The sequence below is a fragment of the Mesoplodon densirostris genome, chromosome 7 (assembly GCF_025265405.1).
Source record: "Mesoplodon densirostris isolate mMesDen1 chromosome 7, mMesDen1 primary haplotype, whole genome shotgun sequence".
In the NCBI taxonomy this organism is placed as follows: Eukaryota; Metazoa; Chordata; class Mammalia; order Artiodactyla; family Ziphiidae; genus Mesoplodon; species Mesoplodon densirostris.
Genome location: NC_082667.1, coordinates 11797586 through 11869018, shown reverse-complemented (window position 1 = coordinate 11869018; position 71433 = coordinate 11797586). Strand labels below are relative to the sequence as shown.

The window sequence follows — 71433 nt, the reverse complement described above, 5'->3', positions numbered from 1 at the left end:
TCTACAAGACAAAATTTGCTACAGAAAAATGAAGTAAATCTTAGACTTGAAAGTTTAAGAACTTTTTTGGGCAAAGTGTATCAAGAAAATTGGCAGAGATGTAGACTTAATGAGAAAAATGTGATAATCTTCTTCTATCCAATACTAATATATGAGATATATACTATATTATAATTATTTACTGGATTATAATTATTTATAATCCACAAGCCCAAAGCACTTATTCAAGAGACAAGCCTTCTTTCTTAACTACTACCCGAATAATAGGGAATTAAGTTCTTCTCTCAACATTTGACTCATTCTTTCTCTACCAATGTGGATTGACATTTCCTGTTTCAGTATTTACTGAAACTGAAAAGAAAAATTTCACAACAAAAAGTAAGCTATAACTTTAACAAAAGGAATACTTTTAGACATTTGCATAAAGCTATGGGCCCTCTTGTCAAACCCTGGGAGCTCAGTACTCCTCCTGCTATACCCACACTCAAAGATTTTGAATCACTTGATCCTGATGCTGCAACTAAATTTCCACTGAAGATTATTCATGGAAGCTCCAAATTAAATGAATCAGATCTTCAAAATTATTTTTTTTAATAGTACACAAATGAAGCCTACCTTTCTCAGTGTCCATTTTGAGGGCCTTGTCACATGCCACTGCTTGAGCTTGCCTGCTAATATGATCACTGCCCCATCCCTATGAACCAAAGATGGGTCCAACCAGATGGGCCAAACAGAGATTCTAAGTGGTTATAGTAACATTCTCCACTGAAATTGTAGGTATAGCTTATCATTGGAATGTACAGGAATCAGACACTTAGATCCTGGGATAGTTCTTAGATACAGGTCAATGAGAGATGAATAACAGCTATCCCATAAAGCGTACTCATGGGAATTCTACCCCAACAGATAATTGTACTGGAACCATACAAATCAGCTAAAGGTGAGGACCCTAGGGTGGAGCTCCTCCAGCACTCTCTGTATCTCCTGCTTAATCCTTGTGGGTTTCATCCAACCTTACAAGGGCAGCCAAGAAGAAAAACAAAGGGTGGCCCACATCTTGCTGGTGAGATACATGCCCATTCATCCTCATTGAGCACATTGGCTTTAGCCCTGTTTGTTTGTTTGTTTGTTTGTTTATTGTGAAGGTCAGTTATACAGTTAAAGTAGAACTAAAAGACAGCCACTCAACATGAAATCTGGCTAATGATTCTATCAGTCCAATCATGTGGTTCAACTATTTCCACTACTGTCAGCAAAGGAGGAGAAGGTGGGTAAAATATATTAATTGCTGGGCTTCAGGGCACAGAAAGTGTCTGCAATTGGCTTTGGCACCTCAGTGTGCTTTTGCTGTTGTTGCTACTATAAAAAGGCAAGGAAGAAAAGCTAACGTTAGTGTTTTGTGGACAATTTGCTTTGTGTATGACAGTTTTAAGTTATTAGTTTTTAAAATCAGTACTTTTTTAATGGAAACAACTTGACCAAAAATCTGTCACAGAATTTTGGGACCCATTAAAACAAAGTTTAAGAAGGAAAAGAACAAACAAACAAAACTTCCTAATATGTAATATATTACAAGGGAAATATATATAACTTAAAATACATTTAAGGATCCAGCCTACTCTTTCCTTTTCAGGACTAGAAATACTTGGCAGCTCAGTTAATAAAAGCAGACTCCTTAACCCTGAGCAAAGAATCCCTTTACATTTTTACAGTAATCCAGGGTATCACTAGTGAAAGAGAAAAGGACATTTGAGACCTTCTCTACCCAAGGAAGGTGAGGCAGGTCATGAGTAAACTGAAAGGATGGTGAGGCAGCCCCAAGAGGCCAAGCCAACCTCAGTTCTAGCATCTTCAGGCCAATCGATAGATCACAGGGGAGCAAGTGAGAGAACGTCCCAGGTCTCCAACTTCACACTCTGCTAACCTCTCCAACACCCAGTGAGGGAAAAGCAGTTTCCTGAAGGCTTCAAGCTCTGCCCCAGAAACTTGAGGAGTGGCAAACCCAACTCCCTGTTGTGCTGCCATTGGGTGATGGAGGTCAATCCTCACCCCAGCTCGGCCCACCCTCCCAGTTCACCTCTAGCACCATCTGCAGGCGGTGCTGGGGACTCCATCCATGGTGAGGAAGCTTCCTTGCTTCCAGTGCTTCCAGCCAGCCTGGGACTTTCCTGGAAGGTGGCTGTGGGCACTGATCTCATTCCCAGGAGCTGTGAGTCAGCACCTGGGAGAGGGTCATGGAGGTAGGACTGCAGGACATGGAATATAGCAGGGTGGGGAAGAGCTGAGGTGGGGTGGTGTCCTGGAGATTAATCTAACAATGGATATAGGAAGAAAATTCTAGAGGCTAAAGCCTTGGAACCAAGTTCTTCCGCTGCAAAATGGGGTTGCTAAAAATTGTCCCCACTTTGCAAAGGTGTTGTGATAATTTAAAAATTGTAAAGTGCATAGAAAGTGCCTGGCATAGAGAGCAGTGCAATGTTTGTTAATTAGCAACAGGCTTTAAAGATGGTCTAACCCACATAAATTGTAGCAGTATTTTTTTTTGATCTGTCTCCTAAAACAAAGGAAACAAAAGCAAAAATAAACAAATGGGACCTAATTAAGCTTAAAAGCTTTTCCACAGCAAAAGAAACCATGGACAAAATGAAAAGACAGCCTACTGAATGGGAGAAAATATTTGCAAATGATATGACTGATAAGGGATTAACACCCAAAATATATAAACAACTCATATAACTCAATATCAGAAAAGGATCTTCTGCTGATTTAAAAATGGCAGAAGAAGAGACCCTAAAGATGGCAGAGGAGTAAGACGTGGAGATCACCTTCCTCCCCACAAATACATCAGAAATACATCTACATGTGGAACAACTCCTACAGAACACCTACTAAATGCTGGGAGAAGACCTCAGACTTCCCAAAAGGCAAGAAACTCCCCCATGTACCTGGTAGGGCAAAAGATAAAAGGAAAAACAGAGACAGAAGAATAGGGATGGGACCTATCCATCTGGGAGGGAGCTGTGAAGGAGGAAAAGTTTCCACACACTAGGAAGCCCCTTCACTGGCAGAGAAGGGGGGAGGCAGGGAGGAAGCTTCGGAACCGTGGAGAAGAGCGCAGCAACGGGTGCAGAGAGCAAAGCAGAGAGGTTCCCACACAGAGTATCTGTGCCGACCAGCACTCACCTGCCCAAGAGGCTTGTCTGCTCACCCACCGGGGTGGGCAGGGGCTGGGAACTGAGGCTTGGACTTCGGAGGTCAGATTCCAGGGAAAGGACTGGGGTTGGCTGCGTGAACACACCCTGAAGGGGGCTAGTGTGCCACAGCTAGCCGGGAGGGAGTTGGGGGAAAAGTCTGGAACTGCCGAAGAGGGAAGAGACCATTTTTTCAGGGTGCACCAGGAGAGGGGATTCAGAGCACCACCTAAATGAGCTCAGAGATGGGTGTGAGCCGCAGCTATCAGCGTGGACCCCAGAGATGGGCATGAGATGCTAAGGCTGCTGCTGCTGCCACCAAGAAGCCTGTGTGCAAGCACAGGTCACTGTCCACACCTCCCTTTCTGGGAGCCTGTGCAACCTGCCACTGCCAGGGTCCCGTGATCCTGGGACAACGTCCCTGGGAGAACACACGGTACGCCTCAGGCTGGTGCAATGTCATGCTGGCCTCTGCTGCTGCAGGCTTGCCCCGCATTCCGTATACCTCCCTCCACCTGGCCTGAGTGAGCCAGAGTCCCCTAATCAGCTGCTCCTTTAACCCTGTCCTGTCTGAGTGAAGAACAGACGCCCTCAGACGACCTACATGCAGAGGCGGGGCCAAATCCAAAGCTGAACCCCGGGAGCTGTGCGAACAAAAAAGAGAAAGGGGACTCTCTCCCAGCAGCCTCAGAAGCAGCGGATTAAATCTCCACAGTCAACATGATGTACCCTGCATCTGTGGAATACCTGAATAGACAACAAACTATCCCAAAATTGAGGTGGTGGACTTTCTGTGATTTTGTCTGTATAGCTTTGCTTTTACCATTTGTCCTAGGGTTCTGTCTGTCCATTTTTTGTTTTTTGGGTTTTTTTAGTATAGTTTTTAGTGCTTATTATCATTGGTGGATTTGTTTTTTACTTTGCTTGCTCTCTTCTTTTTTTCTGTTTTTTATTACTTTGATTTTTTTATTTTTAATAATTTTTTATTTTAATAAGTTAATTTTATTTTTTTCTTTCTTTCTTCCTTTTTTCCTCTCTTTTTTTCTGCACCGTATGGCTGACAGGGTCTTGGTGCTCCAGCCAGGTGTCAGGCCTGTGCCTCTGAGGTGGGAGACCTGAGTTCAGGACATTGGTCCACCAGAGACCTCCTGGCTCCATGTAATATCAAACAGTGAAAGTTCTCCCAGAGATCTCCATCTCAATGCTAAGACCCAGCTCCACTAAACGACCAGCAAGCTACAGTGCTGGACACCCTATGCCAAACAACTAGCAAGACAGTAACACAACACCACCCATTAGCAGACAGGCTGCCTAAAATCATAAAAGTCCACAGACACCCCAAAACACACCACCAGACGTGGTCCTTCCCACCAGAAAGACAAGATCCAGCCTCATCCACCAGAACACAGGCACCAGTCCCTTCCACCAGGAAACCTACACAACCCACTGAACCAACCTTAGCCACTGGAGGCAGACACCAAAAACAATGGGAACTACGAACCTGCAGCCTACGAAAAGGAGACCACAAACACAGTGAGTTAAACAAAATGAGAAGACAGAGAAATACACAGCAGATGGAGGAGCAAGGTAAAAACCCACCAGACCTAACAAATGAAGAGGAAATAGGCAGTCTACCTGAAAAAGAATTCAGACTACTGATAGTAAAGATGATCCAAAATCTTGGAAATAGAATGGAGAAAATACAAGAAATGTTTAACAAGGACCTAGAAGAACTAAAGAGCAATCAAACAATGATGAACAATACAATAAATGACATTTAAAACTCTCTAGAAGGAATCAATAGCAGATAACTGAGGCAGAAGAACGGATAAGTGATCTGGAAAATAAAATAATGGAAATAACTGCCACAGAGCAGAATAAAGAAAAAAGAATAAAAAGAATTGAGGACAGTCTCAGAGACCTCTGGAACAGCATTAAACACACCAACATTCGAATTATAGGGGTCCCAGAAGAAGAAGAGAAAAAGAAAGGGACTGAGAAAATATTTGAAGAGATTATCATTGAAAACTTCCCTAAAATGGGAAAGGAAATAGTCAATCAAGTCCAGGAAGTACAGAGAGACCCATACAGGTTAAATCCAAGGAGAAACACACCAAGACACATATTACTCAAACTATCAAAAATTTAAATACAAAGAAAAAATATTAAAAGCAGCAAGGGAAAAGCAACAAATAACACACAAGGGAATCACCATAAGGTTAACAGCTGATCTCTCAGCAGAAACTCTGCAAGCCAGAAGGGAATGGCAGAACATATTTAAAGTGATGAAAAGGAAAAACCTACAACCAAGATTACTCTACCCAGCAAGGATCTCATTCAGGTTCGATGGAGAAATTAAAACCTTTACAGACGAGTAAAAGCTATGAGAATTCAGCACCACCAAAACAGCTTTACAACAAATGCTAAAGGAACTTCTCTAGGCAGGAAACACAAGGGAAGGAAAAAAGACTACAATAACAAACCCAAAACAATTGATAAAATGGTAATAGGAACATATATATCGATAACTACATTAATGTAAATGGATTACATGTTCCAACCAAAAGACATAGACTGGCTGAATGGATACAAAAACAAGACCTGTATATATGCTGTCTACAACAGACCCAATTCAGAGCTAGGGACACATACAGACAAAGTGAGGGGATGGAAAAAGATATTCCATGGAAATGGAAATCAAAAGAAAGCTGGAGTAACAATACTCATATCAGATAAAATAGACTTTAAAATAAAGAATGTTACAAGAGACAAGGAAGGACACTACATAATGATCAAGGGATCAATCCAAGAAGAAGATATAAAAATTGTAAATATTTATGCACCCAGCATCGGAGCACCTCAATACTAAGGCAAATGCTCACAGCCATAAAAGGGGAAATCGACAGTAACACATTCATAGTAGGGGACTTTAACACCCCACTTTCACCAATGGACAGATCATCCAAAATGAATATAAATAAGGAAACACAAGCTGTAAATGATACATTAAACAAGATGGACTTAATTGATATTTATAGGACATTCCATCCAAAAACATTTGTCATTCAGAGAATGACAGTAAGTGGTGAAACTTTTGTACATGCTGGGGTTTTTTGTTGTTGTTGTTGCCTTTTTTTTTTTTTTTTTTTTTTTTGACTTTTTAAAGGTTCCTCTATCCAAACAGCAGAGAACCCACAGAAGAGGAAGCAGGAACTTTAGCCACTTCAGGTGTATTGTATGCGCATTAAGGCCAGTTCTCCCAAATCACCACACGTATTGTAATTACCAACACCCTTTTTTACCCTGTACCTTTATATACATCGTATATTCCTCTGTCAAACTGCATAGAAGTAGTCACTGTTGCGACGCCTTCCCGAGCACAGCATGGAATAGTTGCATGCCTGCTCTTCATGGAGACTCTTAAAACAGCAGGCTGCCTCTGCAAGCCCTTTCCGATCGAGATCTTTGTCAGCTTTGAGATGCCCAGTCCTGGAGTTCATAATGTCTCCCTCCTCCGGTTGGTAAACTTCTGCACGTACGGAGGAGGCACGTTTGGAGAATCGGTTTGTGACGAGGCTGTTCACTCTGCCTGCATTCGCGGCTTCTTCCTAATTGTCCTTGTCGTGGGTCCTGTCCCAGCTGCTGGGAACGACACCCCTGTTAAGTGCCCGAGTCGCCCTAGGCCCCGCCTCCCCACCCACGCGCTGTGTCCTCTGTGCGCCTGCGCAGGTGGAGCTGTGCGCTGCAGACGCCAGGCTAGTGTCTCCTCGCCTCGTCCCGCGCCGCGATCTCCAGGCGGGGCCTGCCGGGCACTCAGGAGCACCTTTTCCGCCCTCCCACTCTGCCTTCTGCAGCCGGGTCTGGCTCTTGGGGCTAGGGCCTCCTCAGGGGCCCTTCCTCCCGCGATCAGGGCCTCCCGCTCCCGAGTCCTCTCTAGCTGCATCCCCGGCTCTCCTCCCCGCCCCCGGACCCCTCTTCCTTCCCGGACTCTTTCCCCTGTTCAGGACTTAGAGAGCTGAAGCAGGCCCTGTTGGCAGTGAACAGCGGAGTAGCGGAGCACCGAGAGAAAGAGCTCTTGGGGAGGGAGGTGGACCAGCCCACACTCACCTTTTCTCTCGCTCCACACCTAGGGTAGAGCTCAGCCAGTGGGCTTCCTCAGTAGCAGAGTTGTTACCCAATGAGAGCAGGACTCCAAGATCTCTCTGGCTATTGGCAAGAGGCACAGTTCCCCAGATCTCGGAATTAGGGAGGTTCCCGCCACGTTACCTGAGCAGACGAGTGGGAGCTTGGTTGGGGAAAGACACTTCTTCCCTTACGTGAGTTACGCCTTTGATCCTGGGGCTGATCTGGAGTTTGGGGGAAATTCACTGGCTGGGGCACAATTCGAAAAAACCCTCAGGTTTGGTGGAGGGGCCGGAACGTAGTCCTGGCTACAGTTGTTTCTGAAAGGGGAAATGAGGTCTGTCCCTGGAAACGTAAAAAGAACAGAATAAAGTAAAAGGATGTGTATTTCTTTTGCAGTGCCCAAGGGGGGAGCACGTTCTAATTTTAAAAACGGATGGGTCTTCTAAGACCCAACATTAACTTCATAAAAAAATGTTGCCTAAGATCACTCTCTCTCTGAATTCTGTATGTAACAAACAAATCATGGCAAATGTGTTTTCTTGAGTGAACTTCTTTCCAGGATAAAATACTCTAAGTGACAAATGTTGATTACGTTCTCACAGGCAGGTTCACCATTGAGAGAACTGAAGCCATCTACATTCACATAGATTTATAAGTGACTACCTTTATATGACCTATTCACTCTTTTTCATCAAAGTAAATTTGCTATTCCAGCAAGCTTTTGCCCAGGGACATGAAAGCTGCAAATATCTTCATTGTTGATTCCAGTAACTTCCTCAAAGACCCAACCATTCTTCAACAGAGAAGCTCAAAGTACAGTTTACATCCCAAGACTTCTTGAACCCTTGCCTTGTTATATCCACATTCTAAACTGTTACCCAACCCTTATCGTATCCTGATCAATCCTCTACGTTAAAGACACAACTTAAACCAGACTTCAAAACCTTCATAAATAACCCAATCTTGCTCTCCTCCCTCTGAGACACAAATAAAATTCTGTCAAGGTATTGTTCTCCATGATTTCTAGAAGCAAATGACGTAGCTTTGTCTTAGCAACAGGTTGCTTTGGGGATCTTTCTAGGAGCCGACAGTTGACATTCTTGGAGGTCTCAGCAAGACCTCGTCAGTTTCTGCTGCTGCAGCCCAACACCTCAGACTCAAAATCCTTGTGTTCCTCTGAGGTCCCCTGAACTTCCTCTCCGGGCACTCTGCACTCAAAGGTAGGGAAAGTAAATCATATATTAAGTTGAACTCTAGTTTCTCTTTGTTGAATTCCCCAAGTGGTGAGTTTATTTTGCCCGTGGGAGCAAAGAAACGTTTTTAGGGATCGTTTTGCTTATCTGATCAAAATATTTAAAGCTCTTATACTTGGTGAAAATCTGCCTTATTAGCAATACTACAACGTGTCTCTATCTTTGTCACATGTCGTTGTACTTGTGTAAAGGAAAAGTTCATAGGAAAGAACAGGCATAGGCTCTGATAAATCTGTTTCTCAAGCGGGTCCCGGGGACGAAGAAGTTCAGGTTTTGTTTCAGGCTGGAGGGGCCGTCTGAAACAAGCATGGCATCAAACGCTTCGCTCTGGAAGCCCTCAACAGTCAGCTTCCCGCTTCCCCGGTTGTCCAAAGAACAGAAGAACCCAGAGAAGGCTGGAAGAAGGCGGGAGGAAAGGAAGGCGAAAGTCTCCAAAGGGACAAGCTGAGCAGCAGTTCCCGAAAGTCAGGCAGTCTTAGTCCCACCTCCCTCCTTTAAAGCTGTCCGAGCAGAAGAGGGAGCACTCTCCTCCTCCAGCCTTGGACGGAGCTGGGAGGCCTTCGCTTCGCCAGATAAGGAGCGACCTGGGTGGGGCGCTGGCGGCGGGCGAGGCGCGCCGTGGAGCAGGTGAGCTCGGGGGAGCCAGGTGCGCGCCAGCCCCCGGGGCTGGGAGGGGAAGGGACCGGGGCCCCAGGGCCTGGGCCAGGCAGAGTCTCCCACCTGGGGGACCCAAGTAGGGGCAGGGTTTTTATTTCAGGGGCCGCTTCGTGTTATGCTCCGTGCCGGTGGGAGCGGGGTGGTGGGCTCGGACGAAGCCTAGGGTCAGCCGCGATCTGATTCCTACCTCTCGACGATGGCCAGGCTCAGCTCTGGGGAAACCGAGCCAGGGAAGAGTGAGAAGCAGGGTAAGGAAGAGGGAGAGGAGGGGGGAGGGAGAGAGAAAAAGAAAAGGGAGGGGTAGGAGGAGGCGGAGAAAGAGGGTAGAGGGAAGGAAGGCAGGAGGGAGGGAGGGAGAGAGAGAGAGAGAGAGGAGGGCAAAGAGAGAAAGAAGAGGAGGGAGGAGGGGGGAGAGAGAGAGAGAAAAGAGAGAGGGAGCGGGAGAAAGAGGGGGTAGAGAGAAAGAAGGGGGGGGGAGTGGGAGAGGGAGAGAGAGAAAGAAGGGGGCCAAGGAGGGAGGAGAAGAGAGAAGAGGGAGGGGAAAGGGAGGAGAGAGAGATAGGAGAGAATCATCTCTCATTTTACAAACAGAAAACTAAGGCTCAGAGAGGCTGAAGTGAGTTTCCTAAACAGCTCATTCCCAGTAAATGATGAAGCCACTGCTTCTGCTCCATTGTGAAATAGTCAAGTGAATAAACATACTCTTTACATAACTTCTACTTGACCAGAAATGCAGGGGCTAGAACTTAAACTAAACAACAAGGTGAAGAAGTAACCCAGGAGGTGAACATTCTACAAACAATTTCTCTGTTCTCTTCAACAAATCATTGCTTTTTCTAGAATAGAAGAGCTCAAAAGACATATTAAAGACAACTTATGTACCTCAATTGGATCTTGGTCTGATATAAGAAAAAGTCCAAAATTTTTCAGATGGAAAGTGGTAATCAGGGTTAAAATGTCATGATGTCTCTAACTGTAAAATAATGTAGTAAAATAAGAAGATGATGTAAATTTGCAAAGAAAATGAGCACATTACCCTATGTTACAAGTATATGGAGGCTCATTATACTATTCTCTTTTTTTTCTATTTGAAAATGTTCATAATCAAAAGTCACCAAAAATATACTCTCTGGGGCTTTGTGACCTTGAGTAAATAGTTTGATCTGTCTGGGGGTTCAAAGGCTTTATTAGTGAAGTGGGACTAATAATACCTATCTCACAGGGTTGTAAGAATTATATGAGGTAGTTTATGAAAAGTAATCAGAACAGGGCATAGTTCCTCACATGCACACTTCATTCATTCATTGAATATATCTTTGCTGAAGGCTTGCCCTGGGCCAGGCTTTGTGTTAGATGATGGAATTCTGAAGACAGATGGCTGCTACCCTCCATGGCTTTCATTCTAGTGGTATATATCACTATTGAAGATTTCACTATTTTATTTACATTGTTCATTCCCTTCTGGGGAGACATCAGAGGGAAGATAGATGGGGAAAAACCATACAGAATCTCTCTTTAAACTAAAAACTAAAGCTGCAACAAAAGTTTCTCACTAACTTCCCAGGCAGACTCTCACTTTACGTTTATTCTGCCTTCATGGTACTACACAATTCTCTTCCCATCTGTTTCCCTATAATTATACCATCTCGGTATCATCTTCATCTTAAATGGAGGCCAGATTTTAACATCAGTGTATCTAGAACACACTTTTGAATTCTCCAACTGAAAATCCATCTGTAGGGTATTTATACCTGCATTCAAATTCCATCTCTGCTTTGTAGCTCTGGGCTTGGGCAGGTCACCTATCTTCTCTGAGTTATACTTTCTCCATCTGCAAAATGAAGACATATCTACGTGGTATATATGTGGGCACTGGCAATTAGACATAATTTTTGTAAAGTGTTTGATATACTGCTCTATAAAAAGGAGATGTTATTGTTCAGATCATTATAATTAGTGGATAAACTGTCTACATGCTAACTTAACATCTCTAAGGAAAGTGAGGGTGGAGCTGAAAGGTGGGTTAGGGGGTCCCTGTTAATCTTACTCTCTGTACGATTAATGATAGCCATGAAGACACTGCTATAACTTGACCCTTTTGAAATTAGTGTTTCAGCTGAATTGTCTATTCATCTTCAAGCCATCATGAACTCTGAGAAGCCCAAGTCACAGAAGGACTCAAGATAAAAAGAGTAAGACAAATACTGAGCACTGCTTTTATAAGGTATGTTTGTAAATACTATTTATGGAATATACCAGTATTAGACTTAGCCATTCTTGACACTGGGCTTCAGAGTTTTTCCTGCCAAGAAATGACCTCATTGTATGTAGGGAATAGTAAAAAATTTAAAATCTGTCTCATCTATTTTATTCTTTTTATTTTAGTAGGATGGTGGTAGGGAGGTGTTTTAATAAGAATCTTGGCCATATCAAAGCAGCCTTTAATAAAAAGCTATTGTAACACTTCCTGAACAACAACCAAGAAATCAAATGTAACATATTATAGTAAACTATGGAATGAAAACAAAACGAATGCTGTTTCATAGCATGAAAATATACACCATCCCAAACATGGCTGATCTATTCAATAACAATAGTAACCTACATTTGTATAATGCCTTACAGTTTATAAAACAATTTTTTTTAATGTTTGTTCTTACCATAACCTTGTTAGGCAAGCAGGGAGGACTTTATTATCCTCAATTTGTTCACGAGGAGAGAGGAGAGTGAGTTGTTGCTTAAGGCAGAAGTGGAATGAAGACTTGCACTTAAGTTTACTGACATTAATTCAGGTCTCTTTCTACTAACTGGGCTCTGTTATCATATCAAACCATCATCTCCTTTCCTGAGTCTAAAACACTCCTTGAATTTTTCAACAAGAAGGCTCAGAAATGGTAAACATTTGAGGGCTTCCCTGGTGGTGCAGTGGTTGAGAGTCCGCCTGCCGATGCAGGGGACATGGGTTCATGCCCTGGTCCGGGAAGATCCCACATGCCGTGGAGCGGCTGGGCCTGTGAGCCATGGCCGCTGAGCCTGCGCGTCCGGAGCCTGTGCTCTGCAACGGGAGAGGCCACAACAGTGAGAGGCCCGTGTACCGCAAAAAAAAAAAAAAAAAAAATCAACAAAACACGATACTATACACAGAAAATCCTAAAGATGTCACCAAAAAACTACTAGAACTAATCAATGAATTTGGTAAGTTTGCAGGATACAAAATTAGTGCACAGAAATCTCTGGCATTCCTATATACTAACAACAAAAAATCAGAAAGAGAAATTAAGGGAACAATTCCATTTACCATCGGAAGAAAAAGAATAAAATACCTAGGAATAAACCTACCTAAGGAGGCAAAAGACTTGTACTCAGAAAACTATAAAACACTGATGAAAGAAATCAAAGATGACATAAACAACAACAACAAAAAAAAACAAAGATGACATAAACAGATGGAGAAATATACCATGTTCTTGGATTGGAAGAATCAATATTGTGAAAATGACTATGCTACCCAAAGCAATCTACAGATTCAATGCAATCCCTATCAAACTAGCTATGGCATTCTTCACAGAAATAGAACAAATATTTCACAATTTGTATGGAAACACAAAAGACCCCGAATAGCCAAAGCAATCTTGAGAAAGAAAAACGGAGCTGGAGGAATCAGGCTCCCTGACTTCAGATGATACTACAAAGCTACAGTAATCAAGACAGTATGGTACAGGCACAAAAACAGAAATATAGATCAATGGAACAGGATAGAAAGCCCAGAGATAAACCCATGCACATATGGTCACCTAATTTATGACAAAGGAGAAAAGAACATACAATGGAGAAAAGACAGCCTCTTCACTAAGTGGTGCTGAGAAAACTGGACAGCTACATGTAAAAGAATGAAATTAGGACAGTCCTTAACACCATACACAAAAATAAACTCAAAATAGTTTAAAGACCTAAATGTAAGACTGGACACTATAAAACTCTTAGAACAAAACATAGGAAAAACACTCTTTGACATAAACCAAAGCAAGATCTTTTTTGACCCATCTCCTAGAATAATGAAAATAAAAACAAAAATAAACAAATGGGACCTGATGAAACTTCAAAGCTTTTGCACAGCAAAGGAAACCATAAACAAGACCAAAAGACAACCCTCAGAATGGGAGAAAATATTTGCAAATGAAGCAACTGACAATGGCTTAATCTCTAAAATTTACAAGCAGCTCATGCAGCTCAATATCAAAAAAACAAATAACCCTATCCAAAAATGGGGAGAAGACCTAAATAGACATTTCTCCAAAGAAGATATACAGATGGCCAACAAACACGTGAAAGAGTGCTCAACATCACTAACCATTAGAGAAATGCAAATCAAAACTACAATGAGGTATCACCTCACACCAGTCAAAATGGCCATCATCAAAAAATCTACAAACAGTAAATGCTAGAGAGGGTGTGGAGAAAAGGGAACCCTCTTGCACTGTTGGTGGGGATGTAAATTGATACAGCCACTATGGAGAACAGTATGGAGGTTCCTTAAAAAACTAAAAATAGAACTACCATATGACCCAAAAATCCTACTACTGGGCACACACCCTGAGAAAACCATAATTCAAAAGGACACATGTACCCAATGTTCATTGCAGCACTATTTACAATAGCCAGGACATGGAAACAACCTAAGTGTCCAACAACAGATGAATGGATAAAGAAATTGTGGTATATATATACAATGGAATATTACTCAGCCATGAAAAGGAATGAAATTGGGTCACTTGTAGAGACATAGTTGGACCTAGAGACTGTCATAAGAGTGCAGTAAGTCAGAAAGAGAAAAACAAATATCATATAATAATGCCTATATGTGGAATCTAAAAAAATGGTACAGATGAACCTATTTACAGGGCAGGAATAGAGATGTAGAGGTAGAGAATGGACATGTGGACATGGTGAGGGGAGGGGAGGGGTGGGACGAAATGAGAGATTAGGTTTGACATAAATACATTGCATGTGTAAAATAGATGGCTAGTGGGAACCTGCTGTATAGCACAGGGAGCTCAGCTCAGTGCCCTGTGACTACCTAGATGGGTGGGATGGTGGGGGGGGGGAGGGAGGTCCAAGAGGGAGGGGATAAGTATACATATAGCTGATTCACTTCATTGTACAGCAGAAATTAACACAACATTGTAAAGCAATTATACTCCAATAAAAAAAATTTTGACCAAATCCAATACCCATTTATAAAAACTATCAACTAACTAGAAATAGAGGGGAACTTTCTCACGTTGATAAAGAACACCTACAAAAATCTTACAGCCAATATCATACTTCATGATGAGAAACTAGATGCTTTCTTGCTAAGATCAGAAACAAGGCAAGGATGTTGGCTTTCACCACACCTATTCAATATCATACTGAAAGTCCTAGTTAATGCAATAACACAAGAAAAGGAAGTAAAAGGTACACTATTTGGGAAGGAAAAAATAAAACTAATCTTTGATCACAGATGATATAGTTGTCTATGTACTTTGCAGAAAATCCCAAAGAATCGACAAAAAACTCCTGGAACTAATAAGCAGTTACAGCAAGGTTGCATGATACATGATTAATATACAAAACTCAGTTGCTTCTGTATGAACCAGCAATGAAGAATTGGAATTTGGAGTTTAAAACATAATACCATTTACTTTACCGCTCCCCGCAAAGAGAAATATTCAGGCATAAATCTAACAAAATATGTATAAGATCTATATGATGAAAACTCCAAAGAAAATCTAAATAACTGGAGATATATTCCATGTACATGTATAAGAAGACTCAGTGTTGTCACATTGTCAGTTCTTCCCCACTTGATCTGTCATCAATGTAATCCCAATCACCATCCCAGCAAGTTATCATGTGAATATCGACAACCTGATACTAAAGTTTATAAGGAGAGACAAAAGACCCAGAATAGCCAACACAATATTAAAGGAAAAGAACAAAGTTGGAAGACTGTGACTAATTGACTTTACTGCCTATTATTATAAAGCTGCACTAATCAAGATAAGGTTGTGTTGGTCAAAGAATAAAGAAGAAAATCAGTGGAACATAGCCCAGAAATATACACACCAAAATATAGTCAACTGATCTTTCATGAAGGAACAAAAGCAATACGATGGAGCAAAATGGTTTTTTCCACGAAAGGTGCTAGAACAACTAGACATCTCCATGCCAAAAAAATCAAACAAAAAAAAAGAATCTAGATATATACTCTACACCTTTCACAAAAGTAGACTCAAAATGAATCATAGACCTAAATGTAAAATACGTAACTATAACATTCCTAGAAGATAAAGGAAAATCTAGGTCAACTTGGCTTTGGCACGAAAGCATAACCAAGGAAAGAAAAAAATGTTCTGCTGGACTTGGTTAAAATTGAAAAATTCTGCTCTGTGAAAGACACCTCACCCCCACCACCATGCAGTGCAAAGGTAAGTGCTGGCAAGGTTGGAGAAAGTCCATGTGAGCCTGAGCACTGGGACACGAGGTACTTCCTGTCCCTCTTGGGCCCTGTGGCACCTGCAGCAGGCCAGCTGGGGCAAGCTCCCGTTACTTTAAAGAGAGAAAGAGACAGAGGGAAAGAGAAAGAATGAATAGACAAGCCACAGATTAAGATAAGATATTTGTGAAAGACACACCTGAGAAAAGACTGTTATCTAACATACACAAAAACTTTTAAAACTCAACAAAGAGAAAGCAAATAACCCTATTAAAAAGATGGGCAAAGATCTTAACAGACATCTCACCAAAGATAGATGGCAAATAAGCAGGTGAAAAGATGCTCAATGTCACATGTCATTAGAAAACTGCAACTTAAAACAGTAATGAGCTACAACTACTTATGTTCTATGGGTTCTATATAAAAACTCATAGAATTTACAACACCAAGAGTGAACCCTAATGGAAAATGTGGCCTTTAATTAATAATAATGTATCAGTATTTGCTCTGCAATTATAACAAATGTACCACACTAACCCAAGATGTTACTATTAGGGGAAACTGAAGGGGTAAGGCACTGATGGGTTACATGGGAACTCTATGTATTTTCCACTAAGCATTTTTATAAACCTAAAACTGCCCCCAAGATAAAGCGTATTAATTTTTTAAAATCATCAAAGGGAGAGACGACAGGGAGAGAACAGGTGTGGAGCTGTCCATTGTCTGTCCCTTCCCAGAGGATTTGTGTGGCTTGTGTTTATTTCTCCAGCAATGGCTTGTGACAATATGCCTGAGTAGTGCTAACCAGGGAAGCTCCCCAAACTTTTGAGTCCAGAGTTTTTATTAGGGGCTTGTCATGTAGATGTGGTTGACCACCCATGAGGCTGACCTTAGTCACCAGCCCCTCCAAATGTCAAGCTGATATTGTGTGCCCCAAGTCCTCTACCATATATCATATTGTGTTAGTATAAACTATCCGTCATGGCCCAAGCCCGCCAGATAAACAAAGACACTTTTATCAATCAGGACATTCCAAAGGCTTAGAGGTTACCTCCCAGGAGCCAAGGGCAAAGGGCCAAATCTTTCTTTGGGTACAATTAATCCTCTATTGCCCACAGGACCTGCATTCCAGCACAGCTCCCTTTGCCCAATCCTTGCCCCCTTTTTCCTTCCTTCCTTCATAGGTGTTAAGCCAAAGGATGCTCCTTTATAAACATTCTGCTCACTAAGCTCTGTCTCAGAGCTGGCTTTCTAGAGAACCCTACCTGCAACAGAGGTTGTGATGGGATACTTAGTCTGTAGTTTAGGTCCCACGTCCAACTCTGATGAGATTTTATTCACCAGGTTTTGAGATTTATTCTGAACTTTCCACAGAAAAAAACTGTACATCGTGTACCAAAATAGAAGCAAAAGTTTCAGTTGCTTTAGGAATTTAGATCTGTGAAGTATTTATTTTCAGGACTCTAAAGACAAGTAAGTCAGGTACTCTCAAAGAAATCTTTCTTTTTCTGGTCAGAGAGGCTTCAGGACAAGTTCAAGAAAGATGACTGGCATCCACATTTAAGGATTATATTCATCCGAGGAAAATCCCAAAGGGCAGACAACTCCTTAAAAGGAGAAATTAACCACTGCTTTGGATACAAACTACATGAAACACAGAAAAAGTAAAGGCAAGCTTAAAAGTGATGAAAGTGAAAACGTGTATGTGTCACTCAGCTGTCAAAACAGAAGGAGAAAATCAGCAAGGAGCTGGTGGTGTTGGGGTGTCTCATGACAGCCTGGCAAAGACATAGGTTCCCCACTCAGTCTTTGTGGTCACTGGTGGGGATGGGACCACAGTTTTTCTGTGCTGTTTGGCTAGAGTAGAGTGGTTACTATTTAAAAGTTTTCAGCTTTGCTATGCTGCCCCTTTCTTTGTTTTTTTGATTAGGGAGAGTAGGCTTTCATGTTGTGTTTGTTCGTTTTGCTTTGTTTTGGGTCCATGCCCACGGCATTTCCAAGTTGCTGGCTTCTTCCAATCCAAGTCTTGGGTATATTAGGCAAAAAGAAAACTAGGGAAACACCACCATTTTGTTCCTTGGGTCCCAAGGTCCCTAAATGATCTGTCTTTCCTCCAACTTTCAGAGTCTTCACATGGTTTGCCAGGGTTTTTAGTTGTACTTAGCTAGAGGCATAGGGGAAAGTATGTCTGCTTCTTCTTCTTCCCAGAAGTTGAAATCCCATATTGGCTTTTACATTTTATTGTCCTTTATAACCTACCCATGAATGTCAGATAATGTCATTTCTATCGTGGTGCCCTATTAGACAACGCAGCTAAGGATGCCACAGATGGAACCTCTTCATAAAGGAGTGACAATGTTCTAGAAGAGTATATGGGACCAGAAATATTGTTGAGGCCATTTCTGGAAAATATAATCTACCATGCTCTTTGCCTTGGGAAACTGATGAACAGCTGCACTACAGTTAAAGTACCCAAATTTGTTTCTCATCTCAGTGACTCAGTTGACTACATATCTGGAAACAGCAATCAAATCAGGACTCTCCCACCTGATTTGCCTTAACTTCAGAGGATTATTCACATCACTGTGAGGATGCACTATATAACACTGTAGGAAAAAGAAGAGAGCCAACTAACTGGGAAAAAATAATCAGTCGACAGAACGTAACACTGATGTGGTCCTAAATGTATATAGAGCAATTATAAATGGGGGAGGGTAAAAAGAGTTAAAGGGAAGTAAGATTTCTGTACTTCACTTGAACTGCCAAAATGACTACATTAGTAGATTGTGATGTTGTAAATATATAGTGTAATGCCTAGAGCAGCCTCTAAACAAGCTATTCAAAGAGAAACATTGAAAAACACTATACATAAGTCAAAATGGAATCTTCAAAATGTGCAAGTAACCCGCAGGAGAAAGAAAACAGAGCAAGCAGAAAACAAAAAATAAACTGGCAGACTTAAGCCCTAACGTATCAATAGTTACATTAAATGCAAATGGTTTAAGTACACCAATTAAAGGGCAGAAATTGGCAGAGTAGATTAAAACATGACCCAGCTATAAACTGTCTATTAAAAAACTCAGTTCAAATTGAACATCATAGGCAGATTGAAGGTGAAGGATGGAAAAAATATACATCACAAAGACATGGATAAAAGGAAAACATAAGTGTCTATCTTAATACTAGATAAAGTTGATTTCAGATCAAAGAAACTTACCACAGAGAAGGATACTATATAATGATAAAAGGATCAATCTACCAAGACAATGTAGCGATCTAAAATGTGCAAAGCACAAACAACAAAGTGGCAAAATATGTGGAGCAAAACCTGATAGAACTAAAAGAAGAAGTAGACAAATCCACAATTGTAGTTAGAGACTTCAATACACCTCTTTCAATAATTTATAGAACAACTATACAGACAGTCAGCCTGGCTAAAGAAGAACGAAACAAAGTCATCAACCAATAGCATTTCATGAAAATTTATAGAACACTCCACTCAACAACAGAATACACATTCCTTTTGAGCACCCATAGAACATACCCCTTTTAGCAGGTTTAGGCTTTTTCTACTTGGGAATTTCTGGTTTAGCTGGTCAGATGCTGTTTTCTCCCTGATACTTCCAGCCTCCCCTTCAGTCGTTACTGATAGTTTATAGTTTCTGGATCTGTACCTCCCAGACCACAAGGGAGTTTCCAGGATCTTCATACACTTGGTCTCATGATTGGAAGTAAAAATAGCTCAATACAAATTTACATGACCTTTTCTTCAGTTCTCCTTGTGTCCTTTCAGAGCACTCGATCCTCATTCTCTCCCTTCCTTTCTTTCACACTGAGGCACGTTTACATTGCCATATATCTTGCCTCTTATCACACCATCTCCTCATCATATAACTTGTGTTATGGAACAAGGTGAGTTTTTCGTTTGCTTGTTTGTTTGGTTTGGTTTGGTTTTTTTGCCCAACTACTTTTTGGATACCAGTTTCCCCTCTGCTAAACATGTAACTGGGGCAAACTGCTCAAATTCCCTAAGCCTTGTCATTTATAACATGGGAATAATAGTGACTCTTGTTAGGATTAACTGAGATAGCCTTAACTCCTTTTCCTTTTGTCCTTCAAACCCTAAAATTCCATGTCTTAATGAATGGTGTTGATTGAGTTGGATTGGGAGACTGGCCTTAGGGAAGAGGTTTACTGGAGATTCTGGAGGTCATCTGGGGAGATTTCTGGGCAAGAGGACCAGCAAGAACAAAGCTCAGAGGTAGCCTCAAGCCTGGTGCTTTTGGAGGCCCAAAGAAGAGCATGTTTGATATTTTTTTCTTTTATTTTGTACTTAGAACTCAGTGAGGAGGGAGGTGAATAAAGGTAGAGGGGTGAAAAAGATTTGGAAGGAACTAGTGATGGGAGAAAGGACAGGTATAATTCAAGAGAGAACAAGAAACAGGAGGGAAAGCAAATCTTCCAAAGCAAAAGGGATCATATGTTATGAAAGAAAACGATTATTTCAGAAAGTTTCATAATCCCGGTTCCTAACACATAGTCTACTTTTATTTTTCTACATCCTATCCTGGCTCTTGAGCATATGAATTCATTGTTTTACGTAGCTGCAACTTTAGCAAAACAAAGTTTGTGTTTTCTGGCAAGATTAATATGTAATCCCGATGTCAATCTACCTTTTTAGTCAGAACGCACCCATTTTAGATTATTTTCCACGTTGACTATTGAAGACCAAAACAACCAAGTCTAGCTTGTGTCTGTCTTAGTGTCTCATTCTTTCGGTCATAGAAATCCTGCAAAATAAATCAATTTAGCATGTGTCTTCTTGATTCTGGTAACGTCTAAGCAGGCCAGAAAAACCACATTTGTTTCCTACATAGACAGTGTTAATCCATCACCTCTCAAATAGCTGCATCCCTTTGGACTGGGTCTCATAAGCAGAGAGGCCCAGTTAGTTGAGCTAACTAGTGTGTGGCCAGTGGCCGGCACGCGTCTCTTTAGGCCAGCAGGGAGCGCGTGAGCTCCAGGGCACCTGCTCCAGTCGTCAGCGGGCGTGGCTCTGCATCCTTGACGGACAGCTGAGGATGCGGACGAAGATGAGGTAATACAACCACATCAAGGAGAGCGTGCGGATGTGGGCGCGTGTGCGTGCGAGCGTGAGTGTGCAAGACACTAAATGTCTCGGAGCTCGCGGTACGGACACCGATCACACTGCATTAAAGAGAAAGAAAGAAAAGAAAAAAGAAAATTCCATTTCTGGGAGGGAGACTGCAAAGTTACGGCCGGCGACAGCTGCAGTCCCGGGGCTTTGTCCTGGGGGGTCGCTTTTCCGCGTATAGGGACCGGAGAAACCCTCCGCAGGCGCGGGTTTGCCCGAGCGCCGGGCTTGGGAGGGGCGACTCATTCTAGAAGCAGCTGAGCGGAGCCACAGGGAGGGGGAGCTCTCTCCCAGGAGGCGACAACTGAACGTGCGGTGAAAGGGTGGGGAGGGAGGGGAGGGGAACTCGGCGTGCCAGTCCGAGCGCGATCGCGCGGCGAGATCCCACCCCGGCGTCTGCAGTGCCCGAGGCGCAACTGGTGCGAGGGCTTGATGCTCGCCTCGCCGTCAGCCCCAGCTCGCGGCTGCCGGGGCTCCGGCCGCGCGCCCGCCGGGTGGCTTTGCTAGGCGGGGGCCAGTTTGCAGAGAGCCGGACATTTGCATGAAGCGACTCGACCCCACGGAGAGGCGGCAGCAGCGGCGGACCCGGGCGGCGGCGGCGGCGCGTGGTCGGAGCCCGGCGGCCCTGGTCTCCGGGCCCCGGTGGATGCGCGGCTGGGGGGCGGCCCATGGGCCGGAGCTGAGGCTGCCCGGGGTGTCGGGGCGCGGGGCGGGGGTCGCGGTCGAGGCCCGGAGGCGGCGGCGCAGGAGGAAGCGGAGGAGGGCGGGCGCGCCGGGCCCGGGAGGCAGGCTTCGCAGCGCTGCCGCCGCCGCAGCCCCGGGCTCGCCATGCTCCTGGCCTCGGCCGTGGTGGTCTGGGAATGGCTGAACGAGCACGGCCGCTGGCGTCCCTACAGCCCGGCCGTGAGCCACCACATCGAGGCGGTGGTTCGCGCCGGCCCCCGCGCCGGGGGCAGCGTGGTGCTGGGCCAGGTGGACAGCCGTCTCGCGCCCTACATCATCGACCTGCAGTCCATGAACCAGTTTCGCCAGGACACCGGTGAGCCGGCCGCCCCTGCCCCGCCCGTGCCTCCTCCCCTGCCTACCCTGAGCTCTCCCACGTCGCGAGCCCACCGGGGCCCACCTTTGTCCGCATCTCCATACACTGGTGTCACCGAGGGGGGGTCGTGGAGGGGGCGCTTGACGCCCCACGATGCTCTTAAGATACTCCCTGCAATAAACGTCCATGCAAATAGTATCCGTGGTTTGGTTATGCAAACCGAGCTTCAACCTAGCTCCTAAAAAACCCCCTTTCACGCCCCCCTTTGAAACGCTTGGTGGCTCTTGTAGAAATTCCGGGGCTCACCAGCCCACAAGCAATCCCAGCTGATAGGAAAGGCTTGCTGCTCTCATTCCTCACACATCACCTTGGCTGACTGACCCTACTGTGCCTCAGGCACCCTTGGGCCTGCCACACGTTCCCCTGGTCAACCACCTTGCTGCCTCTACCCCTCCGGGGTGGGATGGCTTCCCACAGCTGCATCCTGGGGGGAGGAAGAAGGGATTCCCGGGAGGCTTTCACTGTAGTCTAGTACGGGAAGGGAGGGGCCTTTCTGGGAACAGAGATGGACTTGGGGGATTCCAGGGCAGGAAACGCCCGGGTTGCTGTGGCATTGGTGAGTGCCTCTGCTTGGGCACTCCAAGTGTTGAAGCAACAGGCCAGAGCAGATGGAGAGGGGAGGGGGAGGGACACAGCTCCGGAATGCCTGGCTGGGAAGCTGATCGCTTTGTCCTTGGAGGAGGAGGAGGAGGATTCCTAAAAAGAAACTGTCCCCAAGATTCGCCCCGTAAAGGTCCCCTATGGGGGACACTAAACTCCTATCTTTTTGTGAGAATCAAGTTGCCACTGTGGCCACCGCATATCCCACATCCCAGCTGGCCAGCCTTTCCAGGTCAGAGCCAAGAAGAGAGGCTGGAGGCTGGAGGTCAGGGTGGCGGGTCCTTGGCGTGAGGGGCAGAGGGGGCTGCATCTCTGCGTGGCCCACGCATGGTGCCCAGGCTTAATTTACCTGGGACAGGTCTGTCTCTCCAGTAGCCTCTTCACAGAGGTGGGCAGTTGTTTTGGGGACTCTGGCTCGGCTTTCCTGAGAGTGTGACCCAGGAGCCTGGAGAGACAGGTGTGGAAGGGAGGGACCGGAGGGGTGGACTGGGAGAGTCCCAGAGGGTCAGAGAACAGCTGTGTGAGCAAAGGCATCTCCACCTCCTTGGAAAGCCCCCGCATCCTGTGCGCTAATTAGGATTGTCATGGGAAAGGGGTATCTTTCCACCCTCGTGTCCTCATCTTCGGTCATAACTCCTAACAACCTCTTTGCCAAGGACTTTGTAGACACCGACCGACTGAGTGAAGCTTTCTGGGGAAAGGATTCCAGAAGTGTTAGCATCTGGAGGGGCTTAAACCTTGGTGGGAAAGGGAGGGGAGTGGAGCTGAGAGAGCCTGGGAGGAAGAGGGAATAAGGAGGAATGTGGGGAGGTTGAGAAAGAGGATTAAGTGTGGCCAAGGGGGCAGGGGGAGAAGGTAACTGTGTTCTTTGGACAGAAGTCGGAGAGGTGAGGGTGGAGGCATCAGACTTGGGGGAGGGGGAAGCTAGCCCTGTAGGTGGGGTCAGAGAGTCTGACAGTCAAGTCACCTACCTGACAGGGGACTCCAGTCCTGCTCAGAATAAATGGGCAGGTGTTAGCTTTTCTATTTCAGACTAAATCTCAGCAGCAGATGGAGGGACACCTTGGTGACCTAAAGGTCCCAGGCCTTGTCCCACATTTGAGAAGGGGGAAAGTTTAATCAGTGTTTAGGGATGTCTGAGATGGGCGTGGTTCCTAGGAAGGGTCATGGCCTGAAGGGCTCTTACTACAGAAATGAAGTTCTGGAGAAAACTGGGTTGAAGGACAGTTACTACTTCCCCCAGGTCTGACCACCCTTCCCTGAGGACAGGCTGCCCACTGCCTGGTGGTTCACAGTTAGGTCGGAGGCTGGAGCTCCTCAGACCTGGCCCTGGATCATTTTTCAAACTGCCTCAGGGTGTGTTTTACATTTTTTGTCTGACTTTGAGGGATTCAGACTGCTTTGGTATCATCAACTCATTCTAATGGTTGATCGGCCAACGTGGACTGAGAGCCTCCATCCTCAGGGCCAGGCCCCGCGCTGGGTGCGCTGGGTGCAGAAGGCACTGGGCTGAATTCCCAGGCTTTCTGGGTCTGTCAGGGAGCTTGTCAAAGCAGAATAGAATCTCTGGGTTTCTGGGCTCACAGGCCCCTCCTCTGTCTTCTCCATCAACAGACACACAGTTCCTCTCAATATAGCTCATTGATGAAGCCGTGACAGGGTAGGAACTGTAAACCACCGGCTCCCAGGCAACCTCGGCCAAGCCCTGGCAATGTTTAATTAAATTACCCACCATCCCCAAGCCACAGTTTGAAGCTGGGAACCAGAAACATCCCCATAAACAAAGGAGAGCTGGAAGTCCCCTGCCCAGAGGCGATTCCTCTCTTTTTTTGTTGTTGCCTCCTCTGTGTGGGGACATTTCCTGACATAGGAGCTGTGTTTTTTCAGAAGTTGCCTGCCCTGCTGCCAAGGAAGTCCTCAGACTCTCCACTCCCCTGGGTTCCGACCTCATCCAGCCTGTCTCCAGGGAGATGGCTGGGAGGTTGCAGATACCCTCTGCCCACCTCTGTTTGTCCTGGGCCCTTCTCCTTCCCCAGACCATCTCTGAGTCTGAGCTTATTTGCATGCTATGCTGGTCTCCTCTAGGCATTTTGGGCTAGAGAATGGGGAGGAAGGGAAGAGACAGGGCTAGATACAGGTGAAGGGGTCTTGGCTGCTTCGAAAAGCCTCTGTTGGGTCGTCTCCACCCACGATCATTCACCTTGACTGGGTTGACCTTTTTCTGTTGTAGGGCAGTGGCCGGAGCTCTGTCCCCGGTAACTTCCAACATCCTTGTTCTCTGTATCTTCCAACATACCAGATCATTGCCATTTTCAGGGCCTGGCAGCAGGATGGGGGAAGACCCGGGCTTGCAGTGGGAGACATGACTCAGGGTCTCATTCCAGACCCACTGGCTTACTCTGTGACCTTCAGCAAGTCCCTTGACTGCTCAGGCCTCATTCTCCTTCGTAGAATGAAGAGCAGCCTTAAGGTTCCTTCTGGCTCCTTTCCTCCCATCATGCAGATCGGCGGGTGAATGGGTTTGGACTCTACACCAGTGCTAATTAGAAGTAACATGGTATGAGGGAGGGTTCTTTCCAGCTCAGTTTTCTGTGCAACTTTTGCCTCTTTTATGTCTTTAAGGCAGTGACAAGAGTCAGATGGAGGGTGATTAAAGGGTTTGATAGAAGCTGATTTTTATTTAGTCCCCCCCTCAACTATACTCCCCCCCCTGTATGAGCACAAGAGCAGTGGGAGCACATGTCATGACCACATGATAGCTAATGTATGAGGGCGGCACCAAGCACATTGCACACATTATCTGGTTTCATCCTCGGCCGTCTTATGAAGGACCCATTGTTCTCATTTCATAGGAAAGGAAACAAGTGGAAAAAGATGAAGTTGCTCAAAGTTTTACAGCTAGTCCATGGCAGAGCTGAGATTCTGAATCCAGTGCCCATGTCCTGCTTCATTTGGTGAACACTTATGGACCACCTACTTCGTGCAGGCACTGTTCCAGGCTTGTGGGATATAACGATAGCAAACCATCCAAGTCTTTGCCCTCATGGAACATTCTAGTGGGGGTGAGGGGTGCTGGTAAGAGAGGCCTGGGATTTCCTGGGTACAGGAGCACAGTGTTGTATGGACGTGGGTGAAATGCCCTGGAGTCCTAGGGTCATGGCTGAAAGGTGTTGTCTCTCATTTCCCAGGAGCCAGAACAACTTGGGTGCTTTGGGATGTACGTGTCTGAGTCGCTGGAAGAAGCTTTTTTCCTCTTTCTTCCTACTTAGCCTGTGAAATCCTTTATCCCTGTGCCATTAGCAGCCTTGTCCTTGGGTCACACTGCACCTTAGGACCCAGTGGATTTCCTCAGATCATCTAATTCAGGGTCCTGATTATAGAAAGTTCCAGGACTCGCCCATGTCAGATGGAGTGATCTCAAAATAATCAGAGAATGTAATCCCACCATCTCTCTTGTCCCACAACTTGCGTGCTGAGGTCTGCCTTCTGTTTTTAACTAACCCTCTAGGGCTGAACTGAACGCAGCATCTTTCCTTCCAAAAATCAGCTCTTCCTTGTGACACCCCTGTTCTTGTTAAATGGCGTCACTACCTTACCACTCGCCCGTGGTCAAAGCCTCAGGGGTCTTTGACTCGTCTCGTCATTCTTTTCGGATGCCCCATATATCCAGGCATGTAGAAGCTGAAACTTGAGCGTACGTGACGAACACTCTGCAGTTGTTCACGTGCAGATTCCCGGGCCCAGCTCCCAGGGACGCCGGCCCTCAGTTCTGGAGGGTGTTGCTGGTCTGTTCCCCAGGAGATTCGAAAACACGTGATCCTGGATCACTTGGAATGCATTCAGCTACTTGTGGTCAGGTCCTACCCATTACCTCTCTGTAGGGTCCCTCTGGTCTATCACCTGCTTTTCATTTTTGCTGCCAGCACCCTCCCCCTTCCCCCCACCCAATTACTTCTCATTTGGAACTAAGAAACGGAGCAGCTCTGGTGTCATCACTTCTCTGTGTCACAAACCTCCTCACTGGTTCCTCGTGGCCTGTAAATAAAAGCCCTCACAGCCTGGCAGTCCAGACCACCTATGCCCTGGCTCTCACACACCTTTCCAAGTTTGTCTTCCTGTATGCCCATATTTTCCTCTACTCCTGCCAAACAGACGTGCCTTTTATCCTCAGGCATTCCCTTAGACACCCTCCCGCCAACTGTTCACAAGGTCCCTTCTGCTGAGATTCCCTTCTTCATCATTTCCACCTGTTGAAGTTCTCCTTCTCATTCAGGCCCTGCGCTCTTTGTTATGCTCTCCATTTCTTGACATGTTCTCCCAATTATGATTACTTCCTTTCTTCAGTGGATATTTATTGAGCCCTCAGGACATGCTAGGTATGGGGGCTACAGCCATAAGCAAACTCCTGGATGCCCACCCTCATGAGATCGGGAGTCCCATGAGGTAGGTGGACATTCATCAAATGAATCACACAAATAAATGTGTAACTGCACCTCAAGACAGTGTAAAATATAGGAGCAGGAGTTTTACCTGGTCGGACAACCCAGAGAGCTTTCCTCGAGGAAGTGAGCTGAAATCTGAAGGATGGGTAGCCAGGAGGATGCCAGAGTGTGTGAGGGGAGGGACCAAGATTGTGAAGCAGCCCAGAGAGGAGAAGAGGCAGTGGCGAGAGTCTGCAGGAGGCCAGTGGGGCAGAAATGTGGGCAGAGTGTATTAGGATTCCAGGAGACCACAGAGGCTGTGGGTGGAGAGCATCTTGGTCTTGACCTACGAGGAAGTCATGGAAGGGATTGAAGCACGGTGGGGTTGTGGTTACCTTTTCAGCTAACATTGCATTCGTTGACACCCTTTTTGGTGGCATATTCTGCCTCATAACCAGGCACTTGTTTTAGACTGGGAGATGCTTCAGGCGTGCCTGAATCTGCATTCCTCACAGCACCTAATGCATACTCAGCAATATGGGATAAATGATCAAATGCCAACGTAGCCAGAAGTCCTCACCCCATCACAGCACGTCTATGGAGCCCTCGTTACTGCCGACTCTGCGTTAGGCACTGATATGAAAAGTGCCAAGATGCTTGTGCCCATCAGACATAAGCAGCTGTGCACCCCAGACTCCTTGAAGATGGAGCCAGGACTAGGAGAGCATTTCAAGAAATGGATGGCAAATGGCATAGGACCTGAACGATAAGGAAAATTTCAGTAGATCAAAACAGCAAAGGAGGGCATTTTGATAGACGGGACCTGGTGAATAGTAGGGGCAGCGGAGAGTCAGGGAACACTGAGGGAATGCAGGAGGAAAAGGGGGCATCTGTCCAGGGCAGAGAGGAGAATAAACCTGGAAAGAGGCAGGGCAGAGTTTCCAGAAGTTCTGGGGCAACTCCCAGGCATAGCTGGGACTGACACCACCATTGTGAAAAATGCCTTTTAAGCACATTTATGAGAATTGGTCAAGTGCATTGTTTGTCCCTGCTACCCTGGAGAGAGAATAAAATAGTGTCATTTAAGCTCTCTGAACCTAATGTCCTCACCTTTAAACATTGTTTCACAGGATTGTCAGGAAGATCAAATGAGATAGGATAGCTGAAGGTGTTTTCTAAGTAACAAAGATTGTGCAAAGAGGGAGTTTAAACTCTCTCTCTGGCCCTCCTCTTCTCTCTCTGTCTCTCTCTCTCTCTCTCACTCTCACACACACACACATACACACACACTTCACATCCCCTGGACTAAACTTTCCCCATGACTTCTCCATCCTGCTAAGACATACAATAGAAGATAAATTACAATAATAATCACCAAACTTATTGAGCCCTTGCCAAGTGACAGGTATTATCTTAGCATTTATATTCATTCCTGCATTTACTCCTCAAATCCACCCTTTGAAGAAGCTACCCAGGACCCAAACAGATGAGGAAACTAAGACTTAATCACACAGCTGGAAGGGACGGAAACTCTGCTGTTGGGTCCGAAGGCTGTGCTCTTTGTCCCCCAGCAAGCTGGCGCCTTAGGAAGGAAATGGCGGCAAACCAGGGGCCTACCGGCCACCCTGTTCTTCCTCCTCTCCTCCTCCTCTCCTGCTCCCCCCACATCCAGCAGACCTCCTGGCGCTGAATAGGGAGGGGATTGTTCTGCTTCTCCCTCCTGCCTCTGAATGTTGATGTTTTGGGTCATTAAGGGGCTTGGAGATGGGGGGGTGGGGGGTTATGACCTGGCAAAGGCCTGAATAGTCATTGTTCCTTTTCTTCCCCCCTTGAATGAGATTCTGTCCCCAGCCTTGGTGTCTCCCTCTGGGTTGGAGGAGGGGGTGGGTCAGAGGCCAGGGAAGGGGAGCCTTTTCCCACCACTTTGATGGATAGAGCTTAAGCTGACGGATGCAGAGATTCCAGCATCCTTGGAGCTCTCCCCAGTCTCCCTACCCGGCCTTGAACCAGGCATCTTCAGCCTTGATGTTAATATACACGAAATGAGCCCTGGTTGGGCATGGATCTGAATTCAAGGTTCTGGTAGATAAAGGAGAAAGAGGCAACAGTTACAGGCTTAGTCTTCCCTGACAGTCCTGCAGGTTCGTTTCTGCTGTCCTATTCCCCTGCAACAAACCCTAATCTCCTCCCTGCCCTCACCGCCTCCATCCCACCCACTGTGAGACTATCGAAATTGAGACTCTCCTATCTTTAGGAGGGTTGAGCTTCTGGTGTGGTGGGGGGGGGGGGGAGACGTTAGATAAATAGAAAGTTATTCTTATGATCACTCTTGCAGTTGTTGATATAAGACTTAATGCTGGGAAATATGAGAGAGTTCTTTCAACCTGACCTTTTATTTATTTATTTTTTACCACACCCAAAGAAGTCCAGAGAGCCAGCCATCGCCCCCAGCCCTGGGCAGCCTTCCTGGGTGGGGGCAGAATCTTCCTCTATCCTCTAGGGTCCCATGACCTTGTGTTCATTTCCTCTGTAGCCTTCGGGGCTGAGGCATTTGGAGAATCAAGGAAGAAGGGAAATGATATTTCTCAGCACCTAGCATGTGTCAAGGGCTTTACATACCTTATTGCAAATTACAGGGCACGTGAGAAATCCAGGTCCTGCCACAGACAAATGCATATTCGTTGAGTGAGTGAGCCACGTTTAATTTCACAAAAACTCGGCAAAGGAATTATCATCTTGTTTCTTGGGGGAGAAAAGAAGGTTGTGGGGTGTTATATTAAGTGATCAAATTTGGCTGCAAACTAAGGTCTCCCGACTCCAAACCAGGAAGTGCTCTTTCTGGTCCCTGTACCATCTCCCACATCCTTCCCCGTGTAACTCATCTGCTTTCACCCCCCTGTGACTGCTGGACTTCAAAGTGACAGGAGTGAGCCTCATTCAAAGCTGATATCTCAACAGGCAGCCCAGTGCCGGCACACTGTAGGACTCGTTTAATGTCTGCCTATTAACGTAACACAATCCAGTTTCATCCCTTGGTGACCCTGATCCTCTCCTCTGTCCCACTCTGGCAGGGACCCTCCGTCCAGTTCGCCGCAAGTACTACGACCCGACCTCGGCCCCTGGGAAGGGCGTGGTGTGGGAGTGGGAGAACGACAATGGTTCTTGGACGCCCTACGACATGGAAGTGGGCATCACCATCCAGCACGCCTACGAGAAGCAGCACCCCTGGATCGACCTCACTTCCATCGGCTTCAGCTACGTCATTGACTTCAGCACCATGGGCCAGATCAACCGGCAGACCCAGCGCCAGCGCCGCGTCCGCCGGCGGCTAGATCTTATCTACCCCATGGTCACTGGCACCTTGCCCAAGGCCCAGTCCTGGCCTGCCAGCCCCGGGCCTGCCGCCGCGCCCCCCGCCGCGCCCTGCTCCTGCCCGCAGTGCGTCCTGGTGATGAGCGTCAAGGCCGCGGTGGCCATTGGGAGCGCTGGACCCCTGCAGCCCCCGGCTGCCCGCAAGAATATGCCCGAGTCTGGAGTGGTCAAGGTGCCTCCCCCAGCAGGCCCCGGGGCCAAGCCACTAGACAGCACGGGCACCATCCGAGGCCCGGTGAAGACGGTCCCATCACAGGCGATCCGGCGACAAGCCTCCAGCACGCCGGCAGGGGCGAATGCGGGCTCCCCTACTAGTCCCCCGGGAGCCAATGGCAAGACCGGAAGGGTGGCCCTGGCGACCTTGAATCGGACCAACCTGCAGCGACTGGCCATCGCCCAGTCCCGGGTGCTGATTGCCTCCGGGTAGGTGCTTCCACGGCTGCCTCTGAGCATCAGCTGATCAGGGGCATCAGACGTCACTGATCAGCCGGGTCAGAGATGAAGGAAGGGCTGCCAAGGCTTAAGCTCCTCCTCGTCTTCACCTGACCCCCTGGCTGCAGGTGGAAGGCAGCACGGTGTGGTGGGTAAGCAAGGATGTGGCCTTTGGGATCCAGCAGATCTGGATTCTAATGGAGACTTTGCCTCTTCCTAGCCCTGTGATAGGGGCGGATCCGCAACATCACAGAGCCCCAACTTCCTCATCTGTAAATGCTGGCCATGTTAGGGTTGCAGTGAGCATTAAGGGAGGTGATACCTACCAAGAAATAGCAGGCAACATTCATGGGCTCCCACCATGTTCTAGTTTGGGGGCTTTAATCCTTATAACAAGTCTATGGAGTAGGCTTATATTCTTTTTGCGGTACGCGGGCCTCTCACTGTTGTGGCCTCTCCCTTTGCGGAGCACAGGCTCCGGGTGCGCAGGCTCAGCGGCCATGGCTCACGGGCCCAGCCGCTCCGCGGCAGGTGGGATCTTCCCAGACCGGGACACGAACCCGTGTCCCCTGCATCGGCAGGCGGACTCTCAACCACTGTGCCACCAGGGAAGCCCCTGGAGTAGGCATTTTTGATCCCATTTTACCCTTGAAGACATGAGAGTTTCACCCGCTCCAAGGCACATACCTAATCATCAGCAGAGAACGGGATTCAGACTTCAGGAAGTCTGAGCCCAGACTCTTCCCCGCTCAGCCATGCTGGTTCCCTGTCAATCACATACCACGGTGTCCAGCATACAGTAGGTGCCAAGTGAGGGTTAGTCCCTTTCCTCTGGTGCCTCCAGCTTGGAATAACAGCCCGTGTTTAATGAGTACTTACTACCTCCCAGGCAGTTCTCAGTCATTCCTGTGACAACTTGGGGATGTTGTAGATTCTGTTATGACTGCTTTTTATCATCTTCTTGGTCTTCCTGATCATAAAATGGGAGAGATGCAGGTCCATGTGATACCCGTAGCCTTTGCCTGCCAGCCCCTGATTTCTTGTGACATTGGCCTCTTATATCTGTCCAGTCTTCCCTTTCTCTGGAGGAGCCTGGCCCTGCCTGCCACCCAAGCCCAGACATTCGGGATGGTTCAGAGGTAGGTTGGACACAAGAGTGTGAAGGTCAGGCTGCCCAGAGGAAGATCTCTGCACATAGAGGCCCAGCGCCGGGAGGAGACAGGAAGGAGGGTAGATTGCAGACCGTGAGGCCGGGCCTTTACTCCTGCCTCTGCCACTGGGTGAGGCATGGAATCTTTGCAAGGTCCATGTTCCCCCTGTATGGAATGGGGATCATCAGGCTTGCATTGCCTACCCCTTGGAGTCAGTGTCAAAACCTCAGCTAAGAGCAGTCACCCCTTAACAGCTGACCCGATGCACTCGCTGACATTAACTCATGACCTTACACCGTGATGCGAGTGTCGGGCATGGGCACTCAGCTAGGAATGAACTCCCCAAGGAGAGATGCACAGCCCACGTGTTATAGAGTGGGAGCTGGAACCTAGATTTTCGTCTCCTAGTCGGCTGCTCTTTTGGCCAAAGCCCAGCTCCTCGTTGTATTTGAAGGCAGTTTATAAATGGTCAGATGCTAGTCAGATGCCTGGGATTTTCATGACTTCCTCTGAGCCTGCAGAAGTATTTGGCAGAGGGGAAGGGGTCCCCGCACAAATGCCGCTGCTCAATTTCTCCACACTGGCGTACAGCAGCATCCCAGGGCCTCTAACGGAGTTCCAGGGTGACTGCATGGCAGAGGGAGGCTCCTATAGTGGGTAAGAACACGGTCTTCAGAATCTGACTGGCTGGGCTGGAACCCAAGTTTCTGGCTGTGTAACTTGGGGCGAGTTTTGCGTCCTCTATCTTCAGTTTACTCATCTGTAAAATGGGGATAGGAATAGTACCTTGCTTATAGGGTTTGTCATGAGGACTAAATGAAATATTCAGTGTGGATTTACTACAGTGCTTGGCACATAATAAGAGTCTTTTCAGTATTAGCTGCTATTATTATTACGAACAGTATCTACGCGCTCTGTAGTTACTGAAGTCAGAGCTGAGCCGAATCTAACACCCTACTTCTTTTCTGGCGCCCTACACAAAAGCCAAGTGACCCCATGCCATACTTGAGGGAGAGGAACCCCAGATCGCTTTAAATGTCAGTGAAGGAGTCGGCAGCTCTTTATCTCTCTGCTTGAGTATCTGCCTGCCAATAGAATCCAGCAGCAGAATAGGGCGGAGGTCTGGGCAGTGCAATTTCAAAAGGGCTATAGAAACAAGTTGTTTTTTTTCTCTGCTCTGTTTTCCTGACAAGGGAGGCCCCTCCCTACCCTCTCTGTCTTCCAGCCCTCTCCTTTTCACCTCTTCCCACCTCCCTCACCCCCACTACCATCTTCTCCTCCAGTCTTTCTTGGCCATTTAATTAGCGTGTTTATTCCCTTTGTCTGCCATTGCCATCGACCTTCTGTCGTCCAACGGCCCCTTCCCCCTCCCCTCTCTGCCCATGACCTCTTCCAGTAACTTTCCCACGGAAAAGAGGAAGACCAGGGAGGGCGGGAGAGGTGGGATGGAGAGAAGGGTTTGGGAGGAACAAAAGATCCTGTGAATTATTCAGAGACACAAGCAGGGGGTTTCTAAAGAGGAGAGGGCTGTGCTGAGGAGGGCGGGAGTCGCCCCTCTGGCCCTCTTTTCCAGAACGGAGGCTTCTCTATCTCCAGCGAGACCTCGGTTGCTGGAGAGACAAGACCATTGTTCCGCTGAGGATTCCTGGGTTGGCTCATAACTCCCAGAAAAGCACTTCTCACCATGGTATCTGCAGAGCTATTCTCCCCTCATCAACCCCCTTCCCCTGCCACCTTGCCAGCTCTTCTCTTTTCTTAGTTTTGTATGTTAGAGACAGAAATTAAAACATGCACCCTGCATAACTGGGAACTTCCCCACAGCATGGGGGGCAGGGGGTGTCTGCTGATTGGCCAACAAGAAGTTGGGTCAGGCAGCTTTTGCTGAGCTGAGTTGCCTGCAGGATGTGAATGCTCACCTGCCTTTGGGTTGCTGATCTCTAGAAAAAGGACTCAGGCATCTATAACCCTGGGGGCCCCGACAGGGTGTGACCGGTGTGGACCATACAGGCTGTTCTCCTTGGTTTTCATTTGAACGAATAACGGTGGGGGAAGGGTGATCAAGTGTTGCCAGCTCAACAGTCTGCCCAGCACTCAACTTTGTATTAGTACTTTACACCTGACATCCTCAAAAATCTGAGAAAATTGGAATATTACGCAGGAAAAGGCTTTATATCAAGCCCAACTTCCTCTTACCTTTGGGAACCGAAAAATGTAAACAATCACCCACATTTGCATAGGGCTTGGCTATTTACAAAGTTTTCGACCTGGATCCTAAATCCTCCCTGGGAACCCAGGGACAGAGATTGAGGGTGCCCTGTTTACTGCGTGGTCACTCAGGTGCGGTCATGAATGGCAGAGAGGCTGCAAAGTCGGTGCAGAGCTGCGCCAGAAGCAGATAGCCTGACGCCCTTGCAGGGCCCCTTCCGCTGGACCCTTCTGTATTTCATAAGCAAATATCCCCTCTTCCCCAATCCCTGCTGCCACCATCCAGAGCCTCCTGACAAGCCCTTCCACCATGTTGTCCCTTTCCTGGCATGGCAGGGACACCCACCTGTTCCTCAGTATTCACCAGCACACCCTCCCTCTCCCCAGACCTTGCCCCCAGCCCTGAGTGCTCGGGCTGCCTGGGATGTACGCTCTGGGGATTGGACTATTTCCTGGTTAACCAGGTTGGGTGTGGAAACCAGCCAGTCCAGTTTGTGGGAACAAAGGTGGCTTTTGTCACCCAGATCACAGCTACGTATCAGCTGAAGTGGGGGCCTTGGAGATGGTGAGGGGGGAAGGCAGGTGCTGAGCTGGGTGGCGCCCACTGCCCCCTGGTGTGGATCCAGAGAGCAGGCGCAGAGGAGGGACCCTGCCCACCCCACCTCCCCAGAGAGAGGCGGGAGGAGAATCAGCCCCAGGTGGGAGACCCAGGGCAGAGACTACACCCTGGGTCCCCAGGTACTGGGGTGGGAAATCATCAGGAAGTCTCCTTGGCAGCTTCTAACCCAAGACTTTCACAGCTTTACAGATAAGGAAATTGAGGCTCAGAAAAGTTGATGGACATGGTGACTGGCAGGACTGGGTCTTTAAGCTGATTTCTCTGACCCACCCACCCCCGCCATCCACTCTACCATGCCTGGCCCTGTGGGGCAGGTTACAGGGTCCGGAATCAAGTCTGTGCCTCTTTTTCTTGGTGTCTTTCTTTTGTGTTGAATTCAGCTTTCACCTCGTCCCATCGGGATTTGATTTATCCTGGGGACAGTTTCTGAGGACAAGTAGCCTTTGGTGGCCTGTTGAGACACAAACACACCCACATTTGTTATTTCCACATCCTTCTCACAACCCTGGTGCACACGTCATCATCCCTGGGAAAGGACAGCGGCCCCAGAAGACTCAGCGTGGCCAGGCAAGCACCCATCCTTCCGGGCATGTCGGGGACAGACAAACCCAGTGCTCAGCCTTGAAGTGACCTTCCAACCTCCCCTCTGAGTTGTGGGTTCATTGCTTAAACCTGAAGCTTCGTGTCTTCTGTCTGCAGCATGGGGTGTTATGAGGATTACACAGACACTAGAGCACAGCCTAGTGAGTGGCTAAAACAATGGGCTCCGGAGACAGATTTCCTGGGTTCAAATCCTTCGCCGTGTGACTTTCGTCAAGTTTGCTTAACCTCTCTGTGTCTCACCTTCCCTGCCTATTAAAACGGAGTTAATAATAATAACACCTCTTGCATAGGTTGTTGGAAGGGTTAGATGGATGTATATACTGTGAGCAGGTAGAATGGTGCCTGGGATTAAGTGCCTGACTCTACTCTTGTTTAGCGTTTTTAACACATGGATGAAGGGCTGTGGGCTGTCTTGTTCACTGCTGTGTCCCTGGCATCCAGCAGTGTATCCAACACAAAGTGGGCTCAGTATGAATGGACAAATAAATGAATAAAAAATAAACACGTGCTCTTTCCCCTCCCCCTACTGTCCCAGCACCACCCTACTCCCATAGCAGAAACTCTGGTTCCTGGAGTCATCGGTGACCCAGTCCCTCGGGCTCTCCAAGCCCACATCCCCTTCCAAACCCAGCTGTGGAGGCCTGGGTGGCAAGGGGGATGGTGCAAGACCCAGCCCCATGTGTCTCGTATTTTTCTACTCAGCACCGTGGGAGGCCTTGACTTTCCCAGGCAGCTGTACTGTCTTCTCTCCATCCTGGCTCAAGTTGCTGGGGAGAAGGACAGAAAAGGGAGGAGGCCTTGCCTGATATTTATGTTTCTCAGGCAAAAGGAGAAGTGACAGCTGTTAGAGCAATGGTTTCCAAATGTTAGACCAGGGATCAGCTGCCTCTGCTTCCTCTCAGCAGAAGCTTGTAAAAATGCAGATTCTCTTGGCCCACAGGTAGAGCTTCTGAGGCAGGCAAGGGGCTTTGCCTTTTCAAAAGCTTCTGAGGTGACTGTACACCCAAGTCTGAACTTGCTTCTTTATGTTTTTTTCATTTCTTCAACCAATATTTGTTGAATGCCTACCAGTGTCAGGCTCTGAATGAAACAGACAAAGATATTTGCCCTGGTAGAGCTTAGATTTTAGGAGGGAAGATAAGAAGCAACAACTTATTTTCAAAGATCATACGTGGGAATTCCCTGGCGGTCCACGGGTTAGGACTCAGCACTTTCACTGCCCTGGGCCCAGGTTCAATCCCTGGTTGGGGAACTAAGATCCCACAAACCATGGGACGTGGCGAAAAAAAAAAAGACCAGGGTAAGAGGGCTTGGGGGGGGGGGGTCTCAGGGTGGGATGGAGGGGTGGGTAGCAGTATTAAATAAGATGGCCTCAGGAACATTGCTGAGAAGGGAACACTTGAGCCAAGGCTGAAGAAGTTGTAGGAGGGAACCAAGTAGCTGTCAGGTGGAACAGCATTTCAGGCAGAGGGAACAGCCTATGCAAAGGCTCTGAGGCAGGAGTGTTCTTGGCCAGTAAGAGGAACAGCTAGAGTGCAGTAAAGAGGCGAGTGACTTGAGGAGAGGCCAAAGAGCTGGGGGGATTGGGGCGGGGGATTTTGGCAGCTCATGCAGAGCTGTGTAGGCCTTCCTGGGACTCTGAGGGAACTGTGGAGCCATTCTGAGTTTTGAGGTTCTGAGTGGAGGCATGGTGTGGACTGACAAGGTTTGAAGGTATCAGCTCTGGCTGAGGGGCTAAGAACTTACTGCATTTTTAGTAGGAATAAGTATTTCCTGTAAGAAAGGGGAACCCCTCGGTGGGTGAAGTTTTGGGGTCCCCACCACTGGTCCATTTTGTCCCACTTGTCAAAAGCATGATGTGTCTGCTCTTTCTTTCTTCAGGGTCCCCACCGTCCCAGTGAAGAACCTAAGTGGGTCCAGTCCTGTCAACCCTGCCTTGGCAGGTAAGAGCAGCCCCCGGCTGAAGGTAGAAAAACAAAAGCCATGAAATAGGTATAGTGAGCATTTGTAAAAAGAGAGAATTCGGATGTTGATTAAGACAAACGAGGATGTGAGGAGTTGGGTTGGAAGGGCAGGAAGAGTTTGGGAAGAATTGATTGTGAAAAGCAAAGCTTGCTGTTGAAAATGAGGGAATGGATGTTTCCAAGAAAAGTAGAGGCTACGTAGAGAATCCATGAGTTATGAGAGTGCCGGTGGAAAGGAGGTGCGTAGGTTACTGGGGAGGGGGGAGTTGGGTGGGGGTTTGGGGGGCTGACTTTCCAGTCCTTCTTCTCTCATGCTCTTGCCCTTCCAGGAATCACTGGGATCCTCATGAGTGCGGCAGGGCTGCCTGTGTGTCTCACCAGGCCACCAAAGCTGGTCCTCCACCCACCGCCCGTCAGCAAGAGCGAAATAAAATCCATCCCAGGGGTTTCCAACACAAGCCGCAAGACCACCAAGAAACAAGCCAAGAAAGGTATCGGCCTCTTTATCGAAAGGGGTCCTGGCGGGGAGGTCACAGACTTGGCTCCCAGCTCTGGCTCTGCCTCCACCACTGAGGGTCACACCCATGCCTTCACCCTCTGTGCCTTAATTTCTGCATCTGCTAAATGGGCCTACCTGGTACCTGTTCTGATGATTACACCAAAGTGGATGAGGTATGGATCAGATGGAGACACCTTGAGAAATATAAAAATGCAGCCCAAAAATATAGACACATAAAAATAGGATGCGTGACACAGATAAAATATCAATACGTTAGAGAGAAAGATCACTTTGACATTGGAACCCAAACAGACTTGACTCATATCCCAACTTTGTCCCTAGCAGTCTTGTGACCCCAGTCTCTTATTTTCTCACCTTTACAATGGGCACAACCGGTACCCGGCAGGTATGTCCTATAATGCATCCACGTCACTGGGGAAATAACCACTGTCTCGTGTCCCTCTGGAGACTCCAGATGCTCTGGCCCCTCGAACTCCCCTTTAGGAGCTCCATCCTCCCTTTTCACATCCTACAACTAGGAGGTCAAATACCTGTGCTTATCAGGGCACCAAGGACCCCACTTCAGCTCTGTGGCTGGTCTTTCTAGTCTCTGGTATTGGTTGTTAAATGATTTCACCGTCACCCCTAAGTCCCCACCTTGCAAACTTGTTATGAAATTTCAATGGGATCATATGTATATTGTGACTTAGCCCGGCAAGCAATAGGCTTTCAGTTAATAGAAGCTTGATTCTTCTAAGAAAAGCAGGGCAGTGGGAAGGAAGGGCCTGCATCCCAGCTTTTGAACGTTGCAGGATCCACTTCCTCAAACCCTGTCCTACTTTTCCAGTCTATCAAAATCTCTCTGCTTAAATAAACTTGATTGCCTTGCTTGTAGTCTCATAGGAAACAGCAGGATTTTGCACTTTCCCACTCTTCCTGTTATTATTAATAGCATATATCAGGCTCTTAGCAGGTAAAGTGCCCAAGAACTGTACATCCATTAGCTCATTTAATTGTCAAAGCATCACTCTCAGCAGGTGCTAATGGTTGCTCTTGCCCATTTCCTAGGTGAGAAAACAGACACTTAGAGAAGTTAAGAAGGTCACCTAAGGAGGCACTGACCCTTTTTTCAAATTTCTATGCCTCTTTGTGAGTCCATATCATCCCATCCCTTGCCTTTAGGCTAGGCTGCCACTTAGGGGTCCAGTTCCCCCCCTCCCCAAAATTCCAGAATCAATGCACCTGTCAGGTGATTGCTTCCCAGAGCATCACCCTTTCCCTGGGCTACCTCTGCTGGCGGCGATCATGCCATCAACAGCCGAAGAAGAAGACCGTCCTGAAGCTGTGGTCATAAATTCCTGGTTTCCCATGAAAATACTAGCACTTTGACTCCACATTACCAATTGAGCCAGTACTTAGCACATTGTAAAAGGAATGCCGTAAGCCTGCCTAATGCTTTTAAATGTGTAACAGTTTACAGAGTACTTTCTTTTCTTTTTTTACATCTTTATTGGAGTATAATTGCTTTACAATGGTGTGTTAGTTTCTGCTTTATAACAAAGCGAATCAGTTATACATATACATATGTTCCCATATCTCTTCCCTCTTGCGTCTCCCTCCCTCCCACCCTCCCTATCCCACCCTTCCAGGCAGTCACAAAGCATGAGCTGATCTCCCTGTGCTATGTGGCTGCTTCCCACTAGCTGTCTATTTTACGTTTGGTAGTGTATATATGTCCATGCCACTCTCTCGCTTTGTCCCAGCTTACCCTTCCCCTCCCCATATCCTCAAGTCCATTCTCTAGACGTCTGTGTCTTTATTCCTGTCTTACCCCTAGGTTCTTCATGACCTTTTTTTTTCCTTAAATTCCATATATACGTGTTAGCATATGGTATTTGTCTTTCACTTTCTGACTTACTTCACTCTGTGTGACAGACTCTAGGTCCATCCACCTCATTACAAATAGCTCAATTTCGTTTCTTTTTATGGCTGAGTAATATTCCATTGTATATATGTGCCACATCTTCTTTATCCATTCATCCGATGATGGACACTTAGGTTGTTTCCATCTCCGGGCTATTGTAAATAGAGCTGCAATGCAGAGTGCTTTCATTTGTCATCTCATTGCATCATTTGGGTGGGTCCAGGCTCTTCGACGATGTGGAAGAGAAACCCACTCAACCTCTGTCAGTTAAAAAGTGGGTTTGTTGAAATTAGGCAGGGGGCTGTCAGGGAAGTGACCTAAGGAGATAAAGGCAGATGTGAACACCTCCCACCTCCTCAGACCACCTCCCTCCATCTTCTACCACTCTGTTCCCTTTCAGTTCTTAAATCCAATTGCGCAATGAATTGTTTGCCTTTTCTGCTTTGAGCCTGGCTAACAACTCCCCTCTCTCTGGCACATCCAGCTTGTCTTGGTGGCTCACTGAATATCTTGTCCCCACAGGTAAGACCCCAGAAGAAGTGCTGAAGAAGTATCTGCAGAAAGTCCGGCATCCACCAGATGAGGTGACTGCAGGGGAGACAGGACGGGGTTCACCTTCTCCGTCACCCACAAGCATCTCCTCTGCTAGAGTTTTCCGCAGGATGCGGCAGGAGCTGCTTTCTAAGTCCTGACTGGTGCAGAGCTGGTCAGAGCGGACGCCCAGGCTCCCAGGTTCATGGTCCTGAGCAACGGCTGCAGCTTAACCTCCCCCACCTCCCCATTTAGCAAACTGCTGACTGATTCTAAACTGCCTTAACATGAGAGCCTGAATTTAAGAAAGGCAGTATGATAAGCTATGGGCACTGACTTTAAAATGGGCTTGATGTGCATCAGCAGTTCTCAACCAGAGGTGATTTTACATGATTGGAGGGGAGAGGGGATGCTGATAGTATCTAGTAGACAAAGGCCAAGGATGCTACTAAACACCCTACAATGCCCAGGAAGGCCCAGGACAGCACCCACAGCAAAGAATTATCTAGCCCCAAATGTCAACGGTGCCAAGGTAGAGAAATCCTGTTGCAGACTTATTTAAAGAGCAGCCTCTCCAGGACACTTCAAATACAATTCCTTTACAGACGTTCCACTTAAATAAAGCTTGTCGGCGAGTCTGTCAGCAAGCACTGGTTTCCTCCACAAGCCACTGAAGGGTACCAAGGAAGGATGGTCGGTCACAGCCCCCAAGGAGGTTATCATTCTGTTGGCCAGCCTAAATGAACATGTACCACCGCCAGGAATTATTTCAGGAATTTCTCTGTTGCACAAAGCAAGGCAGCATTCTATTTAGATTCCCAAAGGCATGTTTACCCTGGTTTGTGGGCTTTCTAGAAGAGGAGAAGACATCGCTCACCTGACCTCTGAGATCACGCGGGAACCGCCTTGGAGATGCTTTGGGCTCCTAGGCTGATTGAGAGCTGATGTCCTCTTTCCTCTGTCTCCTCCCTCCCCCAGGACTGCACCATCTGTATGGAGCGCCTCACGGCCCCCTCGGGCTACAAGGGTCCACAGCCCACGGTCAAGCCTGACCTAGTGGGTAAGCTGTCCAGATGCGGCCACATCTACCACATCTACTGCCTGGTCGCCATGTACAACAACGGCAACAAGGTTAGTGCCAGCCCGTGGGGCTGGTGCCACCTCCCACGTGGGCCCTGGGGTGCAAGAGCATGGAGGCCTTATTGGAGTGGCACGCAGGTGGTTTCGGGGAGTCTCAAAGGCATCCCAGGGCAGCAGGGGTGATGAACTTGGCTGTTCTCAGCAGGATCAATTTCCACGAAATTATGATGTTGGTAAAATCTGTCTTTACCTTCCTTTTGGTCTACGCTACCCAACTCTCCCCCTGTATCCACACCGAGTGGTGGTCTGAAAGGTGTAGACTTCTGTCCCTGAGTGTCCCGAGGGGGAGTGGTCCATGATGATGGGCCAGTGGTTAGTGTCCACTCATATTGACATGGATGGATTTCCTATCACGCTTCCTTCTCTCAGGGCTAGTGATTTTCAGTTACAGTTCATTTTCGGTGGACAATTTCAAAACACCTTTCACTGCCCCTTCCAAAGCACTAAAGATTTTGTGAAAGTATAACTGGAAGTCCCTTAGGGTCCTACTGTTAGAGGAGGGGAAGGCTGTCTGTGATGCTTGTCTTGTCCATTAATGACAGAGGAGTGGTATTCCACCATTAGAGCTGGTTTCCAGGAATCTGGGAGTGTCCTCAGATGATAACTCTCTCCTTACAATGCCTAAGCCATTGAGTTTTCTCATGTTCTCTCCCATGCCTGGAATAACCTTCATTTCCCATCTGCATGAATTTGAATTCTACTCATTTCTCCAGGCCCAGCTTGGATTGCGTCAGAGTCTGAGATTTTTGTGATATCCTCCAACCTCTTATTCATCCAAAAAGATGTTTGGCTTTCAGAGGCTGCTCTGTACTTCTCTTGCTGTGGGAAAAGAGTAAAGGCAGCAGACCTAAGCTCAAACCCTGGCTTAGTAGCCAAATGACCTTGGGCAAGATTTTCAACCTCCCGGACATTTCATTTTCCATCTGGAAAATGGAGATAAAACATAGGGTGCTGTTAGCATTGTTATTCAAATTGGTATCTCTTTTGTATTATGGCTGTATGTTTTTTCCCTTCATCCTAATATAGCCCTGTGGTTGAAATTCCCAAAGTGCCAGTCTTGGGATCTTTCTCTGTCTCAGAGAGCTCAATTATTTGTGAACGATGCGTGTCTGTATCCCTTGCCCAATTTCCTGACCCTAAGAAAAAAGGTTTCATCAGAATTTGGCATTTGAGGAGGTTATTTTGGGTTTAAAGAGGTTTCTTAGAACATTTATTCCCTTTTTTGATAACTGTATTCAAGAATAATCTAGTACTCTTGCGTTTATTTCCATGGTGCTTCAAAAATGTTGAAGACACTATCCTTTATTCTCTTTTGCACTAATACTTTGAAGCATGCAGTTTTTATCTTCTTTACAGAGAAGAGGGCTGAAAAGGTCCAGAGAGAATTTATTGGATGGAGTGATTCATCCAAGGTCATGAAGCAAGTTAAGGCCAGAACAGAGAGTGGGACCCTGGCCTTGGATTCCCATCCTTTGATCACACGGAGTAACTTCCATTGCTCTGAATACAAGCTGTTCCTTTAAATGAGCAGAGTTTGAATGGAAACGTCCTTAAATAGCCCTGCAGAGGATCCCAGTCTTCCCCGAGGAGATCTGGATGTCCTGGAGAGCTCTGGTCCCCGCTGTGTGACAGCACTTTGTACACACGCTGTTCCCTGCCCACGCTTTCCTTCTCCTCCCTCCCTTTCTTTTTTCAAGCTGGGAACAGGATTTACTGTCCAGGCTCTCTCCCAAGCTCTCCTCCTATCCCTCCAGAAGACACGTCACCAGGTCCTGCTGTGAAACCATGACCCCTCACGTCACTGTACCCAGAGTCCCCCACCATCCCCCCCATCAGAGTCCTGAGATGCAGGGCAAAGCCCTGTCTCCTTATGAAGGATGGGGTCTCCCTTACATGTCCCTTAGCATGGAGCATGGGGTTGGTGTGGAATTTTCCTCCTCTTATTTTTTTATTTTATTTTTATTTATTTTTTGCTTTATAACAAATTTAATCAGTTATACATATACATATGTTCCCATATCCCCTCCCTTTTGCATCTCCCTCCCACCCTCCCTATCCCACCCCTCCAGACGGTCACAAAGCACCGAGCTGATCTCCCTGTGCTATGCGGCTGCTTCCCACTAGCTATCTACCTTACGTTTGGTAGTGTATATGTGTCCATGCCGCTCTTTCACTTTGTCACAGCTTACCCTTCCCCCTCCCCATATCCTCAAGTCCATTCTCTAGTAGGTCTGTATCTTTATTCCTGTCCTACCCCTATGTTCTTCATGACATTTTTTTCCCTTAAATTCCATATATATGTGTCAGCATAGAGTATTTGTCTTTCTCTTTCTGACTTACTTCACTCTGTATGACAGGCTCTAGGTCCATCCACCTCATTACAAATAGCTCAGTTTCGTTTCTTTTTATGGCTGAGTAATATTCCATTGTATATATGTGCCACATCTTCTTTACCCATTCATCCGATGATGGACACTTAGGTTGTTTCCATCTCCAGGCTATTGTAAATAGGGCTGCTATGAACATTTTGGTACATGCCTCTTTTTGAATTATGGTTTTCTCAGGGTATATGCCCAGTAGTGGGACTGCTGGGTCATATGGTAGTTCTATTTGTAGTTTTTTAAGGAACCTCCATACCGTTCTCCATAGTGGCTGTACCAATTCACATTCCCACCAGCGGTGCAAGAGTGTTCCCTTTTTTCCACACCCTCGCCAGCATTTATTGTTTCTAGATTTTTTGATGATGGCCATTCTGACTGGTGTGAGATGATATCTCATTGTAGTTTTGATTTGCATTTCTCTAATGAGTAAAGATGTTGAGCATCCTTTCATGTGTTTGTTGGCAGTCTGTATATCTTCTGTGGAGAAATGTCTATTTAGGTCTTCTGCCCATTTTTGGATTGGGTTGTTTGTTTTTTTGTTATTGAGCTGCATGAGCTGCTTATAAATTTTGGAGATTAATCCTTTGTCAGTTGCTTCATTTGCAAATATTTTCTCCCATTCTGAGGGTTGTCTTTTGGTCTTGTTTATGGTTTCCTTTGCTGTGCAAAAGCTTTTAAGTTTCATTAGGTCCCATGTGTTTATTTTTGTCTTTATTTCCATTTCTCTAGGAGGTGGGTCAAAAAGGATCTTGCTGTGATTTATGTCATAGAGTGTTCTGCCTATGTTTTCCTCTAAGAGTTTGATAGTGTCTGGCCTTACATTTAGGTCTATAATCCATTTTGAGCTTATTTTTGTGTATGGTGTTAGGGAGTGATCTAATCTCATACTTTTACATGTCCCTATCCAGTTTTCCCAGCACCACTTATTGAAGAGACTGTCCTTTCTCCACTGTATATTCCTGCCTCCTTTATCAAAGATAAGGTGACCATATGTGCGTGGGTTTATCTCTGGGCTTTCTATCCTGTTCCATTGATCTATCTTTCTGTTTTTGTGCCAGTACCATACTGTCTTGATTACTGTAGCTTTGTAGTATAGTCTGAAGTCAGGGAGCCTGATTCCTCCAGCTCCATTTTTCGTCCTCAAGATTGCTTTGGCTATTCGGGGTCTTTTGTGTTTCCATACAAATTGTGACATTTTTTGTTCTAGTTCTGTGAAAAATGCCATTGGTAGTTTGATAGGGATTGCATTGAATCTGTAGATTGCTTTGGGTAGTAGAGTCATTTTCACAATGTTGATTCTTCCAATCCAAGAACATGGTATATCTCTCCATCTATTTGTATCATCTTTAATTTCTTTCATCAGTGTCTTATAATTTTCTGCATACAGGTCTTTTGTCTCCTTAGGTAGGTTTATTCCTAGATATTTTATTCTTTTTGTTGCAATGGTAAATGGGAGTGTTTCCTTGATTTCACTTTCAGATTTTTCATCATTAGTATATAGGAATGACAGAGATTTCTGTGCATTAATTTTGTATCCTGCAACTTTACCAAATTCATTGATTAGCTCTAGTAGTTTTCTGGTAGCATCTTTAGGATTCTCTATGTATAGTATCATGTCATCTGCAAAGAGTGACAGCTTTACTTCTTCTTTTCCGATTTGGATTCCTTTTATTTCCTTTTCTTCTCTGATTGCTGTGGCTAAAACTTCCAAAACTATGTTGAATAAGAGTGGTGAGAGTGGGCAACCTTGTCTTGTTCCTGATCTTAGTGGAAATGGTTTCAGTTTTTCACCATTGAGGACGATGCTGGCTGTGGGTTTGTCATATATGGCCTTTATTATGTTGTTTCCTCCTCTTATTTTGGAGAAGGCTTCAGCTTTCAATGGCCTCAGTAGCCAGGCAGGGGGGCAACTCAGGTCTGTTACTCATTTGGGTGCATTTTGCCCCCGACCCCAGTCCTTTATCTCTGGTACCTTTTGGGGTTGGGTGGGAAGGTCATTACTAAAACTGTTTCCTATTCTGACCTTGTCTCTTCAGGATGGGAGTTTGCAGTGTCCAACCTGTAAGACCATTTATGGGGTGAAGACAGGTACCCAGCCTCCAGGGAAGATGGAGTACCACCTCATTCCCCACTCTCTGCCTGGCCACCCAGACTGCAAAACCATCCGGATCATCTACAGCATCCCCCCTGGCATTCAGGTGAGTCCACCCTTAGCCACTGGCTTTTATCATTTGAAGTTCAAATGTTTGCAAGTAAATGTTTGTCTTTAGTCCATTCAAGCTACTGTAACAAACAAACAAAAAACCCCACAGACTGAATGACTTTTAAACAACAGAAATTTATTTCTCACTGTTCTGGAGGATGAGAAGTTCAAGATTGAGATGCCAGCAGATTCAGTGTCTGGTGGCAGCCCGCCTCCTGGTTTGTACACCGTCTTCTTACTGTGTCCTCACATGGCAGAAGGGATGAGGAGCCTCTCTGGCATCTCTTTTATAAGGGCACTAATCCCATTCATGATGGCTTCATCTTCATAACCTAATCACCCACCAAGGGACCCCCCCGCACCCCCTAATGCCATCACATTGGGGATTAGATTTCAACATAATAATTTATGGGGGGGGGACCCAGACTTTCAATCTACAGCTCTCCACCCGTGGCCTCCCCAAATTCATGTCCTTCCTGCACACAAAATACATTCATTCCATCCCAATAGCCCCCAAATCTTAACACATTCCAGCACCCACTTTAAAGTTTAAGTCCAAAGTCTTATCTAACTATCATCTACATTAGATAGGGTGAGACTCAAAGTAGAATTCATCCGGAGACCAATTCCTCTCCAGCTGTGAACCTGTGAAACGAAACAATTTATGTGGTGGTGTCTCACCAGACACTGAATCAGCCGACACCTTCATCTTGAGCTTCCCAGACTCTAGAACTGTGAAAAATGAATTTCTGTTGTTTACAAGCCACCCAGTTTATGTTACTTTGTTATAGCAGCCAGAGATGCTAAGACAATGTTATGCTATGAAAAGTCTCCTTCCCACTCTGGTCCCCCATCTACCCAGTCTCACCCTCCCCAACTCTCCGCCCCTGTTCTCACTTTCTTATGTATCCTTTCAGGGTTCTTTGTGCATTTGCAACAAAGACTTCATCCACTCCTCCCATCTTTACACAAAGGGTGACATATCAGACATATTGTTCTGCACCCTGCACTTTCTTTCTTTTTTGTATAGATCTTTATTGGAGTATAACTGCTTCACAATGCTGTGTTAGTTTCTGTTGTACAACAAAGTGAATCAGCCATATGCGTACATATGTCCCTATATCCCCTCCCTCTTGAGCCTCCCTTCCACCCTCCCCAGCCCACCCCTCTAGGTTGTGGAAGCACCCAGCTGATCTCCCTGTGCTATGTTGCTGCTTCCCACATGTATCACAATGTTCATTGCAGCACTACTTACAATAGCCAGGACATGGACGCACCCTGCATTTTCAATGAACAATATAGTCTGTAGATCTTTCCATGTCAGTATAGAGAGAACTTCCACATTCTTTCTTAGCTTTGCATAATCATCCCTTGGATAAATGTACCATAATTTATATTCAGCCATCTCCATTGGATGGGCATATGGATTGTTTCCAATCTTTTGCTACAACAAAATGCTGTCATGAATAACGTTGCACACATGTGAGTATATCTGTAGAATAATTTTCTAGAAGTGGATTTTTTTTTTGTCAAATGGTATTTGCATTTGTAATTTGATAGATAGTCCTTGACTTTTGTGGACATTTCTTTTGATTCTTCAAAAGACAGCCCTAAGGAACAAATTGAACAATTTTCCTGGCAGTAAATACACATGTGTCCCTTCCTTCACACATTGACGCTTTTTCTAAACGTTTAAGGTGTTCACTGGATTCATTTATTTAACAAATATTTATTTGTTTACCCTCTTTTCCTCCTTCCTCCTTGCCTTCCTCGATTTTGTCTTTTGTTTAACAAACATTTGAGTGTGGACAGGGGACCAGACGTGTTCTAGATGCTAGAGAAAGAATGGGGAGCTAAACAAACAGTGCTTGCTTCCCTGAAGTCCCCCTTCTAGTGAGATAAGGAAGAAATAAAACAGGGAGATGTAATAGTCTGTAAAAAATTGAATAAGAAAACATGGTTCTTCTTTGAAGGACATATCAACCAGTCAGGCAGAAATAAATACACATCACTAAACTATAGAGTAAAAACTGATGTGCAGCACTGATACAAGCTGTGGGAAGCAGGGTGGACAAAGACAACACAAGGCCTTCAAAGTCTGACAGGACCTGTCTTCCAATTCCTGGCTGATTCCTCCTTAGCTGGTGATTTTGGACCTTGACCCCTTGACCTTCCTGAGCCCTGTTTCTTTATCTGCACAGCCGGGAAGCTAATGTGCGGGGGTTTTGTAAAGATGGGTGATAATGTTTATATGTGCATATTGTGGTCCAGGGTACTGAACCAAGGTGCTCAGGACCTGGTCTCCATCATTAATGAGTATCTTACATGTCAGGGTAAGGAAGAGGGCCTATGTCTGTCTGTCTGGGAGGGTTGGAGGAGACTTTCTGGGGGCAAGGTACTCACTAGTAGAGGAAAGACATGAAAAAATGGAGGAGAGTGTTTTTAGTTGGAGGACACAACAGAGTTGCCAAGGGAGAGAAAGAGGGGGTGTGGAAGGCCCATAAGGAAGAGTTTAATTTGGGTTAAGGTTTGCCAAAGTAGGCGACAGGAGGAGGGAGAAAGGAGGATGTGAAAGAGCGGGCAGAGAAGGGAGGCTGTGGCCAGGTCAGGAGGCCTCCAACACCAGGGTGAAGGCTGTAGATTCTCCTTGACAGGCTGGTGGCGGGGGTCCCTGAAGGTGGTCAGGCATTGGGTAGGATTATGGAAAGTCGTGTGATTGGGAAGATGCTTTAGGAAGGCCAGTCTGGCAAAAGAGTGGGGGGGTGACCTGACAGACCCATTAGACCACTGCGATAATTTAGCTTCCAGGAATGAAAAAGGGAGGGGCCGGGACCAGGGAGATACGGTTGGATGTGAGGGCAAGTGAGACTTCTGGAATGATTCTAGGGCTGCCGTGGGGGGGGGGGGTGGTATAATAGGGACAAGAATGAGAATACGGGCATCCCCAGAAACAGCCAATGGCCTTGGTGGGAAGTAGGCCAGACTGACGTGGGCAAAGTCAGGGTGGGGCAACCACTTTGGAGGATGTTCTTTGTTCCCGGACTCCAGGACCAAAGAATGGGGAGCCTGCACTAGGGTAGAGAGGTGCCCACATTCTGCCTCTGGAGGTGCCATGGCTTCCTTAGGAAAACCCAAGCTTGTGTCAAGGGAAATGCATCCGTGCACTGTCCTTACAGCCATTCCGTAGACCACCCGTGAGAGTCGGTAGCAGAACCCTCAGGGCAAAGTCCATTCCTGGAGACCCCAGGGACCACACAGGCTTGGGCTTTCATGAGGAGTGAGGCCCTTTAAGCTCTGCCTTCACTGCAGATGATGATTCTCTGGGGGAGACACTCTGAGCGGGGCCAAGGCAGAGTCGTGACTGCTGAGCTTAGCACCGCGCAGCGAGCACACAGCCTTGCTGGGCTGGTGCCAAGCAGGTGTCTGTGTTGGCCGCGTAACAGGCAAGTCCCGGGCAGGAGAGGAGCGGGCAGAACCGTGGTGAGCATCGGCCATCAGCTGTCCAGCCTGGCTTAGAAACAGCCGTGGCCGTGGGAATGTTGTAAATGTGATTTCAGAAGAATGTGAAGTTCAGAACCCCCAAGTCCCGCATCTCCCAGAAGACACTGTTGCCTCTTTCTTCCATTCCCTGTGATCTTTCCCTTCTCTGAGACTCCACTGTACTCATCATGCTGTTCAGTTTGCAAAATCATACATGATCCTGAACCATGCTATTAAAAAAGATTGTTTTAATCACATAATTTTTAAATCATTTTGGAACTGTCGTCCATAGTAAGAGAAAATGGAAAATCTGTGTTTTCTTGAAGTTTTGTCATTCATTCATTCATTCCTGCATTCACTCGCTCATTCATTTGTTCAGCCAGGATACGGTTACTGATCTACGGTGTGAGAGCTTGTACCAGGAGCTGTGTGGAATTATCAATGTTATATTGGCTTCGTCTAGAAGGGATTTGAAAACAGGGTTTCACAGACTCTGAGGGGGGCCAGGGGTGCTCAGAAATTATAGACAAACATTGTGTGTAGGGGGAAAATATGTGCATTGTTCCTGGGAGAAAATCCCTCATTTTTCATGAGCTTCTCAAAGCGACCTGTAGACCATTCTGAACCCTGATTAGGAAGACTTGTTTTTTGGCTAAATTCTGCTTCAGTTTCTTTCCCACCTGGTGGCTTGAGACCGCTTGCTTAATAGGGGTATTGGATGATGACAGTTGAAATGTCAGAAGACTTTTAGTCGTGAATATGCCAACGTATATTGTTAAATAAGAAAACAAACCAAAACCCATGAGGACAAAGGAGAAAATCCCCAAGAATCATTCAGATAATTCTGATCGCATGGCTCTTGGCTCAAAGCTCACAGGCACTTAAGTTATTTTGAGTAGTTTAGAGGTTAAAAAAGTCCAGAGTATGCTTCAGGAAACCTGGGCTTAAGTTTTGGCAAAGCCATTAACATAACGGAAGTCATTTAACCTCTGGGGCCGCAGTTTTCCTCTTTTGTAAAACAAAAGAGCCAGAATAGATGATGATGAAGGTGATAAACAGCTGCTGAGCTCTGAATGTGCGCCTTAACATTCAGAACGGTCCCACAAGGTGAGAATCCCACATCTTCCTTATTTAAGGGGTGGGGAAGTAACACCCCAAGGGAGAGCAGCTCCAGCTAACACAGCTGGGAGGCAACAGCTCTGGGTCCACAGCCAGGTCCAAGGACTCGAGTATGTGTTAAACCACTACTCCCACCGCTGTTTGGGTCTGTTCTCTGTCTAGACTCTGTGGCCTTTAGTATTCATCATTATTTGAATCAGTCACAGCCTGCACCCCCTGCATCCAAAAGATTTTGAAAAATGCTCTTTGCTCTCTGTTTTTTCTGCTTTCAGGGGCCAGAACACCCAAATCCTGGGAAAAGTTTCAGCGCCCGTGGCTTCCCACGACACTGTTACCTTCCAGACAGCGAGAAAGGGAGAAAGGTGAGAGCAGGTTTCAGTGTAGGGCTGAGGAATTTACTTGTCTCTTAGGGCCTCAAGTTTGCTCAGTACGATGCTAAACAGAACTGGGTCTCTTGTAACTCTAGATGCCCATGTAGCAAAGTCATAATCAAGTCAACTAGAGGTAGGATGTATATGTTTAGAATTTTATTTTTGCCTGGTGGTGGGGCCTGGGCTTTTGGCTTTTTCCTCTCTTGGATTTTACTGGCAATAATTCATCTATGTTAGGATCCTTCCTCTAGAGCTTTGCTGCCTAATGGCAGGTCCTGGGACCAGCACCAGTGACAACACCTAAGAGTTTGATATAAATGCAGAACCTTAGAACCTACTTCATTTTAACAAGATCCCAAGGGATCTGACAGCCTATTAAAGCTTGAGAAGCACTGCTCTGGGGCAGGGATCTTAATTTGTGGAATTTTATTTGTTTATTTATTTTTTAATGAATACTTTGATGTTCCCCAAAAGAGTAGAGGGAAAAATCACTGGGTTTCTGGATTCTTAGTGATCCCCGGTGAGGCTTCAGTGGTTCTATGAACTCTAAAATTAGAATTAAAATTTCATGTTCATTTTCCTGTGGATAAGGCCAGAAAATCATTGAATTTTCAAAACATTCCCTGATCTCAAAAGTGAAAAGAACCATTGATTTATTGAACAAGAGGCGTGCCTTTGTTAGCTTTCTCTAGGTCATGCTGCGTAACAAACAACCTCTAAATCTCAGTGGCTTCCTTCAACCACTGTTTATTTCTCATGTACTTTGCATGTTAGTGGCTGTGTCTCAGTTGCTGCTATGGGTCAGCTTTCATCTGCTCCATGTGGCTTCCTGTTCTGGAATCCAGGTCAAAGGAGCAGCCCTTCCGTGGTCCATCCCCTTCCCATGGAATGAGGCAGAGGACCAAGAGAGAATCCAATCAGGAGTGTACAATCCCATTAAAGCTGCTCCTGGAAGCTTGTTACTTCCACTCACCTTTCATAGGCCCCAGCAAGTCACAGACAAGCCAGACAAGGAGCTGGTGCCCTGCCTACAGGGAGGCCCCTTGGCAAAGAGTGTGGCTATAGTCTCTCAGAGGGGAAGAATCAGATAGTTTGGGACAATAAGAGAATCAACCACATCATCCTAAAGAGGTGCCCAGTTCAGTGTTCCCAGATTAGGAGTCAGGGCCAGTGCTGATACCTGTTTGTCCTGAACAGCCACGTCTCTACGCTCGAGATCTACAGCTCCAACTGCTGGCTAAACATCTCCACCATCAAGTCCTGCAGTTAAAATTAGAATCCTCTTGCCAAGAGTTGCTCCTCTGCCAGGCCTCCCTCTTCATGTTAATGACATACTCTGCATCCCTGGGACCAAATTGGACACATGAACATCTTGGACTCTGGCTCTGAACCACACATTTCTCCCTGCACTGCCCTCCAAACCGCTTGAATCCTTTTCTCACCCTGCCACTGCCAACCTAGTTATCTGTCACCAGAATAGTAATCCTGAAACACAGTTTCTGGCATCACTCTCCTTGCTTAACAGAAATAAAGTGAGAGAAAACAATACAAAATTGTTAGGATGGCTTTCCCTTCCTTCTTTACAAGGACAGTCTTCTCTGCTTGATATACAAGACCTACTACAGTGTGGGTCCCCTCTCACCAATTCCTCACCCTTATCCCTCCTGTCTGCTGTTCCCAGATGCTAACCTTGGGCTCCTTTGCAGAGCAAAGTAATAAGAGCTTGGGCTTTGGAGCCAGACGAGCCTGGGTTCAAATCCTAGCTCTGCCATTTACCAGCTGTGGGAACTGACATAAAGTTGACTTAATCTATAAAAGAATGGTGATCATTTCTAGCTATGGACAGGATGTTGTAAGAATTAAATGAAGGTAGCGTTTGTAAAATGCCCAGCGTGGTGGCAGCAATCTTAAGTATCCACGCCTTGGATGATATGTATTTCCAGCGTCTATATGTCCTACTCTATTAATATACCTCATATCCTCCCCTCTCTCTGAGATCAGCTCAGAAGCAGCCTCCTCCATGAAATCTATACTGATCCCCACCTGAGAGTCAACAGAGACATGACTGAGACCAGGGATGGGAAAGCCAAGCAGTCCTGAAGTCAAGGCCCCCTCTGGCACTTTCTAGCTGCATGACCAAGGCAAATCTTTTGTCTTCTGAGCCTGTTTCCTCTTCTGCAGAGAAGGGATAATGAGCATCCTGTCTTAGCCAATTATTATAACCATTACATGACCCAGTGCCTGGCACTTAGTAAGTAAACACGCAGGAAATGGTAACTCTTAGTTTCAACGCCTGCTACTCTTATTACTATTAAGATTCCCCACCTCCAGCTCACACCATGGTAATACTCATTCAGTTTTGAACCCAATGCCTTTTTTTTTTGCAGTACGTGGGCCTCTCATTGTTGTGGCCTCTCCCATTGCGGGGCACAGGCTCCAGACTCGCAGGCTCGGCGGCCATGGCTCACGGGCCCAGCCGCTCCACGGCACGTGGGATCTTGCCGGACCGGGGCACGAACCCGTGTCCCCTGCATCGGCAGGCGGACTCTCAACCACTGCGCCACCAGGGAAGCCCTGAACCCAATGCATTTTTATCAAGTGCCTTCTTCATGCTGGCCAAGGTGTCAGGCATTCATCTTAACAAAGGTTTTTCTAATGCAGCTGAATTAGAACATTCTGCAAGCCCTAACACGTCTCTGAGCCTCACCTATAAAATAGAGATAATATTAGTACCTGCCAGACCTGCCTCAAAGGGTGGCTGTGAGGATCAGATGAGAAAATAAATATGAAAGAGCCTGGAAGAGGTCAAAACGCTTCCACCATGTCCCTGGAGAGATATTCCACAACTTTAGCTGTGGATCAATTAATACCACATTCAGGTGGTGGTGATGGCAGGGGGAAGGCATAGCTCAGAAGATCTCAGATCATAAGTACCTTGGATGCCTAGATCCCAGCTTTTGAAATGCAGCTATGGGGCTTCCCTGGTGGCGCAGTGGTTGAGAGTCCGCCTGCCGATGCAGGGGACGCGGGTTCGTGCCCCGGTCCGGGAAGATCCCACGTGCCACAGAGCGGCTGGGCCCGTGAGCCATGGCCACTGAGCCTGCATGTCCGGAGCCTGTGGTCCGCAACGGGAGAGGCCACAACAGTGAGAGGCCCACATACCGCAAAAAAAAAAAAAAAAATCAAATGCAGCTATGACGCTCGCACCTAACATTTGTTGAGTAGGTGTGCCAGGCACTGCTGTGAAAGTGCTTTTCACATAATGCTCCCTAAGCTGCACACAACCTTCAGGAATAAAGTGTACCATTGCCATTTTATAAGTAAGGAAATTAAAGCTCAGAGAGGTGATGTAACTTGTCCACGGTCACACAGTTAGTCAATGACAGAGTCAAGACTTAACCTGCAGGTCCCTGACTCCATTTCCAAATCCCTCTCTGTTCACTGTGCTGCTTAGGGCATCACGATGCAGGAGGGGCTAGGAGCCTTGGGAGGACTCTCCACTTCCCAAGGGATGGTCTTTGACCACCACTGAATGCCTGACTCTGATCTCCTGCCTTTTCTCTTAGGTCCTGAAGCTGCTGCTTGTGGCCTGGGATCGCCGTCTCATCTTTGCCATCGGTACGTCCAGCACCACAGGCGAGTCAGATACCGTCATCTGGAACGAGGTCCATCACAAGACAGAGTTTGGCTCTAATCTCACTGGCCACGGCTACCCAGATGCCAATTACCTGGATAATGTGCTGGCTGAACTGGCTGCCCAGGGCATTTCTGAGGACAGTGCTGCCCAGGAGAAGGACTGAACTGGAGGGGTTTTGGGGTGGGAGAGGCCATGGGACCACAGGTCAGGAAGTGGGGAGAGTCAAGGTGGAAGTTGGCACCATGCCCTCCCAACTCCCTGCCTCCCCTCCTGTCCTGTCTCCACCCACCATCCCTCCCAGCCCCAGGCTGGGGGGAGCAGCCAGAATGAACAAGGTGGTGTCATCCACAAACCTCATCCAACGCAAAGGGGACGTGGGATGAGGGCCATCCTCAGTCTGTTCCCATGGAGTTTTCGGTGCTGGGTAGGCAGGGACCCCCCTCACCCCCCTAAGCAGGGGGGACGGGCAGCACGCTTAGGGTATGGGCACTCCTTATCCTGGCCTTGTGAAGCCGGAGGTTCATGCCTCAGCCGGCTTCTTGCTGCTTCCACTCTGCTTTGAGAGCGGAGTTTCCGCTTTTCTCTCCTCTGCTGGAGGTAAGGGGCTCTCACTGTGCAAGACCGCGGGGCAAAGTGGTGAACCGCGCAACTGCTGTGACGTCAGAAATCCGTGCCTCGGTGTACAGCAGGGAAGCACTTCTTGCCAAGAGGGTCAGGGTGGCACAGGCTCCTGGGAGCAGGCTCAGCTCTCATCATCGCCCTGGCTTCTCCGGGCCCTCCCTCCTCCTCCCACCTTTGGCCTGTCCAAAGAGGCATCCAGATGGATAGGCTCTGGGATTCCTCTCTGGGGCAGCATCCCAAGATGTCTCCGGGCCCCTTTCTGATCAGACCCGAGCCTGCATCCAACTTAGCATCTGAACAGTCCTCAGGGAGAGGAGCCCATAGCCTTCTTCCCAACTCATCCCAGACCAGCTCAAAGATTCCATGAGTTTCATCCAGTCACTGTGAGTGGAGCCCAGGCTGGGCTCTGTGCCATCTGTGTGCGTGCATATATGTGTATGTGCATGTGCATGTCTGCGTGTGTGTGCACTGCTGGGCCAGGTTGGTGGAGGGTCCCATCGTGTTCTCACACTCTGTTTTACAAGATGTCAAACCCCCATTCTGATGGGGATGAAACAGCCAGGCTGTGGGCCCTTGACTTGCCTCACCCTTTGCCAGCCTATCCCATAGTAAACTTGGACCCAGAAGAAGACAGAACTATGCTTGGGAAGATGTGTAAGCTGAGGGCTGGACTGACTCCTTCGTATATCTCTTTCAAGATGAGATCTGAGCCAGACTACGAGGGCTTCAATCTGTCTCCGTGCACAATTGCTAATCAGAGCCCGGAGGTGGTGCTGGGCCCCTCACCTCCCTCATCGATTACAGGATGACCCAGAGCGTGAGGGAGACTCTAGCCCATTCCCAGCAGGATTGGGGCCACATTAGGGTCCAGTCCAACCTGCGTCTGGGTTGTGTCCCAAGACCCTGTCTATCCCCTCCCTGACATTCCCTTCAGCTCCCATTAAGGAAGGGATTGCGTGTCAGGGAAGAGAGAAGGGGGACCAAGAAGGGAAACCCAATCCTCCCTTTGAAAGTGGGTTCTTTGAACTACGTGTTTGGGGGAAGTTCCTCTGGATACTAATTTGAATTTATATACCTCATGTTTGGGGGGTTTGACGTATATATATGCATATATATTTCATAGTATGTGGAAGGTTTTCGATGCTAGAAAGATGGAAATGGAAGAAACTTCAAAAATGGTATTTAAGTTAGAAGCAGAAGCCAAGCTTTTCTGAGAGCGGGCTCCGAGCTGCTTGCTCTTAGGCCTGCAGACGTTTTGACTATCGGGTGGCCAGTGGGCTCACCTGGGTGTCACCCAGCTTCTGGGTCATGCTCCCCTCCTTTTCCAAATGGCTATAGGGGAGTAAATCGGCTCCAACAGAGGGAGCTCTGACAGGAGGAATTGTTCCTGCTGGTTGAGCTCCAGTCTCGCTCATCAGTCATTTATCTCACCAGCAGACCAGGGCCTGAGTTCACCGCACCGTGGGGCAGTTTCCTGCCACAGTGGGGAAGGAAACATCTGAACTCAATGGAAGAGACATCGCAGCAGCTTTTGATGTCACGTCCATGCCCTTGGCCAGGCTAAGGCTACGCCGTGCCAGAGATGAGCCACATTATAAGCCTAGTACCATCCCTACCTTCATTCAGCACCCTTGTCAAGTATCCACTGGGTTCCTCACCCACAGAGGATGAGGAAGCAGACTGAGCGTCAGCGGGTAGATAGAGCTGTGCAGTAGGAGATGGGAAAGAAAGCAGAATGCTTTGACAACCGGCAGAGGGCCGTGGGGAGAGATTGATTTCCCTGGATCAGGCAGAAGAAGGTGTGGGTGGAGAAGGGGACGGCCAAGAGCAGAAAGAAGAGGATGCAGGGAACGTGTAAGGCAGGCAGTGTGCCAGGGGCAATACCCCTTTGAGAGTTCATCTTCGTACCTTCAAGCCTTTCCCCCCCTAGGGCGCTGATAGTATCGGTGCCCCCGTGTCTCTTGCTCTCTAAGGAGGCTCAGTAGGGGCTACCTCATCCTCATGCTGCTCTTTTTTGTGGGACCTTCTCAGAAGAAGGAATCTTAAACTTCCTTTCTAACACTGTGTCAGGCAAGGCGGGAGGCATTCCTTTGCCCTCTCTCTTGTGCCAACCTGGAAAGGTACAGTCTCGGGTTCAGTGAGAACCCCCGCCAGCAGAGGCCCTGTGCATCCATCACTTTGACACAGGAAGTTCTCCCACCGGAAGCCCTGCTGTGTTCCCTGCCCCGTGCAGGGAATTTCATGCCTTTCCTTTCATCGTCTTAGCACCAGCAGCCTAGTTTCTCCCTTCCTGAGTCTCCAGGGATGACACATGGGATTGGAGACAAACCTTGTTATATGCTCATCCCTTAAAAGATGAATTGTGCATGTGTAGTTGTGTGTGCCTTTGTGTTTTCATCCCCTTTTTGTAAAGCTTGGACTTCTCTGTGGTTTTATACTTGGTCAAAAGTGCTCGTCCTGGTGTTGCACTGTTGTGGGCATGAGAGGACTGGGGGAAGGTCCCGTGTGGTACAAGAAAGGACCTTGTCCTCTTTCCTTGTTTGTGGCCACTGGCATTGATGGGGAGTGGGGAGGAGGTGGGTCTGGGAGAGGGCAGGTGAATGTCCTGTTGCAAATCATTGTTTGAAACCAGCGTGTTTTGAAGTCCTTGGTGTTGCTCTGTGAGAGGACATCGCCACCTGGTGCTCATGAGGTGTATGTGCAGAACAATAAATAGTAAACGAACAACCACAAAATTGCCGTCGACCTGCTTTCTGTAGACCAGTACACCGACCTGTGAGGCCTTTGGGTTACCTCCCCAAGTCCGTAAGCAAGCACAAGCCCGTCCACTGAACGGGATAGTCCCTTTTTCTAAGTTTTTCACATCTTTTCTACCCACACGTTTGACCAAGTTACCTAGCTTGACTTCTTGTTCCTCTAAAGGAACAGGCCATGTGGCAGGGGAAGTAAGTAAGTGAAACTGTGGGGGAAAGACCGTCTTAAAAGCCATGAACGTTTGCTTCTTAAAGTTCCCTTCACCTGACTACAATATCGTGTATGTTTCAATAGTTTACAGGCTGTTGTTTTTCAAATACATGTTTAGTATTGATCATCTCGATACTAATGAGATCACAAAAATACAATGCAATTGCAAAGCCGCCTTTGTCACCCAAGTGTGTCTCTATTTCTGATAGTCTGTGGAGTGTGGTTAGTTTTTCCGCAGATGCCAGGCTGAGCTAGCCAGTCAGGAAAGCAGGATTCTGAAAGCAGAGCCTGTGAACCCCTCATGGAGGTTCTGATTTTGTAAAGTGAATTGATGAATGTAAGCCGCAGACTCCCTCATTCTGATTTCCTGTGGATGAACAGTCAGACAGAGTATTCCTTAAGTACACATTTTAATGCATATTTATGTGCAACGTTGTTAGAAATATAAGTTGGTGAAGAACTTTTCATTTCAACGGGCAGTTAGTGCATTAAAAGTCTGGGAGGCTTTAGCTATACTTGGTCTCTCTGACTCAGTAATCTTCAAAGAATTCACGGGGAAGTCAGTATTGGCAGGAAAGTGGTTAGCTTGGCTGAAACATACCCACAAAACACCCAGAGCTTAAGGAGAACATGTTAATGCTTAAGAAGCAGGGGTTTGGTAGAGAGGTTGTAGAAATCAGTGTCTCTGGTTGAGAGCATGACTCAAATTCTGTGAATCACTTCCCTGTATCACAGTGCGAGATGAATGTGTGACGCCCCCTCCCATCTCCCCACCGTCTGGGATGCTTCAAGCTCCTCAGAAGAAGGACCTAATATAAGCCTAAACTCTTGACTGTGAATGTTAATGAGGACAGGACAAATTATCCTTCATAAAAGATAACTCACCAATGACATTTGATTTGGTGAAGAAATATGTAACTCTAAAAAATGTTGCAGAAGAATATTAACAGATTCACCCTAATAATTACAATTAGGTGAGACTTTTGAAAATTGGGCAAAGCCCCAACTGCCAAGTAACAATCATGTGTCATGCTAGATGTCCCAGGGAAGTCAGCCTGGAACTGAAATAAATGTGTCACAAATGACATTGGATGCCTTTTTCGTTTCATTTAAAAGAATTGATTTGATCATGTCAACCCCCTTTCTGCTGGAAAAAAAAAATAAGGGTAGGGGACATCATTGGTATTTTTTATTCTGTTTAGGTTTTAGGGATGAAGTGACACTTAGGTGTGGGCTTACTTTGACTTCTTGAGTTTTTCTTATCTCCCACCCCCAGAAAAATGCAGACTTCTTGTTGGAATGTGGTGTGTGTGTGTGTTTGTGTGTGTGGTGTGTGTGTGTGTGTGTGTTCGAGGGTGTGTGTGCATGTGATGGGAGGACCTGAAAAGGGAATGGCCATCCATGGAAGAGAAAGGGATTGTACCTTGGTAACAGAAAATGAGATGGTAATGCTTGATCTATCCAAACCTGCAGCTCCTTTCTTTACCCATTAATGATGAGCTAAGAGGACAAAACCAAGTAGCTGGTTGTGGGTAAGAATTTCAATTTCCCATGAGCACCAGAATCTTTTCTAGTTTTTACCCTTTCTTCACTCACTCCTGGTCTCCAAACCATCCCTTCTCCCTTGACCTCCTAATAGAAGTTAATATGTTAAAATGTTTTCTGAGGACTTTATGACACTAGTCTGAAGTCCAAGAGTGGCCTCGTCTCAGTAAGTCTTAACTGTGGTGAAGTTGGAGAAAGTGGGCCTAGTATAGGCACCATCTCTCGGTTCAGATGATGTTGAGAGGACCCAGAGGAGATGACACAGTTCATCAATGCAGAGCCCTCAAAGCTGAAAAGCAATAGCCAAGCAGGACCTCCCGTGTCTTCTGGGGGCTCTGTCTGCCTCCAGGAGCATGAAATCCAGACAGCTTTTTAAAAACAGAAAATGGTGGGAGGGTAACACGTAAAGGCATAAATTCTTAGAGCTCGTGAACTGGAAACCATGGCTGACCTCAGATTAAATGCGTCTTCAAATTCAAATATCAACATTCTCTCTCCTCTCTTTTTACACATGGGCATTCAGGTGAAGATACTTAATGATGCAGGTAGAGAAAAGACAACTCCCTCGTGTTTTAGGCTCCAGGAGGACTTTTGCTTAAAAAGTCACATCTGTTCTCCAACTCCTCCCCCAACTTTGTCCACGTAGCTCTATTCATTTTCTGGACCAAAGACCAAAGAAAGTCACAAAGTTATACCTGCCTTTTGTTGCATTTGCCACATCAATACTTAGGAAAGCAGAAGTGGAAAGAAAAAATGAAAGACATGCTTGAAGCTCTGGCTGCAGACGAGAGAAATAGTTTCCTAGGAGAGCCTAGGCTGGACTCTGCACCTGTTCTTGGTCAAGGGCGTCTCCATTCACGGCCGTGTCTCTAACCAAACTCTCCCTCTCATCTTGGACCACCTGGTATCCCCTCTTCTTGTACTTCCGGGTGCCATAGATGGCCAGGGCAATGACAGCTGCCAGGACGGTGGTGACCCCCAGTGTGACCCCGGCTGCGGCCCCTCCAGACAGACCACTACTGTCCCCATGGATGACCTTCATGGCCCTGCGAAGCTCGAGAGGCTCTCCAAGCCTCCACTGGTGGGTCTGGGAATCTTTAATCCAGGAGCTTGCAGTCTCAAGATTAGTCACTATGACAGTGTTGGTGGCAGCCTGACTCATGAGGGGTGGTTGGGTATAAGGTGGGAGCCTGACGGGAGGCAGAGACCCTCCTGTAAAAAGCCCAGCTTTGACGCAGTAAGACACTTGGCACCCATCACTGATGAGGGCTAGGTGTTGGCTGAAACCCCCCGGACACTTTTTTAGAGAAGGTGCCCTTAAATCTTTGTACGTGGCAGAATCCACCAAGGGGTTCCCAACGGCACAGCTAAAGAACCCACCAAATGGGACGGAAAACCTATATCCCAACTCATAGTCCTGAGAGGCACATACCTTGAGGTTTTCAAAAAGTCTCAATGGAAAATAGCCAGCTGGGCATGACTGTGCATTTGTCAAAGGGTTGATGCTCTTACCGCTGAAGAGGCCACCAAAAAGAAGTCCTGAGTTTTCAGGTACTTGGCCACTGGCCACGCACCAAAAAGCCCTAAATTCTGCCTTGGCCACCCGGAAGACATCTTCACACACCGTCTTGCAGAAGATGAGGAGGGTACACTTCCGTGGACACTCGAGGTGGTTGTAACCCTCCTCATGGGTCTGGGATAGCAGCTGGACTGGGGTGTAGCCAGAGGGGCAGGAGAAATCGCCAGTGAGTGGATTCCTCTGCTCCAAGTTTCGGCAGAGTTGGACAACCTCATTCCCTGAGAACTGGGTGCATTCCTGGTAAACCCCGCCAAAGGAGAAATTGGTCATTTTCCCCTCGCAAGAGCCATCATCAATGTTGGCCTGGAAATTGAAGTTGGGCGAGTTGATATCTGTGCAGCCGGGGTAGGTGTTGAATGTGTAATAGCATCTCACAGCAGTTTCCACTGTCTTAGACAGCTTTTTCACCAAGGGTCCTGGCAAGTCAGGCAGCCTGTCAGGGTTGATGAAGAAATACAGAGGCAGGCCAGCTCGGTCCATGGCCACCAGGTGGTTGGTGATGCCCTGCTGCCAGGCCTGGAGGGTGATGCCTGGGTAAAAAGGAAGCCCTCCAATGCTTTGCACCCTGGAGTTGGTTCGGTTGGAGAGGTAGCTCTTGGTGAAGGCGTTCTGGGAGGTGTGGTTCTCCTCAAATTTGAAGTTCACGATGTTTAGGAAGGTGATTCCAGCGGATGCTGTCACTGCACTGCGGCTGCTCTGGCTGTCCTGGAGCAAGGAAGATCTGATGTGGTCCTCCTGAATGAGAGCAGCCCCTGCATCCACACTGGTGATGACATGGGTACCATAGTTGAGGACCAGCAGTTCCGCCAAGTAGGTGGCCATCCGCGTCTGGTTGTTCTCCAGACGCTCAGAGATGTCCATGAGCTCCTTCTTAAACCCCCAGCTTAGCTCTGCATCTGGGTTGATTTTGACTGTGTAGACCAGGTTTCTTACCTGAACCTGGGTAGTTACAGCTTGGTCCTTCACCTGATGGGTCTTCATCCTCTGGAACTCAGGGGAGAACTTGCCATTGACTTTGGAAAAAAGGGAGAGCTCCATGTTGATGGAGTAAGAGGTGCTACTCTGGTAATTCTCCCAGGACTCCAGGATTTTTGAGTTCATCTCCAGGTTGCTCTCTTTCTGGGGAATGGTAAAGACCTCATCAGGGACGATGTACTGTCCATCCTCTGTGGTCCTGCAGTGGGTGTAAGTCAAGCTCATCACCCGTCCCATGTCCACATTCCGCAGATTATCCCAGCCGCCTCCAGGTAAGACTGCCAGAACAGGTAGTTTTAAGGTATTCTTGCATTTTTGAAATCCATCCTCATCTGTGTCTCCCAGAGATTTGTTCATTTTAGCCCATGCTGCCACTGCCCAGATAAGGATGGCACCCCTGAAGCTGGTCATGGCTCAGACAGCCCCACCCAGCCTGACACACTAGCACTAAGTAGCAGCCAGCAAGCTTGGGGCAGACTGAACTGATGGGAAAGAAAGCCGTTGCTGAAACAAAAAGTTCAGCAGTTCTCCTAAAGCCACTAGTTCCTCTTTAGGCTAATCTAATGGCAAAATGGGGAAATGAGAGTCGATTGAATATTAAGGTCCATCAGGACGTTGAAAAAGTTGTGTTGTACTAGATATGCAAACTTAGCCCTATACCCTTATCAGTTAACTACCCTAACTGCCCCCAACCTCCCCCAGGACTGGTTATTCTGCAGCAGTAGTGGGCACTCAGAAAAAGTGCAACCACACACTTTGCTGTTACCCCCAGGAGAGTTTTCCAGCTTTGAAAGAAAGCTTTGGTTTTGTTTTCTGTTCACTCTCTTGATGTTTCAGCTTTTCCCTGACTACTCTCTTCTGGGACTTCAATACCAGTTTCCTTTTCCTGTGTGTACAGTTGGCAATAAGTTGGTACCTACTATTATAACTTCAATTTTTTCATTCCATTGTTAAGTGCATGTAACCAGGATAGGTGCGTAAAAATGAATGGGGCTCTTCATTACTCAATTTTTTTTATTTTTTATTTTTTATTTTATTTTTTTTGCGGTATGCGGGCCTCTCACTGTTGTGGCCTCCCCCGTTGCGGAGCACAGGCTCCGGACGCGCAGGCTCCGGGCGCGCAGGCTCAGCGGCCATGGCTCACGGGCCCAGCCGCTCCGCGGCATATGGGATCCTCCCAGACCGGGGCACGAACCCGTATCCCCTGCATCGGCAGGCGGACTCCCAACCACTTGCGCCACCAGGGAGGCCCCATTACTCAATTTTTTAAAGCAGCAATTCATTTATTATATTATTAGGAGAAGATAATTTCCTGAATTTGCTTCTGTACGCTAATGTTAAGTCTATTAAACCCCATAATTTAGAGCAGTGTTTCCAGGCCCATTGATCTAGAACCAGGTTTAATTGAAGCCCAGCTCTGTCAATTCTTTGGGACAACTAGTACACTTAGTGGGAACCAGGGAATCCAGAGGAGTTAATGGAAACTCCCAATTTCACCCTTATGGCTCCCCAAATCATACCATGAAACAGATGCAGTGCTGAGACTGAAAAAGTCATGTTTCAGTGTACAGGTCACCTGTATGCATTCTGGAAAGAAGGTTTCAAGGAACTGAATTACCACAGATTGTCAGTGATGCAGCTGACAAGTGTTTTCAGAAATAATGAGGCCAGTTGCCTAGCTTCACAGGCTGAGCATCACTAGTTATTCAAACCTTGATGTAGAGCTGCCATATGATCCTGCAATCCCACTCCTGGGCATATTATCTGGAGAAAACTCTAATTCAAAAAGATACATGCACCCCAATGTTCATTGCAGCACTATTTACAATAGCCAGGACATGGAAACAGCCTAAATGTCCATTGACTGATGAATGGGTAAAGAAGATGTGGAACATACATACAATGGAATACTACTCAGCCATAAGAAGAATGAAATCATGCTATTTGCAGCAACGTGGATGGACCTAGAGATTATCATACTAAGTGAGGTAAGTCAGACAGAGATCAATAAATACCATATGATATCACTTATATGTGGAACCTAATATACGACACAAATGCATTTATCTATGAAACAGACACAGACTCACAGACAGAGAGAACAGACTTGTGGTTCCCAAGGGGGAGGGGGAGTGGGGGAAGGATGGATTGGAGTTTGGGATTAGCAGATGCAAACTATTATATATAGGATGGATAAACAACAAGGTCCTACTGTATAGCACAGGGAACTATATTCAGTATCCTGTGATAAACCATATTGGAAAAGAATATGAAAAAGAAAAAAATATATATATATATATATCTGAATCACTTTGCTGTATAGTAGAAATTAACACAAAATTGTAAATCAACTCTACTTGAATAAAATAAATTTAAAAAAAACCTTGATAGTATTCTGTGAACCCAGAAATACCACATTCTGGTTCTATTCATGCCTCAGTTACCATGCTCTGGGGAATTCACTTACATTCAAGAGGGATTAATTTATGAACCAGTGTCCATTTTCTACTTGGCTAGAGAAGCAAGCCTCTGTACAGGATGTCCTGGTTAATTTATAAATCAGTTAGTTATAAATTTATAGCTCAGTAAAGTGATCCTAGAATTAGAAAAATTAGAGTTGAAAGCCCTTGAGTACTTCCAGTAAGTCTGTTGAAATATCCAGATACTTCTCTTCAAACTGTTTCAGGGCTAGTTCATCAGAATTAGAAAACTCACTTACATTGTTATGAAGACATGCTGACAATTTCTTACTTTTTGTTTTGGCTTTAATAGATCCTGATGAGACTTCACTCTTCTTCAGTGAAAATACAAGCAAGGTGAATATAGATAATTCTATATTCAGGTGTTCCTATATCTCTAAAGACCTAGTCATTGTCATTTACTTTTGGACAGCCTTCCTCTTCACTTTTATCATAGCAAAAGAAAATCGGAAATGACTAAAAGAGCCAAAAAAGAGTGAAGTTATATTACATCCATATGACAAAACATTTTACAGCCATCATAATTATATGTTCAAACAATTTTAATAACATGAGAAATTCTTATGCCATAATGTTATGTGAAAAAGCCATGACATACATTCAATATGACCTCAACCATGTACAAATGTAACTAGAGGAATATACACCAACTGACCCATTGACAGTAATTACATCTAGTAAGTAGGTTTTATGAATTATTTAAATTTTTTCCACTCTTCTCTACATTTTGAGTTTTCAACAATACGCATATTTGTACTCATTTAACAAAATTTTATTGAGAATCTACCAAGTACTAAACACAGGGATGGGTAACCATCACTTTTGTACTCAGAAAAGTAAGCAGCAAATATACATTTAAAAAACAAAAGAAACCAAATATTTCTGGAATTTCCATATACCTGAGATGATCCAAAGCCTATGACTGTGTTTGCTGTGCTCAAGGAAGTTCTCTTTTCAATTCATGGGGAAAAAATGAAAGAAGAAGTGCAAATGGGAATTTCGGCTCAACTTAAATTTGCACACCACCAGCAGCAATTGCTGCTTGTAATGGTCACATGGGAGGAATCGACCTCCAAGAGTTTGACCAGAGCATTTCACCCATTCTTGTCTTGCTTTACTCTGCTCACCAGCAATTTCTTCCACTTTTTCTTGTCCTGAAAGGCACAGGCAACCGCATAAACTCTCCAAATGGCCACTCTCGAGGGCTTGTGTCTAAAAGCTAAACTTTGGTCTCTAAAAAGAAAAAGGCAACTTTTCTACAAAAGTTATGCATCTGCATTGCAAGAGAGTGATTTCACTTCCTCCAAAAAGAGGCAAGAGGGAAGTCCCACATCTGCTTTCTTGCTCAGTTTGAGCACGTGCTTTCTGACACCAGCTCATGCAGAGCCAAACCATGATTCATGTCTGAGGTTCAGTTCTGTGTGGGCTTGGAGCTGGTCCAGGTGTTCCCTACTTCTGCAATTCACCTGTGGTCTGAAATAGGGAGGAACGTTTGGCTGTGTTTGCAGGGACCATCCCCTTTCTTATCTTTAGCAGGAATCTAGGAAACTGGATTTAGCAGGAGTCTGAAATCTGACAGTCAAATAGTCCCTAAATGGATCAAAAAACTATGATTCTTAAAGACTCTGGAATAAACTTGGTTCTGGCAAATCCAGGAGGAATCAGTAACAACCGGACAATATTTTCTTTTCTGAACAGTTGATTGCTAACCTAATGCTTTGAGAATTGCTTTGTCAGCTCCTTCTCCTCAGAGACTATTCTTCTCATCAGGACTGTTTATGTCCTGACCACAAAAATCAGAACACAGTGGTTTATTGATTCCTTTTCATCTTGTGAGAAAAAAAACCCGAAGGCCCATGTGAAATTCTGCATATTCCCAATAAATATGCCAGAATTTGGCCACCTCGACCATTTTATTTCTTTTCTCTATTAACATTTGTCTCTTATGTTGTTTCTAATTCTTTTCCTCCTCATTAACTTTTCCCCTTCTGCTCTTTTTTTTCTCTTTGCCATTTCCATATTTAGGTTTGGAGGACACAAGTCCGTGATTTAATGTGATATTTCCACTGCGCTAATGAAGAAGGAAATCTTAATGTGGCAGAGACTTCCTCTTTAAGCTACCACTTCCCTATTGCATGTCATGGCAGACATCACTAATCAATCACACCATTAATTCCACTGAGCTCTGAGGCTGCCTCATTATCATTCTTAGCCCAGTTCCACAGAACATTCTAAAGGAAGCCTATTTCACCCACCCCTTAAATAAATACTTACTGAGCACCTATTACTCAGGCACCCATTGTAGGTACCATTTTTGCTGTAGCCAATGTCAAATTTAATGCTCTTTTAAGAGTCTAGCTGAGCAGGTGTGCCCTTGGAACCACTGCTTCCTTTTTTTCTCCTCTCCAAGCTAAGCTCCACTGAATTGAGCAGTTAGGACCAACCCATCCCCCTCCCCATCAGCTTTCAGGTTTCCTAATGACACCAGTCTAATATGAAGAGTGCCTCTTATATTCTCCTTCAGCTGAAAGCAGCTAAACACAAAGATCTTTGCCCACAACAGGACTGGAAACACAGTGGGATTTCTCTTATTCCCTCGTTTCTTAGTCCCCGAGCATTGCCTGTCATGTAACTCCTCTTTGGAGGAAGATTTGAGCAAAAGAAGTGATTGGGTGGCGTCTGGACTCTGGACTGCTGCCAGAGTTCACATTTCTATACTTGTTTCATTATTGGGTAACACAAAACCAATCTAACATTCAATCTTTTCCTCTTTTACTGCAGGATCTTCAGAGGGCCTTCAAGCAGAGATGAAGTAAAAATTGCCACCATTTTTCTTTCTACCTGAAATAACCATGGAAACAAGTGAGTTAGGGGAGGTTGTTCTTCCATCATGGAATTATGTGGAATTGGGAGCTTTGGGTCCTCCACTGAAATATTCCTATTGTCTTTACTACTTCTTTGTGACCTAAATATGAAATTAAGAGCATGGGCTGGGTTGTGAGTCTATTCAATCTCTAGACTTTGTTTTGCTTTGTACAGTCCCTCAAAATATCTCAACAGCTAGACTGATGTGCATAGATGTGAAATAGAGGTTTCAGAATTGAAATATAGGTAATATCCTGGCTCCATATGTGACTTAGGGCAATTTCTTGAGTCTCCCTAAGCCCCCATCTCCTCAACTGTGACACGTAAATAGCATCTACCTCTATGCAGTAGATGAAATTGTTGAGAGGATTAACAGAAGCCATGCATGTAAAGCTCTGTATGACCCAAGCAAGAGCTCACTGTATATCAGCTTTTAGCTTTGCTGGACTTGTTGCTGCAGGTTTCAGATGACTCTGTAGTTCAATCCTCACAGGAGGGGAATGGGAGAAAAGCCATATTAGAGCATCTCAGGAGCTTGACTTTTTTCTGCTCATCCATTTGATAGCATGGGAAGTCCTACTGACTCAGAGAGACCACCTGAATATTTTTTATTAATATCCTGAACAAAGATATGCATATCTTTAAGGAAAACAACATAGTAGCCATTCCATCTAGATTAACAACACAGGTAAATCAGAAATGACTGGATGCTTTATCAAAGAATTCATTTCAGGAGTCTCTTAGAATGGGATTAACAAACTTTTTATGTAAACGGCCAGCTGGTAAATTTTTCAGGCTTTGCAACCAAATGGTCTCTGTGGTAACTACTCAACTCTGCCATTGTACTGCAAAAGCTGATGATGCGTGGGACTTCCCTGGTGATCCAGTGAGTAAGACACCACGCTCCCAATGCAGGGGACCCAGTTTCGATCCCTGGTTGGGGAACTAGATCCTGCATGCATGCCACAACTCAGAGTCCGCATGCCACAGTTAGAAGTCCGAATGCCGCAGCTAAGAAGTCGGCATGCCACAACAAAGATCCCACGTGCCACAACTAAGACCTGGCACAGCCAAGATAAATGAATTTTTTAAAAAAGTAGATGATATATAAATGGACGGGCATGACTGTGTTCCAATAAATCGTTACAAAAACAAGTGTGGGCTGAGTTTTGCCTCGGGTCTGCAGTTTACTGACATCCAATTTAGAATCATAGAATTATGGAATCCCATGATTGGAAAGGACCTCTCTCTCAGCCCAGTGCTTGAGCCTCCTCCAATACTGTCTTACAAAGCGGTCATCCACCCTCTGCTTGGATGCCTCCATGGCGGGGTGGCCTCCTACCTACAGTCTGTGGCAGTTCTGATTCTTAGAAACTTGTTGCTTCAGCTGAGCCCAAATTGTCTGTGTGATCTCTGGTGGCTGAAATAATATTTCTGTGCTGTGGCCATTTTGACAGTGATGTTGCGTTCTAGATGCAAGCAAGAGAAGGTTGTTGGCTTAGAAGATGCCCACCAGCCTGGAACTCCTGGAGAGTATGACTATGTCTATCTTGTTTAATGACTAATGAGAATGGATAAAGACCACAGTGTGAAGGTCCTAGGGACCTCCTGCTGGGATAGTTATTCCTTCATTGGTGGATCATGGGGAACTTCAGGTGTTTCCAGGGCAGGGACCAGGGTGGATAGGGTGAGCTTAGAGAAGCACATGTTAACTTAGAAGGAGAAATTATTTCAATAATCTCACAACTTAGTCACATGAATACCAGCCTTCCCTAGAAGAACATCTGGTACCTACTAGGTAGTCAATAAATATTTGCTGGAAAGATTAACTGAATAAATGAATGAATGTAAAAACTTTGCAATTCTAGAACTCTATTAATGAGATTCAAAAATGGTCAGTGGTAGAACAGCTACAAGCCCCAAGGTAATAGGAACAAAAGGACAAGACATCCCATTTAGGAAAGGCATTTAGTTTATATTTGAAGCTGACAAGAATCCACATCCCAGAAATTATTTTATGCCAACATTCTGAGGCCTGTAAAAATTGGGACTAGAGAGACACAAAAAGACAAACATTATATGGTTCCAACTTATATGAGGTACTGAAACCGAGCAGGACCCTGTGGGGCTCCTGGGCACGAAAACCTTTCTATGTCCCCCATTTCTTGTATGTAGGGAACAGGCTTCAGCCTCCATGACCTTCCCTGAGTTGCTAATCAAGGAAGGGAGGGAATGCAGAGACAAGGGAGGCGCAGTCAAGAAACAATAGTGCAGCCTTGGGACAGGATCCTGGTTCAACCTCAAGGGATACACATAACAATATCTTTGAGCTCTTCTTTTTTTCTTTTCTTTTTTTTTTATGTGGACCATTTTTAAAGTCTTGATTGAATTTGTTACAATATTGCTTCTGTTTTGTGTTTTGATTTTTGACCTTGAGGCATGTGAGATCTTAGCTCCCCGACCAGGGATCGAATGAACCTGCACCCCCTGCATTGGAAGGTGAAGTCTTAACCTCTGGACTGCCAGGGAAGTTCCTCTTTGAGCTCTTCTGCAGAACTAAAACCCCCAACAAATGGAAGATAACTACTTGATGAAACATTCTTCATTCTAGAGAGAAGGTCGCAGTTTGATAACCTCGAGAACCACAGAAGCTCATCAGGAGGGCGCCTGAGGCCAAATTAAAGGAGTGCAGCCCCTTTATACAGCAATCCTACCCTTGAACCATTGCTATAAAACTCCTCACCAAATCCCACCAGGTTGGGTCACACAGTTTTGTTTTGTTTTTGTGTGTGTGTGTGGTACGCGGGCCTCTCACTGTTGTGGCCTCTCCCGTTGTGGAGCACAGGCTCCGGACGCACAGGCTCAGTGGCCATGGCTCACGGGCCCAGCCGCTCCGCGGCACGTGGGATCTTCCCGGACTGGGGCACAAACCCATGTCCCCTGCACCGGCAGGCAGACTCTCAACCACTGCGCCACCAGGGAAGCCCATGTCACACAGTTTTGAGGGCATTAGTCTGCTGTGTCCCCCTTTGCTTGACAAAACAATAAAGCTATTCTTTTCTACTTCACCCAAAACTCTGTCTCTGAGATGCAATTCGGCACTGGTGCACAGAGGCCGAGTTTCAGCATCAGTACCTGGAAGCAGCAAATTCATAAAGACAGAAAGTAGAAAGGGGTTGGGGCAGAGAAGAATGAGGGGTGTGAAAATGCAAGAAAAATTTGACAATGTGTATTTACTTGGGGTGTTGCAGAGGCAAACTCGAATTGAAGAGCTGCCTTTTGAGATGTAGGCAAAAACACAGCTAAAGGCAGTTACACAAACTTGAAGTCCTCTGTCTGGGTGCTGAGCAGAGCATGCTGTTTATCCAGATTGAACTACTCCCCAGATTCTCCAGGCTAAATCTTTCTTCAGCTGCAGTAGCCTCCCAAACCCTCAGATACTTCCCCTGCAAAGAGTTCTGGCTGGTCCTCCAACCCCTCGCCTTCAAAGACCACTTGGCCTCTCCCAGGAGGAAGTCTGAGCTCTGGCAGAGCCTCCACCTGACCCACAGCAAGGGGAAGGTTGCTTGCTTTAGCAGACATGAATGTGGGATGCCCAATTACAGTTAAATTCCAGTTAAACAACAAATAATTTTTTAGTCAAAGTATGTCCCATGCAACACTGGGGGTATACTTACACTCAGAAAAATATTCATTGTTTATCTAAAACTCAAATTTGGGAATTCCTTAGTGGTCCAGTGGTTAAAACTTGTGCTTTCACTGACATGGACTGGGGTTCGATCCCTGGTTGGAGA

General features: G+C 46.4%; 2 protein-coding genes across 3 annotated transcripts; one reads left to right on the top strand and one right to left on the bottom strand.

Annotated features, from left to right (window-relative positions):
* Positions 1–21534: 21534 nt before the first annotated feature.
* Positions 21535–57950, top strand: DTX4 (deltex E3 ubiquitin ligase 4). 2 transcript variants are annotated; one of them, XM_060104177.1, is made up of 9 exons: positions 21535–21898; positions 30051–30774; positions 37243–37304; positions 37655–37816; positions 40271–40332; positions 41258–41410; positions 45837–45998; positions 50875–50964; positions 54540–57950. In XM_060104177.1, exons 1-9 carry the CDS (start codon positions 21688–21690, stop codon positions 54771–54773), a joined length of 1860 nt encoding a protein of 619 aa, XP_059960160.1. In that variant the 5' UTR covers positions 21535–21687; the 3' UTR covers positions 54774–57950. The 2 variants fall into 2 exon arrangements, with proteins under 2 accessions (XP_059960160.1, XP_059960159.1); XM_060104176.1 differs by lacking the exon at positions 50875–50964.
* A 2601-nt stretch (positions 57951–60551) lies between these two features.
* Positions 60552–62705, bottom strand: MPEG1 (macrophage expressed 1). Its single transcript, XM_060105360.1, has one exon. It carries the CDS (start codon positions 62703–62705, stop codon positions 60552–60554), a length of 2154 nt encoding a protein of 717 aa, XP_059961343.1.
* Positions 62706–71433: the final 8728 nt, after the last annotated feature.

Bases quoted from the DNA above. Each gene is read 5' to 3' on its own strand.
- DTX4 (XM_060104177.1), top strand. From the start codon at position 21,688: ATGCTCCTGGCCTCGGCCGTGGTGGTCTGGGAATGGCTGAACGAGCAC. The intron at 30,775-37,242 runs GTAGGTGCTTCC...TTCTTTCTTCAG, and splicing joins CGGGTGCTGATTGCCTCCGG to GGTCCCCACCGTCCCAGTGA. The intron at 45,999-50,874 runs GTGAGTCCACCC...TTCTGCTTTCAG, and splicing joins GCATCCCCCCTGGCATTCAG to GGGCCAGAACACCCAAATCC.
- MPEG1 (XM_060105360.1), bottom strand. From the start codon at position 62,705: ATGACCAGCTTCAGGGGTGCCATCCTTATCTGGGCAGTGGCAGCATGG.